This window comes from Varroa destructor, unplaced genomic scaffold, assembly GCF_002443255.2.
Source record: "Varroa destructor unplaced genomic scaffold, Vdes_3.0 BEIS01000002.1, whole genome shotgun sequence".
Classification (NCBI taxonomy): Eukaryota; Metazoa; Arthropoda; class Arachnida; order Mesostigmata; family Varroidae; genus Varroa; species Varroa destructor.
Window position 1 is genome coordinate 51,787,330 of NW_019211455.1, and position 71,158 is coordinate 51,858,487.

At 40.3% G+C, this 71,158-nt stretch overlaps 6 protein-coding genes across 21 annotated transcripts in view; 2 read left to right on the forward strand and 4 right to left on the reverse strand.

Annotated features, from left to right (window-relative positions):
• Positions 1-12,381: 12,381 nt before the first annotated feature.
• LOC111245544 (uncharacterized) lies at positions 12,382-42,378 on the reverse strand. Its single transcript, XM_022794031.2, has 4 exons — positions 41,551-42,378; positions 29,965-30,460; positions 23,884-24,027; positions 12,382-23,465 (listed from the first exon to the last, which is right to left on the reverse strand). The coding sequence occupies exons 1-4, from the start codon at positions 41,839-41,841 to the stop codon at positions 22,306-22,308; spliced, it is 2,091 nt and encodes a 696-aa protein (XP_022649766.1). The 5' UTR covers positions 41,842-42,378; the 3' UTR covers positions 12,382-22,305.
• Positions 42,379-45,299: 2,921 nt separating this feature from the next.
• RpL38 (ribosomal protein L38) lies at positions 45,300-46,750 on the reverse strand. Its single transcript, XM_086981494.1, has 4 exons — positions 46,628-46,750; positions 46,475-46,506; positions 45,728-45,914; positions 45,300-45,362 (listed from the first exon to the last, which is right to left on the reverse strand). The coding sequence occupies exons 2-4, from the start codon at positions 46,475-46,477 to the stop codon at positions 45,337-45,339; spliced, it is 216 nt and encodes a 71-aa protein (XP_086837620.1). The 5' UTR covers positions 46,478-46,506; positions 46,628-46,750; the 3' UTR covers positions 45,300-45,336.
• Positions 46,456-52,132, forward strand: LOC111243769 (DET1- and DDB1-associated protein 1). 5 transcript variants are annotated; one of them, XM_086981493.1, is made up of 3 exons: positions 46,456-46,695; positions 47,436-47,922; positions 50,060-52,132. In XM_086981493.1, exons 2-3 carry the CDS (start codon positions 47,678-47,680, stop codon positions 50,202-50,204), a joined length of 390 nt encoding a protein of 129 aa, XP_086837619.1. In that variant the 5' UTR covers positions 46,456-46,695; positions 47,436-47,677; the 3' UTR covers positions 50,205-52,132. The 5 variants fall into 5 exon arrangements, with proteins under 5 accessions (XP_086837619.1, XP_086837616.1, XP_086837618.1 ...); XM_086981490.1 differs by lacking the exon at positions 46,456-46,695 and adding an exon at positions 46,847-47,002; XM_086981492.1 differs by lacking the exon at positions 46,456-46,695 and adding an exon at positions 46,887-47,036.
• Positions 52,133-53,323: 1,191 nt separating this feature from the next.
• LOC111245790 (DNA replication complex GINS protein PSF1-like) lies at positions 53,324-56,279 on the reverse strand. The gene is made up of 4 exons (XM_022794571.2): positions 56,092-56,279; positions 55,134-55,286; positions 54,399-54,545; positions 53,324-53,905 (listed from the first exon to the last, which is right to left on the reverse strand). Exons 1-4 carry the CDS (start codon positions 56,181-56,183, stop codon positions 53,686-53,688), a joined length of 612 nt encoding a protein of 203 aa, XP_022650306.1. The 5' UTR covers positions 56,184-56,279; the 3' UTR covers positions 53,324-53,685.
• Positions 56,280-56,335: 56 nt separating this feature from the next.
• Positions 56,336-58,553, forward strand: LOC111245789 (uncharacterized). Of its 4 annotated transcripts, none has more exons than XM_022794568.2 (3): positions 56,336-56,475; positions 56,714-56,880; positions 57,088-58,553. In XM_022794568.2, the coding sequence occupies exons 2-3, from the start codon at positions 56,754-56,756 to the stop codon at positions 58,014-58,016; spliced, it is 1,056 nt and encodes a 351-aa protein (XP_022650303.1). In that variant the 5' UTR covers positions 56,336-56,475; positions 56,714-56,753; the 3' UTR covers positions 58,017-58,553. The 4 variants fall into 4 exon arrangements, with proteins under 4 accessions (XP_022650303.1, XP_022650302.1, XP_022650305.1 ...); XM_022794567.2 differs by having other exon boundaries at positions 56,337-56,475; positions 56,699-56,880; XM_022794570.2 differs by having other exon boundaries at positions 56,337-56,475; positions 56,746-56,880.
• A 530-nt stretch (positions 58,554-59,083) lies between these two features.
• Positions 59,084-71,158, reverse strand: part of LOC111245788 (protein phosphatase 1B-like) — a 17,635-nt gene continuing 5,560 nt past the window's right edge. For 5 of the 9 annotated variants that reach the window (XM_022794566.2, XM_022794561.2, XM_086981487.1 and 2 more), the window contains exons 2-7: positions 68,200-69,255; positions 67,874-67,993; positions 67,481-67,662; positions 66,252-66,437; positions 65,646-65,807; positions 59,084-64,724 (exon numbers count right to left, since the gene is read on the reverse strand). In XM_022794566.2, the coding sequence (XP_022650301.1) occupies positions 64,503-64,724; positions 65,646-65,807; positions 66,252-66,437; positions 67,481-67,662; positions 67,874-67,993; positions 68,200-68,461 (1,134 nt within the window). In that variant the 5' untranslated portion in view covers positions 68,462-69,255 and the 3' untranslated portion in view covers positions 59,084-64,502. Of the gene's footprint in view, positions 64,725-65,645; positions 65,808-66,251; positions 66,438-67,480; positions 67,663-67,873; positions 67,994-68,199; positions 69,256-69,575; positions 69,651-69,749; positions 71,153-71,158 lie in introns of those variants that run through there. The other 4 variants (XM_022794560.2, XM_086981485.1, XM_022794562.2 and 1 more) reach the window with 4 other exon arrangements.

Below are 71,158 nucleotides of genomic sequence, written 5' to 3' on the forward strand. Positions count from 1 at the left end.
TAGAGCATCTGCTTCTTCTTGTAACAACGCTGATGCCGCGTTGACGACAAAAAAGCATATATATATATATATATATATATATATATATATATATATATATATATATATATATATATATATATATACCATGCGGTACGAGTTGATCGAAGAAAAAGACCGACAAGATATTTTTTTAAAATCTCAAGTACTAACTTCGAATAACTGTCTCATCTGAAGCTTAGGAACGACCCGCCACCACCTCGCTTTCCGAAACCTTTATTAGCTGCTGCTACTATAACCCGTATTATTATTATTATTATTACTATTGCCGTATGGAACAGGCCGACCGAAGGGCGGCGGCAAACACAGCTGCCGCCAAGAAAAGTCAATGATAAAAGAATGAAGGAAAGAAAAAATTGCTAGTAATATCGCCAGCATACGATAGCTATGTTCTTGTTATTGTGGTGGCAACGACCGTATTAACGGTGATTGTCTGGTGACCCCTTTTCATTGGAGGGACGGGTCAGCAGCATCAATGGACAAGATGGCTGGGATCTATGATTTTTTTTTGACCTTATCATGTGGTTCTTTGTTTAGAGCTGTCAATGGCTCCTTTGGGGCACTCTCCTATTAGTAATATTATTGAAACTTTAACAGAGGTCCCTGCTATCTAGTGTCTTCTTACAAATGGAGCAAAGAGCTGAAGAAATCTCCACTGAGTCAAGTACAATTCACAAAAAACACATTTACAAGATATATACAAAAAATTATACATTATCTTATGTATAATTATATTATTAAGGTACTGTTGTACACATCGGAAGTCGATACGTTCGCGGGCGCCCACTGTGCACGGTCTAAGATACTCAAATTAAAATACAAAAGTAAGAAAATGCAAAGTGAAATATTCTCTATTGGGTGAGGTTGGCTTTTTTGGCCGCTTTTTGGGCAAAGTCAAAAATGAGGCTTTACCTATAAATTGTTTTTATTTATCAGTATCTAGAAACTGAAAATAAGTGTACCGATAAATTCATCGATAAATAAAATCTTCTGCCAATTACGGCACACATTAGGTACATATGGCACACAACTGCATCAAAGGAAGGTCACTATTTCAACTTCGTGTGCTATGGGGTAGATTCGAAATAAGGCGCCTTCACGCACATCATCAGTCTGTCTCTGGGAATGAGTCGTTTTCGACGAAGCACAGCATTACAGCTGGATGAGAATACACAGAGTTGCGTTATTTTTTTTCTAGATTTTTTTAACGGAAGCAGCTTCTACGGCAGAATATTATAACGAACTTACATTTGAAAACAAAACTAGTCAGTCGATGACTTTAGGCTAACAGAATTTTATTGACGGTCGTGAGCGTTAAGCCCAACAACCCTCGGATTCTTGATAATCAAGTTAACAATTGAGATCCTTGATAACCGACTTCAGGTATTCATAGTATAACATCTACAATAATCGACGACTTCCAATGCTGTTTTATGTAGTCTTCACGAAAAGCAAGCCACGGTAATTTCGAAATTAATTGAGCGATCGTCGGTAGCTTTTAACTAGGCCGCAAAATTGACAACAATATGCTTATTTCCCGGCACTACGATTCGCTCGTTCAGTCCTACACGTATGTGCAGATATCCGCCCAAAATACTTCTAGCCTGTTGTGTCGTGTTTTTCGTAGAAAAGCAGACGACGTATTTCAGACGACATCTGTCGCTCATACACACATGAAAAGGTCATTTAATCTCATCACGAAGACACACGCGTACTCAATAAATACGTGTTTCATAGAGACCCTAGACGCATGGAAACTAGCCAAATGATAACTAATAGAAATATCATTGGATAATAGGATCAGGACAAAGGAACAGACCTCCCACCACTAACGTAACAACAAAAAGAGGATACATGGAACGACGTAAGATAATTGAAGAAGGAAAAAGCAAAAAATAATTTTCCCACAAAATGTATAAATGCAGAATATCCGATTCGATTTGTATTGCATTCAGATTTGCACTCGATCGTAAACTCATTGTTGCAGAGCACGATAATAAACACTGTATTTGTTGATGTTATACTGTTGATGAATATTGTATAACCTTAACTAGGCCATTTTGTAGCAGCCTCTTAGGCACGATACATTGATGAATTGGTTGCAAAACGCTTTCTGTTTGGGTCCTATTTATTACCTACTTTTTTGTTTAGAAATTACCCACCACAGCTAGATTTTCTATTGACCCAAACTATTTTAACGCAGTGCAGAATAATATAGCGAGGTCCATGAATACGACTTAAAACCTCTCTATTTCAGAACATGGTACCACGGTATTTTACAGGTGATCACGCGGGATCCAGTCAATATTAGCTCACACACAAATACATACAGTAACAGGGCGCTTACTTGTTTACCTTTGATGTTTATTTGTATGGTATTTGTGGCTTAAAAAAGTCAAAACAGAATTAGCCGAAAGCCGTACTACTTTTAGATTTTTTTCGAAATGTCAACTGAAAAATTGGCAAATTTCTGTCTTACTTGTCAAAGCCCTTAGTCTTAATCAAAGCATAGTGCCACACATTTTTCTCCAGATTCAGTATTATTTGAGTAATCCGAAGCTTTCTTAGTTTATTTGGCCAATTTTTAACCAACGGAATCATCTGCGCTTGTATTTACTGCCAGACTTCACTATAGCTTCATAGCTCTCTCTGTGCTTAGACAAAGAATAGTTGCAACACATGCTGAAATGCTTATTAATTCTACTTCTCTCAAATTATGTATTTGAGAAAAAATTACTTTTTTTTTTTAATTTCCATCTTTCTGGCCACACGCTATCCTACATCTGGTAATCTGTGTCGAATTCTAAATATGTTTTAAAATTTCGGAAAGTTTTTTAAAAATTCAAAAACTTCTATTTTTTTAAATTTATACGTTGTTTTTTTCTAAAACTAACTATTAAGAGATATCATGAAAATCGGTATACGTGATTACCCGTTGTGTAAAAAAAATCAAAAAGTAAATTATGAAGATCATAAGTAAATTTTACCAAAAGCTGATTTAGGATAATTAAGACAGGTAACCATTTCGATACGCATCGCTTTTCTAGTAAGGGGCTGTAGACTATAGCCATAGTAAAAGTAATATGGCGAAAACACTCCGAGATATTTATGGTCGCACAGAAGCCAAAATTGTCCAAAGCCTTTGAATTAGTAAAGAATAACGACTTTGAAAAAAACTTTTTGCTTAAAATTAAAATGTCCACTAATTTGATTTTGGACAACCGTTTTCATATAGACTGGCAAAAAATAGTATCTAGGAGAATCCACACGAAGGCATCCTCTGTTTAAGGGATTAATCATATTTGCACACTTTCTCACACAAAAGTTTACTATTCCCGAAATAAATGCGAATAACCGATCTCATAAGCACTATATATATATATATATATATAGATAGATAGATAGATACGTATATATATATATATGTGTGTGTGCAAAAACATTTGCCATAGACTGTACATATGTATAAGAGATAGAGAGAGGAAATAGAAGTAAGAAGCGAGTATAGGTGTAATCATTGGATATTCGTCTGTCAATTGAATCCTGGAGCTCAATGGATAGAACTGGAACAACCCCGCGCACATTCAATGATACCACTTGTGTGATAGTCTTGATACTTTCAATTTACAAACCTGAACAGCAAACAAACGGATTAAGCACAGAAATGAAACACAGAAAATAACATGAAAAAAAGAGCAGTAGCAGAAAAAACAACAATCGAAACAAAAATAACAGAGTCTAAATACATACGATGCTCGTCGTGGAAACAAAGAAGAAGACAGATGAAAGCGTGCAAATATCCTTCAATATCACATCACACAGGCAAGTAAATATATCTAAAAAACATCTTCAGAGGAAGAGAAAAACAATTCTTATTAGTACATCAACCTACACGTGAATTTAGAAGAATATTATTATTATTACCGAGATAAAACCTAATACGATAGTAAGATACGATGATTCGACTCGTAAGTGATGAATGTTATTGACATAAATGATGTCATGAAGATACTGCAAAACGTGTTGATGTAATACATATATATATATATATATATATATATATATATATATATATATATATAGAGAGAGAGAGAGAGAGAGAGGGGAAGAGGGAGAGGGAGGGAAATATTTAGAGATATAACCAGATGCTATAAAAGTTAAAGCATAGATCATTCACACTAATCAAGCAACAAGGACGACAACAAAACACAACCAAACGTTCCTAACGAATATTTGCATATAGCGATTACGACGATAAAGATGATTTTATTTAACTAAGAACTATAAACGGAAACACGGTAATGGCAACCTTATAAGATTCAGCTAGTACACATATGCATGAAACGTTAGCTACCATCCGATTGACTTCTGAAGCCCAGCCAGCAAACGATGCAACTGACAACAGTAACGAGATCCAGAAGCGGCACAGCCCACTTTCTTTTCAGGGTGCCGAGAGAAGCAGAGGACGAAAAAGCAAGCAAAGGCATTCTGAACAAATTGCTATGGGTCAGAGCCCATGAGCAAAACCCAGTTAGAACTTTACAACGGCCAATACGAGTGTATAATGATAATCATGATAAGAAAGTAAGCAATGATGATTAATAGTGACCGGAGTGATGGTGAAGTGGCATAGAACAAAAATGTCAGAAAGTTAGGCAAATTAAACTGGTTCAACATTTTCCTTTTCGAGATGTTTCGCCAAGTGACTCGACTTAGTATATATATATATATAGTAGGTGTTTGTTATTGGGCTATACAAGGAAAAACGAGTGAGAGCTGGAGCAAGATTGGAAACGTTGAGGTGAAGATGACTATACACGTTTTGGCTCATGCTTAACCATTACTAATTATTCGAATGATTACTATTGTCATTATTATTCTTCTTACAGACTGGATTATGAGTATGCGTGAAGTTCTGTGTGTGAAGGCAAAGCAAACAATGTATCGTGCGGATGCTGAATGATGTCAAGTCTTTATTGTGCAACTACGCGTTACCATCGGTATAATATATTATGGCCTACTACGAAGACAACTACTCCAATTCTGTCAGGCATCTACTTCACCAAAACCCTCGCAAATTGCTAAAATAATGCACAGTGACGATAGGGAATCGGCAACGCTTGTAAGCGTAAGCTATGAAAGAGATGAGCTAATCGAAAGGAAGTTTACAGGCAAACAGACACATTATGAACCGAAAGAACTGTCACAGTAGCGTAGCTTGATTTCGGGGGATAGTTGGCTTTTTGGAATTGATAACCCTCCTGATTTTTGCTAGTTGCACGCCCGTCTTTGTCAGCGGGGGTAGATTATACTGTTTGCCATATTGTTGCTTCGCACACGAATGGCGTCTTTTGCAAGGGGACGTATTATTCTATAAGGGGGTTCCCATATGCAAGTTGCATAGGTAAAGTATTAGCTTGACTTTTTTGTGCGTGGAGCAAACGACTAGATGTTTGATTAGGTGTATGGCGATCTATTCCCAGAGTTCCAAGTTATCCGGCCGTTTCAATTCATTATGCTACTACTTGTTTTCACCTGACTATACTAATTCATATGGCTCGAGTGCCTCTTGGATAGCTGTTGGATGAAGTTGAAATTTCGAAAAATTGAAGTGGATGAAGTAGACGTAACGAAGACTAACTCGCTACGCGAAAGAGAGAACAGTTAAAAATCAGACCTGTACAGGAGAAAACAAGGGCGTCGCGTCATGGCGGACCCGTAGTAATAGTAAAAGCTGTCGTCTGCTGAGCCACATTGAATTTAGGAGGTCGCATTTGTCAACAGCACGTCAATAGTATAAAAGGATGATACAACAACACAGTTGCTGTGGCCAACGCTCCTCGAGGTTGAACTGACCTCAGTCAATTGATTATAGCGAACGTACTTTCCTTTTTCAGGATGGGTAAAATAGGACAGAAATAGATGGAGCGACATTGATCGTAGGTGGCGAAGTTTCCAATTCATTAAAAATCTCGTTTATAAGCTTATCTCTAAAACGTTCTTCGAGTAGTCGTTGACAGACCCCACCCTTCTTTCTGAAAATAGTTTCTCTTTAAATTCAGTGGCCGGGTAAAGCGAGATCCCTCCTTAAAGTGCCCGTTATGGTAATACAAAGAAGGATAATAGTAATTAGTTCATTCCACTATGATGTATTTCGTCGTAGAGAAGGCCGACAACAGTGCGTTGTATAACAAATCTGTTCTTTACGTAATTCTAGATATTGCTAATATATAGAGTTGCCAAAATCGATTTCCTCAGTGTGCCCTTTGAGCAACGTGTGAAGTTGATGTATGACGGCTGTACAATTCGCTATATGTCTCCGTGTCTGTTAGAGGTATCGTCGTATACGCTTCAACATCAAAATATTATATGCTCGGCTGTTTTCCTGCTGGTGGGCTAAAGGACGTAGAGGTACTTATAATCAAGCCACGAAAAGTCTAAATTAACCAATCGACCAACCAAAGCTGTAACGAGAAAACATTTAGCATCGTATATCCACACATTAGTCACAGATCTCAACGGTTTTCATGTATCATTTTTGCATAGCTTTTGTTCGTTCTCTTGGCAACTGCCGGACTACAAAATCGCCAGCGGTAGCTACACTGAGGCGTGTTCTGAGACGAGCTTCTCTCTATAAACGGTGAACAGATGTTACCTTGTGGATTTGAGAGTTACGAAAAAAATTTGCGACGATGGTGGGGTGATGGCACAATGATGACGATGATGATCATGACGATGGTGGCAGGATATTGACGACTGACACTTGAAATTATTGTTATCGTTACATTTATATTACCTAACACAAATCATCTATAAATCGTAACATAAACGCAATTTATTACCGTGCACTGTTATTATACATAAAAAAGATGTAAGTCGGATGCGGGTCAAGCAAACAAGACCTCCTGAGAGATTCGGTGAACACGAGAGAAACCGAAACGTGAGTCACATTTGTGAATGGTAAAGTAATAAAAGTTAATAATAATGATAGAAACGAAGCAAGATGGCATGAACATGAAAGGTCAACAATGGAGCAACACTAAAAAGTAGCATGAAAAGCTAAAATATGTCACAATTAAAGAAAACAAAAGAACTGGATGAAAATCGCAGGATGGAGCAGAAATTCGAGGCCCCCGGCAGAAAGATGAGCACAAGGGAAGATCTAGAAGGTGTGTGCAATTGTATAGCTGATGCAGATATATGAAAAAAGTTTAACAAGTGGCGACTAGATTAGGGGGCAGGGACTGTAAAATTTAGGCAGAAAAATTAAGTTAGGGTTAGACAAGCATGCTATAGGGATATAAGAAATGAGGCAAACTCTGAAGAAATAACGAACAAGAAAACGCATCGATGAAGTATTTGTGAAGAAGCCAAACCGCGATGAGACTTGGCCATCAGGGAGCGACATATGAGAAACACAGAGCGCAGACAGACCGACAAAGCGTAGGAGAGAGACTCCTGAAAATACAAATATTAGTTGACTTTAGGTAATACCTAGGAACAATAAATTATTTTAATGTGCGAATGAATCTGTATATATGTACATTACCAATAACTAAATAAACAAAACATTAAATAAATATTAATATAATCAGTATTCGATGTAATCCGACAGTGTTTTCATTACTACCTAACAATTTGTTTGTATTATATTCCTGTATATATATATATATATATACATTGTATTGTATTATATATATGTACATATATATTCAATATTAAGTGCACGGAAAATAGTAAGTTGGAGCTCAAATTGAATAAATGAAGTTTAACGTGGAGGTGACGTAAACAGATCCACCGGTTCTCTATCAGCCAAAAGACTACCGGGCCCACTAAGCTACTCTAAATATTATAATTAAAATAATACATTAGATAATTAAAACGAGCTGTCTAACAGCGACTCTGGACATTTCTTATCATCACTACGTCCAGGAACTGAAAGCTGGTTTGTATTAAAAAAAAATCCCCTACAATATAATTCATATACAAAGTGACTATATAACCGGCTCTTCGCATCTATCTTTGCGAAGCGCAAAATGGTAAAATCAAAATTTATCGACATTCTGACCCTTAGGCATTGTTCAAATCTGCTAGCGCCTTCAGGACTTTTGATGCCTAGCTACTATTTTTTCTTTTTGTTCATGAAAAGGATCTGCTATTTGCCTTAGCACTGGTACAAATTGTTATCACAATCTAACAATCGGGATTATAAGAAATAAAAAAAAATAAATTATTATTAGAATTGATTATTGCCGTGCCGCTTGTCGGGCTAACCACATTTAAGTTAGCAAAACTGACTTAGACTCACAGCTGGAACAGATCCTCAATACTGCATTTAATAAAAGTGGTTCTGAAGGCTCGGTCACTTAGAATGGTTAGAAAATAACAAAACCGGCAAATCGAACATAAAGAACAAAATTTCTTAGTAAAAAATTCCATTATAACTTGTCCTACGAAGTTGACATTTCGAAGCAATTGAAGATCTTGGTATCACTGGACAATGTTTGGCGAAGATCAGGCATTGAATTGAGACTTGTTTATTGTTATTTAAAATTTTTTTGATGAAAAATATTTGCATCGATCGAACATAAAAAGACGCTTGTGTCAAGATCTCGAAAAGGGAAATAGGTACAACTTATATTACTGCTATAGTGGACAGGCATAGAGCTCATTCACTTATATCCTCATTTTTCATAAATCTCATCATTCTCTTAATCAATAGGAATAGCCAAGTAGGGAGTCGCTCGTGTCATGTGAATAGATTTTATGTGACCGGAATGTTGAGGCGCATTTCTTCCTAGAGTTATTATGAAATTAAATTGTAAAAAAAAATTAAATAAAAACATAATCTGTATAAATGGTTGGTGTGTTTTGTTTATGAGCAAGTTCAATCGGTCGTCTAAATTGTTTCCAAAGGTTATTTTACAGAATTTGTGTGTTCGAACAAATAATTGAACATCTACTTTCAGTTTTTCATTACTTTCAATCAAGTTTCTAATTCTGCGTACCTGTCTATTATGTTTTACAGCTAGTAACAAGATTATGTGATCAGCGTAGGCTTGAAATGTAGTTAGGTAGAAAGTTTAAAAGGTGAGCCTTTTTGTTATCCGAAAAAGCTGTCCTCCTAGTGTCTTTTCTATCTGTAGACAAAATATTCTTGTACAAGAAGTATATATATATATATATGTATAAGCCGAAAGACCTTTTTCGGGTTGGTTAAGGATCCAAAAATGGTTTTCGTCTTTACTTCACTAGTCAGTTGACTATTGAAATGCTGACTGTAAACATAAAAAAAACTCTATGTGTCTATAGGGTAGTATGCTTATACGATAGGTCAGTAAGGATATTTGAAGTTCTATCATTCGACGACCTGTCTACTTGAGTAAGAACACTCGTGCATAGCGCCCGACAGCGTTGGTTCGCTTTATTACCTATTTATTTATCTAGTTATCACGTTAATATGGCTGATTTTAGTTTGTTAATTATGATAGGAATATTATCAATTATTTCACTGCTGTTTCTGGACGAAGAAAGAATTTCGGTCCGCATGATGGCGCACGTACTGTTTGTGCCATGGTATCAGAATTTAGTAACATTATGCCCTCCATGGCCCCCTGTCGTATAGTTTACGTCATTGAACCATACGGTGAATTAATGATCCTCAGTAAACACTATTAAACGTCCCGCGGTAAGTTTTAATCGGAGCCATACAATTCGAAGTAGATAACGATTCACATGGGATACGCTTGCGGTTACGGAATGAACATCGACGGCGGTTCTTGAACCAGGGAACCAATCAGGGACTACTTAACCAAGTTAAATTTAACTTGGCGACCAACATATGAACAGATCTTAATAGTTTATTACACCTAAATAAAAATAGTTTCTTCTTTCTATTTTCATAAATGAAAAATAACTAGCCTTACGGTATGTGCACTACGCGTTTCGATTTACCTTCGGGGTCAAGTGGAGGCTTAAATATACCTTTGACACTATTGTACGTGCACCTTGACTCCTACAGTTTGCCGAACTCGCACTAACGAAAATTTCTGAAGCTGGACAAACTCATGTGATTTTTACCTTTAAAACGCCTTTTTTTAATTGCCCGCCTCTGCTTAACGCCATAATAAGCCTACCCTATGCACAAGGAAATTACACTGATTATGTTTAATATGTATTGTTATATATCATCAGGGGCTTGGGCCGCATGCATAACTAACGATTCGATATGCTGCGCTGCACATAGTTTGCTATTTGCTAAAATATACCTGAGGTTTGCCCTCCTGAACCAGGGTCGTCGATTTTTATATGATGGGTTTTGACCCACAGCCAGGAAACAGGTTCGCCATATGCGTCAGGTGCCTAAAGCGTTGCGGGACCGACAAACAGCGCGTCAAGACAACCGAAACGGACTGGTTATCTTATGCTGAGGGCTATGTATTGCAATTTACAATACAGGATTTTAAATAGTTATCATTTATAATCCTGCCAGTTACCATCTATTCCGACGTACAGGTGCTGATAAACTGGTTCACAGAACAGGTAACCTATTTCAGGATTATAGGTGAAATTATCTGTCAGTCCATAAAAGTGGTCTTTTTTTTTCTTTATGAAGCAGTATAAATGTAGAGATTTGGTTTTGTATATTTTGCTCTATTTAAGCACTCCAGTGGCCTTTATAGATCTGAGAAAAAGATACTCAAGGTCAATTCAAAAGACCTTCTTAGTACATCAAAGCCGAACGTTCATAATTTTGTAGGAGTTGTTTGCAAACGAGAACTAAATACGTAAAGAAATATAAATCTCCTTCTAATTCGATGATTTGACCAAAAATGACCAACCTGCAATTCTCATTTAAGCTCAAATCAATACCACTCTTATATTATGCACAAACAGCAGCGTCTGATGCTCTGCATTATCAAGTTCATGACGAATATGTTTTTTCGTAACATAAACTAGAGCTGTTTGTAACAGTACATGTGGTAATTTAGAGTTGCCAAGAGCAGGAGATAAAGGGCTATATCGTTGGACTCCGGCTGATATCCCAGGCCTGGCGGATTATTTGCCATTTTTTCGTGTTAAAATAACGCTCGTTCCAGTTATATTGCAGCAGCCCCAATCATGACACGTTAAAATAAATTGAAAAGTTCCGTTACTATTTGATAAAATTGAGAAAAATCCAGATAGAGATTTTTCACCGGAAGATGCTTTAATACATATGAACTTGAAGCCTAAGGATCCTGTTAAGGTTCATTCATATATTTTCGTACCTCATCTAAGAACGATGTCTACGCAAGGTGAAAGCTCGTGACCAACGGCCGAGATGGCATCAAATTCTAACATGTTTACGTTTTATAAATTGTATTGGTGTAATAGGGAAATCCATCACACCTAAATTCAATAACATCTACAGAAATGAAGAAGCGCCCTGGCGCCATAGATATAACTCCAAAATATAATATAATTCGAATTACATTTACTCTAATGAAGTACAAACAATTCAAGTTCATTCCATTCAAACATCAAATGCGTCTTTTATTTTGTCTCTTCTTCAAGTTCTTGAACGTCATCACGTTCAAACTGATGCATATTAATAAGAACAGGATTAGTATAATGTGAAAAGTAGATTCTTCTTTGGGAAGGTGCAGGATCAAAATCATTAAATTTATACCATATAAAATAATGTATGTTGCTTGTCATGTATGTTCATATGATCCTTCTTTATATTGAACTTATATGGGTATTTGTCACAAATTTTTAAAGGTTCGTCGTAAAAGTAAAAGTTTATCCAACCATAAAAATCATCAATTACAACACTTCGTTCTTGTTTATAAATGTCCAACCCCTAAGCCACGATTTTTATAGTAAAGAGCTATCCTCTTGCACCTCTCCGGTTTCCCTGTTCCTGCGGATCCCTATATGACGATTAACTTGGCTTTGTGATCTCGCAGCTGAACAGGTGCCGCCAGAGCGTTAAGTTCCTTGAATCCATGCCAGTGTTTAACAAATCGACGGGCTACCAAGACGTATAATTTCACTACGGCCGCCTTTGGTAGCTGTTTCCGTTCTTAACCAAAAAGCAAAGGCAGTTGACAAATGTTCACTCATTTTGTTTATCTCAAACCGCACGGTATTATTTTATAATACGTTCTATGGACGTGACTCACGTTCCAAAAAGCCAAATAGTAATAAATTATGAAATCTATTAAAAAAAAATTTGTAAACTCCTGCGTACTTTTTAAAATTAAAAAAATTAAATATATATATATATATATATATATATAAAGAAAGAAATATATGTCGTCTAGCAAGGTCTGACACGTAAATCAGTAGACAGTCGAGTTGCGGAGTTGTAAAATAATAGCGTTCTTTTATTCATCCTTTTTGTACTCCATTATAATAATAATAGCATAAATTATAAGTCTTATATTTACACAAAAGCTCACATATGTTTTTCCTTCCCACCCTCCTTTCTCCATAATCCCCATTTTTCTTGTTTTTCTTTAGTTTGTTTTCTCTTATCTCGACCTTTTATATTTTATTTGATCTATCCGTATCTTTATTAATGTCGTCATCTTCGCATCACATTCGTTTCTCTCTGCTGCTTCGCTGCCTCAGCCGCTCGCAGCGACTGCCTGTTGCTTTCCTCGTTTCTACAACACGCAGTCGAGTCATTATTATCATTAATAGTATCAGTCGTTTCTATCATAATTTCATCATTATTACTGTCACCATCGTCATCGTCATCATCACCATTTCCTTCAACACACAGTTCGCTGTTACCGATATCTTTTGAAGCAATACCCATCTACACTGTAGTCCTTTTGCTTTTGCTCATTCTCGTCCCTCTGCGCCTTAGTATTAGCGGTTTACCGGAAGCACTAAACGACACTGTAGGCTTCTGTTCACTTTCGTTCAGTCTGATTCTCATTCCCTCACGTATAATCATCGTTATTATACGTGTTGTGTGTGTGCGTCTGTTTTTGTTAAGCACGTGTGTGTATGAAAGTAGTTGTAACGTCGTGTCAGTAGTTCGTGTTTTTCTTAGGGGCGGGGGTGGCGTGGTTGGGGAAAAAGAATCAACAGATCAATCGAATCCCGTTGTTATCCTGAATGGTCTGTTTCGTCCTTATTGTTCCGACTGCCATCGCTTGCTGTAGCTGTGTAACGAACAGCGATTGGCTTCGTAAATGGTCTATAGGTCTGCATTTAATCTGTTTCATTTGCTACTCTATTATTTTAAACTGTCTGTGACTGTTTGTAAGAAACGTCATACGTCCATAGGTATTAACGATATCATATCTATCGTCGCCTTTGGTCTCATCTGCATTGCTTGAGCGGCAATTGACATCTGCTCATGAACGTTTGCCGTATATACGTGTTTATGGCCTACTAGCAGTTACTAGCAGTCCGATCCCACATAACTGGTATGCCCTTCAGAATACAAACAACGCGTTGTCGGTAATGCATTTCCTTCTGTAGTCGTTCGGCCTCGACCGAACGTTTGCTTCCTCTAAGTCAGAACTGAGGCTTAAGACTTCTAGCGCTGTGCGAGCTAGGTTTGTTTGCCCTGCCAGTGCCCTCACAAAATGTGGTAGTTCTTCAGGAGAGATCGAGTTTTATCTTCCCAGTAGCATGTAACGTCTCTACGAATGATCGATAGCTGATTGACACAGATTATTGACCGCTATTTTCCTTCCGCTTAAAGTAGTACTCACTCCATTGTCAGTGCTTCAGTCCATTTCGCCTCTACTCAAATTGTTGGCTTTCTTTTTTTACAAAAGCTGTATGCGTGCAGGGCTATAAGGTATATTTATATGTATGAGCCGTACTATAATAAGGTGTGCTCTGTCGTGCTTCTATAACTTCGCATTTTAAAAAAGCTTTACTGCATAACTCATTTCTAACCTTAGGCCTTTGTGAGCTCGTTCAGGATTCAACGCGCAGAGATAGATTTTTGACAGTCACGGAGTCTTAGACCACCAAGACCGTCGTTCTTTTCGTCGAAGAATTGTTCTGCAAATATTTTTTCCGCGTTTTTCTCTAACGATACTACACTTCGTGAACGAACGCTCAGCGCTGTAGTTCCTGATCGCGTCACATCATCATGCCCGAAATGATTTTCCCTGTAGTTATCTATATAACCGTATACTGTAAAATGTTGGACTTTTGCGTTCGATGGCGATAGGAACAGGTTCGAAGTGTGCAAATAAAAAAAAATTTCGATTCATCCAACGAACGTTATTCGACGTCTGCTGCAGCGGCCCGTTTATGTGATCATCGTAATTAAGGATTGTTTGTTGATGTTCAGCCCTCCACGACCTCCCTTATGCCTATCACAATGCAGCAGTCGGTTTTGATGCCCTGGCTTAGGTGTATGTATGCGTCTGTGATAACGAGTTTCTACGAAAAATCTATGGCGTGTTCGAATGTGATTATTTTTAAATTTTTATTCAATTTACATTGATTATATTTTAAAATCTCTTCCATTTTGTATAAGTTCATATTCGATCCGATCCATCACCTCGAGTTTCGTAGCGGCTCATAAGAACATTGTTACAAAAAAGGTTCTAGTTCACATAAGGTAATGGATGAGATTATCAGTGAGCTCTATGTATTCATCCGACGAAACAATAATTAACGAAGTTATTTCTGGACTCGCTGAGTCATGTGGATAGTCGAGTGTACAGTCGGTCATCCCACGCCATTGCATCTTCCTCTAGAACATCTTGTTTTAAAAATGGCCTCTGAAACATGGCAACGTTCTGAAGATTTCGCTGATCAAATTTATTTCGTACTCTAATAACTACTTGTACTTTTAATGTTACGTGTCCATCTTCAAAGTTCCCACCGTGAATTTGTCAAATCAGCATAGCTAAATTTCTGAACGACTCTGGTTCCCTCTGTGATAGAGAATCGCTATTCCCGTTGATTTGTTCAATGATCAACTCTTTTTCTATCTACAGTGTACTTCCGTGTATTATTTGTCCTTCTATTTCCCACAAGCGCCGATAGTATAGATCTATCAACACCACACCAGACGTTTCTATATATTCCACTTCGATGTAGTTGTTCCGATAGAGCGCAGGAACGTCAAGGGCGACCATCGTTTAATTACAGCGATCGCATTTTTCCACAATTGGCATTGTAGTCTGTCTTTGACTATGATATTTTTGCTTCTTAACCTTATATAGTGATCCCGCAGTGTCAAAAACGCACACTTGAGCATATTTAAGTGCTATGAGGTCCATATAAAGCATTAGGTGATTAAAATTTAAAAAAAAAATGTAAGAGAATAGTCAAAACCTGCTAGGTTTTGTGTGAAGTTACAGGAACGCATGTGAAGGCAATCGCCCGCTTTGAAGGTACAAGCAACCCACAGGTGAGGACCATATTCAGGGGATCTCAAAAGGGAAAACTGACGAATCAAAAGTCCCTTAATTGCGGCAAAATGCGGGCCAAGACGTAAATAGTGCGTGGAGTCAAAGTTCGGCGTAAATAGAACTCCAGTTACCTGTGAAAACAACTACAACGACTGAAACCAGCATTCATATAGGCGTGTTTAGCCGTTAGCCTGAGACCACAGCCGCGTAACTGTTCAGGGACACCGTTATGTTTCTTCGAGGCTAGCTTTCAGCATGCCAATGTGAGCAACAATAGAAAGCAATAAACTCGTTCCTATTAACAATTCCATTTTGAGACACACAACAGTAGTACCCATAATCTGCAAATGGTTTAATTCTGCCTCGTTATAAAAACGAGCTTCATAATGTCTATACACACGAACTGACCTACATCCTGATATCGACTTAAGGTCACGACATGCTGGAACAGCCAGCCTGCCAAACGAGCATGAGACGGCTGCGTGGCCGCCACACGCCTCAGAGCCGTCGAAGCGTAGAAATTTAGCTTTAACAAGTTCGATTTTCGTTTCGTTTCGTTCCGAATCCTCATTGGCATTATCCTATACAATCCAAACATTATTTGTTCTCGTTCATTACTGCCATTATATATAAACTACAAAGGAACAATTAAGGGATCCAATAGCAGAGCGGCTGAAACTGAAGACTGTGTTCGAGCCGAAACCGCCCTACGTGACAACGGTATAAGTGTCAAGAACAGACTGTTGTAATGCAGGGAGTATTGACAGTGGACAATGCCAAGCTAAGCACGAAGGTTCATCCCACACGTCCCAAGATACAACATACAGTACGACGTTAGAAGGCAGTCTGATAACAACAACAACAATTCCAATGAACGAAGACACATGAATGGCAGTGCAAAAGCTCAGCGAAGCGCTTATAAGAGGAAAAAAAAAAGGAATGAGCTAATTTCGGCAAATAGCCGGATGGTATCACCACCCGTTAGCCTAATAATCCGGAAGTCTTGAGGTCCTCAATGGTCCCGACAAACCTGACAATTTAGCGGGAGCGATCGGGATGAACGCCACCATCTAATTGAAAAGCGAACCGCATCAACCCCTACAGGTGCGACAAAAAGAGGAAGACAGTAATTAAGTCACCTTGGCAATCATTATGCTATAGTTAAAATGTAAAGCGGCAGCTCAATGCTTTACCAACGTGCGCTTAAAATACTTCGATGTGTCTAGAAAGTCGGAGCCGAAATAATCAAGAGGGTACAGACTATCGTCATTTAAGACCACTAGTACCTTGCGCCTTCAAGTGTTACGTCCGAAAAAGTTAAACTTGAACCAGAGACGAGCCTGCTGCGTGCGCACGGCTCGACGTGTAACTATGCAGCATGACGTGTGATCTGCCTGTATTGTTGCGTGCTGGAACCAAAGCTCTTTAAGTGCTTCGGTCGGCGACGATGGGTCTGGTTTGTTTTGAAGTTGATCGCAGTAGTACATTTTTTGAAGCATCGTTTAGAACAACGGGTTGTCGTCGTGTGGTGAAAATGGAACATGAATTACGCTGATGAATGCACGACAGCGTCTTTACAAGTTCGTCCACTCGGCAATCGTCAGGTACGTTGCAAAGTGTTTCGCAGCTCTTGCCGCATCAGTTCAGCGTGACGACGACGACGACGACGATGATATCTTTGGTGGAACGACGTTGTCAACTATTGGGTACATAATCTGACGAGACCACATAGCAGAAACCCTGCTTGAATCCACCTTTAGGCAGATCCAGCACAACAATGAGCGTGCTACTGTGACGCGATTCCACTCTAACCTCTTGGAATGTAGGATTCGGGATTATCTGTGAGCGCAACAAGTGCAAGCCAACGATGCTCGCCCACACGTTAACAATATGGCCGCAAGTAATGTCCCTTGCAGCCGATGTGCTGTGCGTAAAAATCGCCTACGGTGATTGACGTGTTCAGTACGAAATAGTTCATTGTCTTTAGTGGCAAATGGCAACTATACACTCCAGCTAATGTTTGTTGCATGTTGCCCACGTTTGTGCTTGTGTCCATTGTGAATATTACTGTCTGCTTTTATGGGTTGCTGCTGCTGCTGCTGCTGCTAACCTAAAAGATTGAAGCAAAGCAAAAAAGAACTAGATTGAGAAGAACTCATTATGTACTTCTATGTGACAAAGATACTCGTTAGGGGAAATGCGTCTGGGCACGGTATCGCATAGCGGTCCGTTTATGCAGTTAGGACAAGAGCGAAAAGCCGACATGTGAACTAGTTCCGCTTGCCACACTCACTAATAATACTCACGTACACGTCCTTGAAAAGCGTCCACAACTGACGCAAGACGGCACAAAACGCTAGTTATTTACCTGATCAATACATTCGGTTTTTTGAATACAGGCCGTAAAGTCTGCACAATGAAAGCTCATCTCTGCAACAGATTTCAGTTGTAGGGTCGTTCGCTGTCAGTAGTGTACAACCATACGTTTCACAATTCCCGAAAGCTTAATCGTGAGTTTGACTAACGGTAGTATTTTCCGCGAACGAAAAACACGAGCCCCCGTCATGCCAAATAGGCATGACGGGGGCATCTGGGCAACATCACGTATCGAAAACACCGAGCCATCTAGCGCGCGATAGCTACATATCATATGACAACGACATTGTCGGTATATAAACTATCTAGTTTAGTCGATCTGTATGTTGCGAAGGTGTGGTCATCGAAATTTCCCCCAGTCAACTACGCGTTACTTTTGTTATGGTTACGATAGGGCGTTTTCTTCAACTTTGATGCCTAAATGAGAAACAGCAACAACTAATTTGACCGGTGATAGAACGGAAAAAATCAACGTTCTAGAGCTTTTGTTACGCACTGTCATGGCATTACCATAGTACGCTTGCAATATAATAATCTACTCAGAGATAGATGCAATTGAAAGCTGTACTGACGAATCGTCTATTAGCTCAAGTACTACTTGTTACTAAATGTTATCGATCTGGCAATTGAGAAATCGTGAACATCGAGACACTGAATGAATAACGGCTACATAGACAGAAACAAATAGTGACCATGTTAAGTACCCTCCTGATAGCACCTGCTGTGACCTGTTTCTCTTACGTCGTGCCGCTGATTCCGTTAGTTCTACGACCTTTATGCACAGCACCGTCGTAGTATTATATGCTGTATATCTCATTTTTCGGAGTCGGCACGAACTTTTTTATAAAACTGTATATTATTAATCTACGAGGTGTTTTTGACCGCTAACTGACGCTGCCAACACTCGTCTCCTCTCTAGTTCTTGCAAGCCTTATTGACTATTGTATGTATATATATATATATGTAAATTCTGCTCGCGAGGCCTGAAAACGTGTATCTTTTTCTTCCTTGTCAAAAAGTAAGTAGTGCACGTAAATTAGATGGCATTCAGCTGACAGTCAAATACATGTACTTCAACAATAGATCGACCTGTAAATAACTATTGAAAAAAAACAATCCAGTGACACTTGAAGATGATTTTTCTCAATCATTTCATCATCATTATAATTGTCCGTACCGTATTTACAAATTACCGGGAAGCTACCTGGTAGCCAACTATTGGGCATGGGACTTGACATACATGATTATTCCATATTTATATAAGCCACGAATATCCGATCGTAATTGTCCAGTAAGGTCTATGTCAATGTCCGAGGTGTGTCTGTGTGTGTCTTAAGACAGCAACGCGTGACCGAAAACGTGACGCACGTTTATCCCGGACGGACAGAAAGCAGCACGGGAAGGCAGCAGTCATCTACTCCACTGCCTTTTCGCAGGGGTAGTCTGCTCACCCTAAGTAGAATCAGAAAGCTGCGCAGTGAAAGATTAACATTAGCCGTACTAGCGACAACGATAGCGTAACGCTATAGACGACGGCCGCGGCGGCAGATAAGGCAAAGTCAGAACAGCGGAAATTTGTAGGTAGCTAACTAGTTGATGATAGTAGCGAGGCTAATAGTAATATTTGAGTTGTACGAGAACTTCCATAAGCAAACTTCACGAAGCAAATCCCTCAAAAGCGAATCCTCAGAATTTTAATAGACTCAATCTTGATTAATGCGCATCATAGCAGCAATAACAACCACACGAAAAGACTACGAGGAAGTAATTAAAAGGAAATGTAAAGCATTGAAGAATAGGTTCAACCACGTATACGCACACTCGTTGGACATTAAAGAATGATGTCGATGCTTCACCAGCAGGACAGCTACTGCTATGGCAGGTACGTATCGGCCTGCTGACCATCGGGCCACCCACCATGGACGATGTCAACCGCCCACACAGATACTATTTCGTTTTTTTTCCTCTACGGAAGTAGAAATTAGTAACATTGCACAACCGATAGAAACAACGAAAAAATATATCATACAGGGATAGACATGCGACCCTTCTACAAACAACATACATCATGATGGTAAGTAATTACTGTAAGTATGATAGTAAGTAATCTTTACTGCTGAAATCAACAAACAAGAACGGCCATAAAGTAGTTTCAGTTCCTATCAGCATGGGCGTGCGTTGCCAGTTTGAACTTCTATCTATGACTACGGCTACAGCAAGCCATGTTAAATCAGTCCCTTAGTCTTACGGTGTTTTCAACTGTGGTCGAAATCAAACTGATTGCAAAGCGAAGTAGCACATCTGAGGAGCAACGAAGCGCCAGCAAGAACCAGAAAAGCATGAAAGTAATGCCTCGAAACAAAAGCCAATCCTTGCAAATACATCGAATGTATATCACGCTCTTATCCATGTCCAGTATTCGTAAGTCACTTCTTCACAAAATGAATCCCCCCTACATATATTACTACATACGTCTTTTCTATAAGGATTCTCAGTAAGCTGTTTGAAAATGGACAAAGGAACTAGTAGCAGTTGCACACTTGCTTATCGTTTGCTCCACAATAGTGAACCGGCACAAACAATGTAGTTCGAATAGGGGGATTGGAGATCGACGACTGGCAACAAGGGGGAGTTACTAATCAAACAAATCATTATTACTACGTCACTCAGTTTTGCCTTCTGTCCCTGACTATCTGTCTTCTGCTGCACCTAATTCTTGTGGCTCCTCTTGATCGAATCCTGCAACAGGTATATATCAAGTTCTCGTAGGTTCTTTTCCTTTCTTGTGTTTATGTGTTTGTATGGGTGGCACACAAATGTCACGTTTTCTAAAGGACTGCGTAATCACCTGACGTTTCTATTAAAATAATTATTGATTTAAGTTTTTGTTTTAACACTCTTCGATAATTCGGCAACGGGCAGCACTTGGAGCCACTTTGATGTGACACAGTGGCTATGGAGCAAAGAGGAACTGCATCAATAACGGAATCCTCGAACGATTTCACTGATGAGAAACCAAGATCCCCCGAGATAACAAAAAACCAGTTTCAACCATTGACTGGAAGACACGGGAGGAAAGAGGAACATCTCGTGGTGCAATTATTTGTTCCTCTTTTACTATACTTCCTCTATAAACCAAATCCATATTTTAGAAACTAATTTCACCTATGTTTGACTCAACCGCTGGTTCTTCGCTATAATTGCTTTGTGCGTTACCTGTCGACGTAGTATCCTTCTGATGGTAATTCCTATTTCCTCTAAACGCTTTCGTCTATGTTCAAAAACCGGCCGCTTCGTTGTCGAATCGGCATCTTCAAGTTATCTCCTTCTTTTTCCGATTTTTAATGATCGGCATATACTTCCAGATGTTCCACAATATTCTTTTAAACTCTGTTTTTCATCTATATTTTTCGTCACCTTCATTCGTTTACCTTCTAAGCGCCTTAAACAAATATGGCGAATCACAGGTTCAACGTGTAATTCACACCTGTTTTCCGATTAGCGGTCCATATTTCTCTGCCGCGTTTTCTTTCTTTATCTGTCTGTTTTAGTGTCGTTTTCGCAATTAGTTCTTGCTGTTCCTTCACTTACGATTCGAGTCTACATACCTCAATCGTCCAATCACTGCCATTGTTCTCCATATCTGTATCATATATCAGTCACATGCATCATATTGCGTCCAACAGCCCACTGATATCTACCTTATCACCACCAATGATCATCAGCATCATCAACGACAATTGCTATCAACACCCATTGTCGTCACGATCCATAGTATTAATTAATATTAGTTAACTTAGTCCGGTCTTAATCGCAAGCCGATCCAAGCAACAACCTTACTGCTTCCGCATTATCATCATCAGCATCATCATCATCGCCACGCAAAAAGGCGATGCGCGTCCTTTATCAGGTATATAACATCGTGAAAACATTGTCTCTTGTCCTGTCTTCCGCATGTGTCATCCATGTATTACACGTGTGTCACTTGCTCCAACTCGAGCTACTCCTCGTCTAGGTACCTCAAGTCCCTATTGTTGTTGTTGTTGTTGTCGTCATCGTCATCGTCGTCTTCCTTATGATGTAGTTTATCGTAGTTATGTATTACTGTTATCACTAACTACTATTATGTTTGTATGTGGAAAATCGTTTTCTCCTGTTTCGCCATTCACTAGTTTCTCCGCTTTCCCCGCGTCCCTTCCCCCCCCTCTCTCTCTCTCTCTCTCGCTCCCCCCGCGCGCTCTCTCTCTCTCTCTCACTCACTCACTCGTTCTCTATCTCTCTCGCACTCGCACTCTCGCTCTTTTTCTCTGGGTCCTTCTTTCGCTGTATCTGCTTTTTTCTCACATTATTGTTAGCAACGACCTCATCAATTACCCACATTAGACGTCGATAATGGCTCGGTCTTCACTATCACCGTCATTCCATATGTCTCACGCTTTGTATGTGTTTGAAAGTATTAGTGTTTTTTTGTGATTTTTACTTTTTGAGATCTATTATATTTTGGCCATCACAACATGCTATTGGCTTTGTGTGTGGTCCGTTCGCTGGTGCCTTTAGCTGCAGTGTTGCTAATCGATACGGCCGTGGCACCGGAAACAATTCTAGTTGTTGGAACAGCAGCGATCCTGACGCCAGACGCTTCCTTTCGATCTCGTTCGGGGTAACCGTCACTCCGCTGCCGAAATTGGTTTTCCTGGTGAAGCGGCGCCTGTTGTTGTTGTTGTTGCTGCTGCCACTGCTGCTGTTGCAATAGCTCGACGTCACAATTTTCAACAGATCCAACGTCACTATCTTCTGGTGTCACGTCCTCGGTGTGTCCCGCCAAAGACCGTTGTCGCACTGAAGACACTGACGTTGGTGAACAATTCTCGACAGCTACGACAAAACCGTCCTGTCGGCCTGACTCCGCCACTGCCTCGGCACAACAGTCAGGCGTCGGCCGGTCCTGAGAGAGCAGAAGTTTCTGCGGAGACACTGCATTCTGCTGCGGCTGCTGCTGTATGATATCCTCGCGAACGAAATGTTCCCGTCGGGTGGAAATCGGCAATGCGGTAAGCGATAGAGATGTTAAGGTCTCATCAGTGTTGTTATTGTTGTTGTCGTCGTCGTCGCCATTGCTGCTACCTACAGCATCAACAACAAATGTAACGAGCTCGGCACGGTCCGCCGGAAGAACCGCCTTGTCAATATCTGCTCGTTGCTGACATTCACGGCCGCCAGATATTTCATTCGCTTCACAGCAAGCCTCGTCCTGATCGCTGCCCTCCGGCGAGGCTGGCATAATGGCCTCATTTAGGCTGAGAGGATCAGGATCAATACGACAGTTATTGTTCCGGTTACTGTTATTGCTCGTGTGGTCGATCGTCTGGGGAATTAAAACCTCCGTGTTAACAGAGTCTACAGTAACGTTGCTAATCATAGCGTGCCGTTGTCGCTGCTGTTTGTCTTGGCTGTTTTCGGTTGTTTTTGCTGTTGCTGCTGTCGTCGGTGTGGTCGTCTGCATAAAACTAAGGAATGGAGGTGTTGTTACAGTTGGACTCCTACGTAAATGACCCACGAACGCGTGAAGTGCAGGATGATGTAAGGCTTCACTGACACTCATCCTCCGCTCAGGATTTAACAGTAGTAGATGAGAAAGCAGACACCTCAAATCTTTGGCGAGATCGTCTGCAAAGAAACATCGCGTAAGGGTTACACTCGCTGCATGCGTACGCAAGAACACATTGATACGTTTGGCCGAATCCGCGGTTACTGGAGAAATCAGCCATTCGCTTCACTTCGCTGGAGTACTATGATAATATATGTAATATTAAAATAGAAACCAAACTTAGACCGTTACGCGTTTGCCTATTGTCGATTACCCTTGGATTAGACAGACAGTTTAACTGATTTAATTGAGCTTTCCAAAACTAGACAAAGGATTTTATATACAACGTATCCTGAATTTCTACGCAAGAACGAAAATTCCGTAGCCAAAGCCTTTTTGACCATTTGACTTGTGTGGTACCAAATGGAAGCTCCTAAGTCGGATCTGTATTATCACCGTGGTCATTAATATCAACGCTCGCCTATCGTGGGTACTTACTGGGTATCTCAAGAACAAGCCGATTGGTCATTTGTATCCAGTCCTCAGCCGTTGTTGAACGTCCAACATTTATACGGAAGGGTCTCTTCCCAGTAGCCATAACTAATCCGCAGATGCCCACGCTATAGGCATCGGCATGAAACACTGAAATAGCAGCAGATGTAAGTAAAATACGCAAAGCATGTTAGTCACTAGTTATTTTGTCAATTGCTGCTATCGGTGAATCGAAATCAATAAAAATTCAACTTATAAAACAGGAAAATATATTATATATATAAATGAATATAAGTTTAGTATTATTGTCGCGGCTGAGCAAAGGCAGTGGCAAACCTACTCATCTAAGTACCCGAGATATTATTCGCTGGAGCATGTTTTCTGGTCTATACCACTGCTAGTATTTTATTACCGTTACTACACGTGTAGGTATTATGGGTAGAATATACACAATAGTCCGACAGTTGGTTTAGAGAACGAGTTTGGTTCTAGTTCGAATTACTTTTTCTGTTTTTACGTGTGTGTGTGTGTGTGAATGTATGTAAGCGTGAGAGATCAAAGCACGCCTGTAACGCGAACAAAGCAGAAAATTTGAGATCACACACCTCCGTCTATCTCTACTCGGGTTTCAGGTATTTGTACCTGTATACGTTATAATATAAAATTCTTGACAAAACGACAACCAAATTGTGAACTTCTTTCTTCGTGAAATGATCGTCCGCTCGCATTATTGTCGTTTAGGTAACTCGGTACGATTTTATTATTAAAAACTATTCCAGCTACTAACAATGGTGGATTTGAAACAGTTACAGCATATAATCATTCACCCATATGCAGACACCTGTTCACTACGTAGCTGCTTAGCTTCATAGGTTCTGAATGCTGCTCAATGAACGATCCAGTCAACGGAATTAAAACGTGGACGGAGGTCAGTCTAACCCGATGAAAACGTTAAAGATAAGCGCCACAAAGACAATTCAAACCAAAACTGGTTACCACTACATAACAATGATGAGTACTTGGTTGAAGTAACTTCTACAAATGGCCATTATCACAGTCAACCAAATGGAACCGTCCTACCACATCATAACTTACAACCATCCACTAAAGGCATGACCTGTCGTGACTGCGCTTCGAGCAAAGATAATCATATTATCATGAGCTTGGATAGATGCAGTTAGCATCATTATAATTGCAAAAGAGGCTAGCATTGTTACCAGCCATCGCTGGCCATGCAACGATAATATGATAGTCTACGAGGAGGAAAATGCTTATAAATCATTGTTGCATGACCCAATTTTTAAAGTGACAATGTGTGCAGCTACAGCTATCCCTTGACATAACATACGTCCAGGTATTACTGGTGCTGGCAGTGCATAGTTAGTACACGGTACGCGAGCGGAACGTTGTCAGTTGCCGGCCGGCCGACTAACTAATCATCAAGCACTTTTGGCAGTCAATGGCAGCAGCAGCATCGTCATCGCTTGTCGTTTTTGTTGCTGCTATTATTGTTGTCGTCGTCATCGCCGTCGCTAGCCACCCTATTCACTTTACTTCGTCTAGCTGGCTAACTGACTCTGGCTAGCTGCTATTTTCCGTGCGTATACCACCCTCCTGTTTGCCCTCGTCGTCTGGTCGACACTCATCTGCTACTGCCATCATTTGTTGCAGCCACCTTGTCAGCCTCTAGTGGTTTGTAGTTATAGCAGCACCGTTTGCCGATGAGTCGAAAAACAATAGTGGCTGCCTACTATCGGCCGTTTTGACTCGTTCGATATTTCTGCACTCACTCAACGCATATATTCTGTTTTACCTATATACTACAACCACTATGCTACCCTCTACTCCTCGCAGCTAACTTTCCACCCCTTCGGCCCTCGCTCGCTCGCTCCCTCCCTCCCTCCCTCCCTCCCTTCCTTCCTTCCTTCCTTCCTTCCTTCCTTCCTTCCTTCCGCATCAGCGACAGCAGGGTTAGATCTGTCTTCTTCTGCTGGACGGCCGGCCTATCTACCACGACTGCCTCTGTTGCCGTCTGTTGTTGTTGTTCATGTTGTCGTCACGGGCTCGGATAGTCACTTATGGATAGCAGTTGCTGTGGCTGGTGCTATTACCACCGCGCCCGCGCGCCTCGCTGTCTGCTGAGGACACGGCTGGCTGCTGACGATCGATGAGTGCGTGGTCGTCTCTTTCTCTCTCCCTGCTGACGGTAACTGCTCTCAGCTGCCGAGGCGCCGCCGCTGTTATTGTTCTGTTGTGCCAGAGGCGCAGTGAGACACTGCCGCACGTCATCTGGACCTAACAAAGAAATAAAGACTGCCTCGTTCTGACCTAATGGCGATAGTAGGCTGGCATGCAACATCTTATCATCTTTAGCAGCGTTATAATCAACGTTAACATCAAAATCATTAACACTGTCGCATAGAACGGGGCTGCGGGCGGCGACAGCCGTTGTCATCCCGAGGCTCATCCTCCAACAAATGCCCATGGAAAATAGAAAGGTTGAATCTATTAACCAATCTTGCCAAGAAACAACTGGATCCAATTAAACTCTGCTGAATTTGTGGACCGTTTGGCTTATGGTACCCATTTCACATCCATACCCTATTATAATATCACCTGTTGGAAACGAGAGCTTGAGCACTACGCAAGATGGTTCTATAATGATAAAGGATAAAGAAATCGTTCCGTCAGCCGTTGTTTCGCCCAAGCAGACGCGCACAAAAAACGGCCACGTTACATAACGATCGTGAGCGTACCTGTATATGTAGTACAAATATATACATATATACGGAGACGAACTTTGCGGCTTCTTCTGCAGGCCTGCACCCTGTGTGTCGTTGCCCTCTGTGGCTGCGGTTTGCATCTTGTACCCTTTTCTATATGTTCGTATACGTGGACATGAACCGGCAGGGATACCGAACGATGTGGTAGCAGCAGCAGCTCCACCATCACACGGTGGCGCTAAGGATGACGATGACATCGTCGCCCTCTTCTTTCACTCTCAATATACATATGTATATATAGGGTGAACATGCGTCAGCAGCAGTGTATGTCGCCGATCAAATCGATTATCAACTGCCTGTAGCTCGCGCGCGCCGGAAGAGACAGTAAGAGTGAGGGAAGTAGGGAAGAGGCAAGGGATGGCCTATACCGTATTTTTGATGCGAAGACGCAGTCGAAAAAGCGGTGCGACAACCATAACGCAGATCTGCGCTACTAGAATATTCAAAATTTTGCGCCCGGTACAGGTGTTAAGCATAACTTCAAACGGCTCTGTTTACCTTCACTGCTGCTGCTACCGCTGTTGCTGCTGCTAAAACGTACAGTACAACTATCGCCATAAGATTACGTCTGTTACAACTAGAAGGCAAGCCCCGCTGCTAGAACAATGGCAACGACAGTTTTAGCTCATGGCAGGCTGTCGGTTATTCGGTTGATCTTGGATTCTGTTTGCCTTGTTTCCCTTTGAACCTTTTATCCTGCCACTAACCTTTTTATTTGTATTTTAAGTTGAAATTAAAACTTATCTTCACGAGTTCGTTCTGTATCACTGCTCGTGCTAATGTAACTAGTGAAATATGATGCTAATGGCTGTGCGTACCACTACCGCCATTGAAGCTACTGGGCGAGTGAGGTACCAACGCAGCAACCTATACATTGGCTGAATGGCTAGCAGGAAATCGGCACATCACCACCGTGAGTCGGAATCTCGAAGTTATCGAAGCCACAGCGGCCTCGACGGAAGGCAACCGCCGCTGCTGCTGATGTCGCCGTTGTCGACTGCCCTCCCCTGATTCGACGACACGTCCGACTACAGCAGCAACTGATGTGAACGCGGCTCAAAATGAGTTTGACGACTGATTACACTGTTGTTGGCAGACGCTCGGTATTTGTGACCGAGACACCTACTAATTTTATGATCCAGTGGCCAACAAGACAAAGCTCTGCCCTTGGCTGTATTTCGAGGCGCGTTTTTGTAACTATCTTAATTTTTGTTTACACAGCACTTCAAATTTCAGATCCATAAGTTTCCGCTCATTTCTAGCTGTATGTTCATTTTTTTTTGCACAAAAATATGTCAACTTGGCAGAGAACGGCGGACTCCAGTTGCACGGACAGACATGCTTGACCGAGACACCCTGAGCTCTGTCAACATAATTTTCTGAGGGTTATTAGTGGTACGTGGAAATCATTTTACAGAATTATACAGAGAAATGTACATTATTTTTTCTTTAAAATACTAATCATATGTTTGATACTTTGTCTCGAATTTGTCGTCTACTAACCGAGGATTACGAAACGGTTACGCACGCTGTACGATACTGTGTATGCTATTACCCGCAAAATTAGGTTGAGCAAAGTGGTAGCTTTGAAATCCGGTTGAGTTTAAAAAGCTGTTTGCTAAGTAAGCCAAGAACCTGTGTCGTCGTTTTCTACCACAAGCTCTTTTTTAACTTCCGAGATAACTGACTTATTAAGATCATATTTAGGACCTATACGAGCCTATTGCTGATGTTCGATACCTATAATGCGAGTCGCAAAAAGCTAACATTCATCAAGTCATTGGCTTTGAATTTTTGTCACCACATATAGTATACTATAATACGGTTATTAATAGATGGATACATTTCTATCCTCTTTATGCTCGAACCCATAGATTGACGCAATGTAATGATGGGCCATGGTGAAAATTACATGTGATACGTTACCGCCTCGTTATTTGTTATTTAATTTAGTTTTCTCTAGTGGCTCAATACATGAGCAAATGTTCTATCACAGTTAGCAGCTCCAGTTATACGCGTCGTAAGCAAAGCAAACTATACTTATCGTTTTATCCTTGAAAACACTCCATCAAGGGGTATCTGTTTGCCTCTCATATTTTCGCACTGCCCCTACTTTATGCTGCCGTATTACCTTTAGAGCTTGGAATCTGTAGGTAAGGGCCATTGGCTTGCGCGCACAGGACAGAAGCAACTGTTTCTGCTAAAACTGTTCTTTATTTTTTTTTTTACTTCTAAAAGGAAAAACGCGTGAGGTGTGTGAAGGTCGCAGAAAACGCTTATAGGTCAAAACGGCGGTTTTACCTATTAATTTTTCGTGCTGGTCCATTGATTACAAATCAGCTATGCCGTTTAAAACTAGCTTGGCCATGCTACATGAAGACAGTAATCAATAAGTTCGCTTTAATTATTTTAATATCTCGCTTCAACAGCTCGGTAGTTTGGCGTTTGCAGCTGCATTTTTATTTATTTATGCTGATACGAGCATGCGTCTTGAGAGGTTTATAGACTTTGATGAACAATTAGTAAACTGGGCTTGTCGTATTTAAAACACTTATAATTAATATAAGACGCTTGTTCATACAATAAATAACCTAGCAGCTCTCATATATAGCGTGGCAGAATTTTGCACAAAAAATGAACACCGGCAGCAATAATGGTGCGACAAGCGAACAGGCATATAGGCGAACAGTCAGACCTGTTTTATTTTTTTTTTCGCTAGGTTTTCGTTCTGGTTGAACACTGGAGCTAAAGGTCAATGAACGTAAATAGTACCATGTGGTGTCTCAAGCCTTCAGCTTTAACCTCAACTGCATGAAATATATAGTTCACAAGTGTTTGTCAACTTAGGGTTTTGTGAACGAATAGCCTTCCTTGCTTTTTGCCACCCTTCTCTTTAATCTTCTTCTAATTCTCTTCCTTCTTAATCTACCCTTGTAGATACGTTTGTGGAATTGTGCTTCTATACTACTATATGCCCTACAAATCTTTCTTCTCTGTTCAAACATACAATTAGGTTTAAGCGTTATCGTCTCCTTCGTACATATGCGGCTTCACGAAAAACGTTACCTTGACGGAAGACTTCGTTAGGGTACAATCTGTCTATAACGAATATTTATATTAACTCAGCTATGTTACTGTGATAACTCACTATTATAGCCCAGCGACAATCGATACACGACCCCGTATATAAACATATAGCAACGCAAGCTATCTCACGTCTAAAAGGATTAGCTCTGCGCGTACCATATAGTCGTTCCGTTCCTACTGCTAATTAGTGAGCACTATAAAAAATTCCATCACTTACATGTATCACAGGAGAAGGAGTTGTACGGAGTGGAAAAGGGCGAAGCCTGATGCAGCCGTTGGTGTTCGAGGACGTCCTCACGCAGCTGTAACGATTGCCGTAACACCTCGGGGGCGGTATATTGCGGGTTGAGGCTTACCGGCCGCCAGTTACTCGCCTTCTGGACGCCGGTTGAACTAAGCAGGAATACATGATCGCATTTGTCGAGTGCGAACGAGCTAAGCTGCAGTGCGCCCTGAAGTGTAAAGCCTCGCGCATGAAGGTCTTCGCAGATGGCGCACATCTGCGCCAGGTAGCTCCTAACATGGTCGGGTGGCAAAGATCGTGGCACGAGGCGACTGACTACCGTTTGCAGGTGGTCCCGATCCTCACCGAAGATAACAGCCGATCGAGACTCGTCTAGTCGTATAATGTGGAGGCTACGCGCGACCCCTAAAACGTCCCAAATCTCTTTTTCCTTCAGAATCAGTGACGTCAACTGGTCGTCATTGAGAACCTGCAATTAATTGACAGTTAAGGTCGTTATGGTTAGTGGAAAGGAACACACGGCATATAAACAGCGATATAAAGACACGTTCAAATTCGATTCGCGTTTGACCGTATTCGAGCCGTTGTCACCCAGGTATCATCACTCAGATCATCCCGTGCAGTACCTCAGTTGAAAGTTTTAAAAACCTTCAACTACAAAACGTTTTACAAAGAATACGGACAAATAAGACAAAATGAAGGCCGTCAAAGAATTTTATTCAAAGACTACCATTTATGTTTGAGTCGAAGTAGTCATTTTGTTGAGTAAATTAAACGGTACATACAGATATAAATTTGCAAATTAAGTAACATATCTAGTGTTTAGGACAAAAAATCTTAAAGCGAACCATAACTTTTAATTAAATACACCCCCTTATAAAAAAGATCTAGAAATCACGGCATGTGTAAACTGTCCAGCACAAGCAGTATACTAAACTAATGTTGTACCTCGCTTTCCATGTTTTCAAACAAACGAGCGAAATATTTATTGACATGATCATAATATATAGACTCTACTGGTTGTTCCCCTAGGGTTGTAGATAGTTATTGTTTTTCATCAATTTGTTCAATGATACGTATCTACCGTGAATGTGACTGTGCTAGATCTCAAGCGGCGACTTGAAATAACTGAAAATTGGTCGTGAAATAATTCAAAACTACACTGTCCGTGTATGTATGGTGTACGTATTTTAGATTACCGGAGATATTAAACGTTGTAACTCGATAAAATTACCCTACTTGTCACCCAAAGCGACCATCTAATCTGTCATTGATTGGACCTTTATTATCTTTGCTCTTAGCGAAAAACGTTTATTTGTATGGAATCGAATTGTCACTGAAAACAATGCGAAAAAATTGGCATTAGCATAATTAAATGTACATCAAAAACATGATATAGTTTATGATTTTGTAGATATTCTTTGTCAACTAATGTTCTAGTTTTAGGCTCAAGCGGCAAATAATATTTCTACGGAACACCCATTTCGTGTACTACAAGAAAGAACAGCTTCTGCTTTACTTATCTAAAGACGCCTTAAGCACCTATAAGTCAACGTGAACTCATAGTCACAGAGAAACATTGCGTCGAAACGACCGAGCACCCACATAAGGCAACAGGTTATACTGTCCAATAGACGGTTTAAGAACAGGTCTCAAGAAGGCGTAAAGTAATATCCGCGGAAAAATCCTAGGTCATCTCAATGTCCTGTCGTCTTGTCGATGACGTGTATCGTTTAAATTCTTTTTCAACTACCAGCCCGGACCATCCGATGTGTCGTGCGTGACATAGATCGATGGACATTTGGATGGAAATGTGCTGTTGTAGATACTGCTGCATTTAGCAACACGGATAGATGGCCATATTAATTGCATTGGATCATTAACTGCCATGCACAAAACGATTTATCACGGATGGCTGATATCTGCTGACGCTGAGCGCTAGTAGCTCAGGATAGACACAAGGCAGGTGCTATAACCTACAGTCTCCATCTCACGATATTATCCGAATTCGCTACCGCTTTCGACTGCGATGCTTAAGACAACAGCAAAGTCCGGGTAGACCTCTGCGTCGCTATCAAGCTTCGAATGATATCTACTAACAGTACTGTTCCACTGTCGTACTGCTGTTATACATTAATGTATGTACATATAGACAAAGCCTCACATAGATCAACAAGAGCTGAAATATCTAACGCAACAAAGCTTTGTCATATTCCCACAGCCTTGAGGCTTTATCCTCTCATTAAGGTATCTCTGAAAATTACTTATGCATGCTATATTGCCGACTTAATAGTAACAGTATACATCCTAAACTCAATAGATAATCTATCTTTGGGCTTTATCAAAAAGTAAGCGCATAAACTAACAAGACCCTGGTGCTCTGCCTATACAAATAGAAGCCGCAGCAGCTGGTCATGAAACTTCTATATCGTTATATTTTTCCATTACATATTAACAGCAAAAATATCAACATGATGGTGGTTTTCTAATTCTGATTCTGCATATAGGGTCGGAGCTGCATGATGCCATAATCCAATGTGTGCCCAGCACCATCTTCTCGCCGACATCAACAACGGCGGTAGCTGACATGATCATGTCCACACGATAAAAAAACAGGCGGGGGAAACGCAGAACAGCAGCGGTTTTAGAATACTAGCAGGCGGCCTAAAGGATAGAAGCACACTGGCGATAGCAGTGCGACGATGGCTTTGAACAGTAACAAAACGGAAAATTTAATCCCTCTCTTGGCCTGTAGCTGGAATCGAAGGCGTTCTTCACGACGACAGTCAAAATTAGAAGGATAACCGACAGGTAAATATAAGCTAAGCAGGGCAGGTAGCATCGTATCTAGGGGCTTTACTTATGTAACGACATGCTCCTGTTGTTGTTGTTTCCGTTATTAAGTACATGGCCTTTATTTCGTTTGATGTGGCAATTGTTAGTTGATTAGCTGGGATGGTCGGTTCAGATATGGGTCGCTTTTGTCGAGCTTAGCAGCACGATTAACATATGTTGAGTCACCCCTTTAACGTCAATCTAACACAATCAAAGGACATAATAGTTTTTTTTTAAACGGCATATAAACTCTAAACGACATTTGGTCAATTTCTGCCATAATAAAAATGCTAACTTTCGTTATAGCCTTCATGAGCAACAACGGAACGTCTTGTTTTTATTCATGAGAAATCTTTCGATCCAAACGTGCCAGTCACATAAGCAAGTAGTTGTTAGCTGGCATTAGCTGTATTTGAAACTTGACACGGTCGCGTTGTAACAAACAGAAAATAACAGAAAGAAAAGCAACAGTGCTATATGCATTATCGTCATTCCGCTCAAAAGCGCACCTAACTCCCCCAAGAGCCACAGCAAATACATAAATTAATTTGCTGGTCATTACGAAAAGAGCAGCTTTTATCTCGTCACGATATGTTTCGTAACAGTTGTCAAAACACCATCACTCCCAACAACAGATACAACAGCAGATGCTGCTGTTGTTGCCACCTTGCAGTCTTCTGGTTACAAAAAAACATTATCATCATCGTCGCCGCCGTCGCCATGGTGATGCCTTGGAGCCATGGTGAGGACCACCGCTCCTTATCGTAAAACCAATGTGACCACAGAACCATGTCAACCAGTCAGTCAGTCAGTCAGCCAGTCAGTCATACCGTCAACCGTCCGTTCTTGCTTACGGCTACGGCTTGTTGATGCTCCGTGTCGTCCTCATATCTCGCTTGTAGTATATATACATTGAAACGTGCGCCATGTGCGTATGTCGGTCGACAATTCCGTTTGTTGGCTGCGTGCCAGTCGAGCCGATTACTCGAGTTACTGGGCGGCAGCGGCGGCCGTAGTGAGTGAAGCTGGCCGTGTGTGTTGTGAGCAGGCAAACAGGCTGGCTGGTGAGCACCTTTTCGCGCGTTGCTGTGACTTCTTCTCTGCTCCACTAACTTCCTCCCTTCAATTATTAGAACGTCACTCTTGGCCCTTGTGGTTCTATTAGTTTGAGTAAAACAAGCTAGTTCCTTCTAACCAGTGACTGACAGTTTGAAAATTTCTTTTTTTGCAAATTTCCGCGGTCTACCGGAACCATCGCTGATGGGCAGCAGCAACAGTGAGGAGACTTTGCTTCTTCGTCGCCTGTGACCAGTGATAAGACCTAAGTGTGTGCTGTTGTTTTTGCTGCTGTACTGCTGTGTGAACATTTGAACAGAACAACGATCGGGTCGTCTGTATTCCACTCGACAGTAGTGGCAATAGGAACGGCGGGTCACAGCCACCGTCAGCGTGGAACCCGTGCAAATCTGCGCTTCTCGTTAGATTTGCTTTGGAGCCACAGCCATAGCTATTGTTGCTGCAGGTGCTTCTGAGGCTACTGCTGCTGCTGAAGTTCGTGGCTGCTCAGAGGACATTCACCTAGAAATTCTTGAATCCAGCGCGTGACAGCAGGGACGATGGTGAAAATGGCTACCGCGTTTATTACGACTACCAATCTGCATCGGCAATAGAACTGGCAACGCGCATGCAAGCAAGCATATTGGCGTTTATTAATCGATTGCAATCGCGAACACATGTGTGAAAATATGTACACTTGCACATTAGTTCCTACGAATGAAATCGGGCGCAAAAGGAGATGAAAGGAAAAAAGAACAGATACTGATCATCGCCTTTCGGCAGGCTCGTTCCATCTCGCGCACATACTTTTACGGCGGTGGCGACAGCAGCGGGCTATGCATGTAGACAGAGACATCTTGTTCGTTCTTGTCGCTATTATTAACAGTAATAGTTCCTAAAATAAGGATAATCCTTGCATGAAGTCTTCTTTCAATAACAATTAGCATAATAAATATAAACGAACATTTATATATTTAGTAATAGATATATTTTCTTTCACCTTTTGCATAGCGACCAATGACCCATCAAGTCATAACATTACCCTGAATGTTGTATATTTCCTTGCCCTGTTTAGGTCATTTTAATTGAACGAACTCAGGCGGGCGATAATCTTATCGCAACTAAAAAGGTTGTATTCGATAACCACTAAATGAAGCTTTGGTATTTAGTTGTGATAATGTCAAATTGGTTAAGCAGTGGTTGGCAGTAAATCATGCTAACAGCTATCAAGAACGACACGAACATCCCAATGTCTTGGCCAAACAACTATGAAATGGTGATAACTCACGTTCCAAACATTTTGCTTTCCTTTGGTTGGCCTTACTAAATTATGCACAACCTTTAGGATCGCATATTGATACACAACAGATGCGCGTGCATGTCTGTGTTTTTGTCAATAAAACATAGTAATTTGCAGCCCGCACTGCTTCGAAGCGATTCCGAATCCAGTATAATTGTTATAATAGCAGTCATCTCCATATCGATCCCATGTGAGTCACTGTGTCGTTGTTGTAATGCGTTTTGCATTTGCACTCGAGTAATTGTATTTATATGGGTCAACTATAGTTTAGACTTGCATATAATAAGACAACTAGTAAGATCGTGTGTAGTATAGAAAAAATAACTTTTTGTGTACATAATTCAAACTTTCCTTCCCAGTCCATTTAATACTAATCAATAGTTATTATTCTTGTTGAGCGTACGTACATGCCGTTTAAGGGGTGAGCTGACTTACCAGTAGGGGCGTTTCTTATTTTTCACAATATCGTCGTCGGTGCGAAAGTTGTATGTCCAGGGATATTCTCGTTATAAAATCCCCGTTTCCGGGTGTAAATACCTGGGAACGTTCATTACGGTGGAACATGTTGTGAGCGGCAATTGAATAGGCTTAAGCGAATTTGTGGTGGAGACTAAGGTATCTCGTCCAGCACTTTTAGTATTGATCAAAGAGAGACGCGTTCGTGTCCTCACGAATCACGCAGTACGTACCCGTGCGCTGGTAGTTTATCTATTTCGGTAGAAACGGTGAAAGAGAGAAACAGTATCTGTGTGTGCATGTGTGTGTTTAAGTGAAGGTTGTCTCTAATTGGTTCTATGCAATTTACCAATAACAGCAGTGAGAGCAGCCCTTCTTCACGGACACAGAAAAGACATATGAGGCACTGAAATATACACTTCAATGACTACCCCGACTAGATATGTTACATAATTATTGGTTGTACATTAATCATATTGTTGGTATTACAGTTTTATTGTCCCTAATACATTTGCTTGTTGTCTGTGTACATAAACTATGTTTCCATACTTGTTAGATGCCTGAATATTCCAGCCCCTTTTAGTTTTTCGGTCTTTATTGACCAATGCAACTTCTTTTGCCGCTAACGAGCTGAGATCATTATAGTGTATATGAAAAAAACCTGAGCTATCAATCGCAGCAGCGTTGACGACACCTACACAGCCGGAGAATGCTAGACGTTTACCACCACTCTCAATTAGCTAGTAATCAATGTCTTTTTATTGATTCCTCTACTGATAGCTACGAGACTAATTGTCCCGCAGCTTCTTCTCTAACCCTTACATTAGCTAAAATATCCGCGAGGATAGCATCAGCAAAGGCTGCTTTCTATTTCCTCTGCATATTTGTTACTTCATTTCAATTGCGTGGTAATGCTAAAAATTTTGTCGTTAATTCTGCCGGCACCATTCACGTCAATTGTGCTGTTGCGGTTTGCACATAAAGACGTACAACTAGTTACAGTCGCACAGTCACGCAAGAAGATGACAAGCAACTTCAGCACCTCAGCAGCAACAAGAGCAACAATAAGCAACCGGCTAAGTGCAGCAGGGAGCGATAGTGAACGGCCGTTGAACGGCCAACAGCAATCAGACAAACTAATCGGCACAGAGACTCGTGCCTGAGCACCACTGTCCGGTAAGGGCCTGCACCTAATCGCGCGCGGCGGCCTGCTGCCACAGCAATAGATTATTGCCTCTGTGACTGCCAGCGGTGCGGTTGACGCCGCTATGGTTAGTAACGCGGTTGCTTCAGCCACGTTACGGCATGGACACACTAGTTACACCAGCAGCACTAGCAGCAGAATACTCATCATAAAATCATCATCTGCTGTGCTTCTGCCACTGATGACGGTTTTTGATGACCGAACTTTTTTTTTCTACCAATAAGAATAGCGAGATAACAGCCCCTTGGTTTACTGTCCAGTCATCATTGCTGACAGTAGTGGTGTGTCATTCTTTCTTTGTCGTATTGGCACACGTATTAAATAGCTTGTAGAGCACTGACAAGGCTAGCTATGGTATTGGCGCCACTGCACGTTCTAAGGTAACTAGGCGGCAGACCTAACCTAAGCTAGCGTGCACACAAGGTCTCTCTCTTACCCAGAGGTCTTCTAACGCCACCAGAATTGGTATAGGCCTCCTGCCCTCGGTTGGCGACTTCCTACCATTCAGATCGCTAGTTTTGCTTTTTTCCTACAGCCATAGCAGCACAGACGGTGGTAACCCCAGTGGGCCAGCCATCCCACCCACTGACCCGTTGAGTATCAGCGCCTGCCAGATAACATCCTCTACGGGTATTATGGTCAGGATGAGTTTACCGCTGATGGTTGATGCTGCTGCTGCTGCTATTATCGTTGAATCTATTCATGTGAAACTAGTAGTGTATAAATCGGTGAGTGTGTCCGTGTGCGTTAGTGGCACGACGGTCATCGGTACTCTGCTCCTGGCGATATGGCCGCGGCCATACGACATTCGGTAGCTGCCAAGATTACCTAACAGCTAGACGACAACAACAATGGGAGCCAGTGGCCGTCCGGTCCACCACTGCTTAGTCCAACAGTAAGCAGCTAAACAAGGCGACAACAACAACAATAATATGGACAAGCATAACAAACGACAAACGAGCCGTTAACGGTAGCAGCAGTAGTTGAACAGAAAAACCGTTTACGACTAACTGGTTATAGGAATAACGAAATCGTCGGCTAGAGCACAACCGTTGTCGGCTTTCGCTGCCGTCAGCGACAACGATGAAAGGTACCAATCGCCACCGGGGGCCAACCAACTAATCCAATTGCTAGTTAGTTTGCGACAACTGCCGATTGTTGTCGTGGCAGCGCCGCAGCTCACAACAATAACAATAAGCACGATACTCTTATAACAACATCTTCGCGCTGTTATTGCACCAGGCATATGAACAAGCGCCTTCTCCCCCCACAAAGCGTCTTCAAGTCTCTCAAAACCTTTTCATTGTTTCGTTCATCGTCATCATTATAATTTATATCGTCGTTGCAATTATCGGTTGAGCTTGATGGGATGTTTCTTTTCTTCGTTCCTATCATTCTTCAATTCCCTCAACTGATCTGCCTACTTCACAAAGCGTATCATAGACGGATGTCGTCGCTAACTCCCTACTATTACTCGATGCATGTCAGTGTACTACTTGTCAAAAAAGGAAGGGCAACAAACAACCTCAATAGGACAGCGAGTTTAGCAGACTTTATGATATACATACTGAGCTTACTGAGTTTCTGTTTTTCTATTGAACTGTCGTAGAGCAGCAACCTGCCGCGCGATTTATCAGCTCCACTTCTTTCAAACTGACGAACAAGCCACTGCATGTCCGGTGAATACTGGTGTACTCCATTTTAAGTGTGTGTATGCGTCTCAAATCAGCACCGAACTATGTAGATCGCTCCGAAAACGAAAAAGCCAGAATACGTTCAAATGGATACGTTAGCAAGTATCACAGTATCACATCACATTGTTACTGTATATACGGTATTTCATCATCAAGAAATTATTGCAGACAATAGTTATATCTCACTGCGGCGCTCATCTGGTCAGAATGCAGAATTTGGGGGGTCACTATGAGTAAGTGAATGAGTTATTACCCTATCTCGTTTGGTCCTGCGTCGCTCAACAAGATCTGATCAGATCAGGTCCGACTTGACTTAACCTGTCTAGGACCAATGTAAACTAAACCTATTCGATTGCATGACGTTTCTTTCGTCTCTCCCTTTTTCGCGTTGAGAGGATAAAAGTAGCAATTCGCTAATCCTGTTAGTGTATTTAGGAACTGTTCTGTACATGCCGTATCATAGGTAGATAGAGGAAGAGTAACACAAGCAAGCGCAAACGAAAGACTACAGACAAATAGTCAAATCTAATTCCCATACATATAGAAATAGATAGGTTTTAGGTCGTCGTGGTTGTGCTGGCCGTAGTAAGTCGTAGACAAAGCTTATGCATACTGATAGCCCTTGTGTACCGTTACCTGCCAGCAAAGGGGCATCCACTCCTGTAATGGCAGCAGCAGAAACAGTGAAGGCGACAATCGCAAAGGCCGCCGCTTACGTCACGATTGTTCGTGACATAAGTCGATATATATATATATATATATAGCAACGATCTGAAGACAATGATAACGCTAAACCTCCAGCTTTACAACGACGATTCTTAGAAGAGCCGTTGCTGTTCGCTCAGATACATTCTCTCTCACTTTCTACCTGGCAAAACCACAGGTCCAGCTGGCCAAAAGTCAATCAACACATTTGCTAATTGATAAACTGCTGCCCTTACTCTAATTAAACAAATATATCAATGGATCAATATGTTCTGGCGCTTGGCTTGCGTTCACAATAAAATAATGGTACTGATAGGAGTTCTATAAATCTAGTAATTTTAAACCTAGTAAGTTTAAACACACACTGGCTAATACTACCAACCTTCTGCCCGCTTCGAAATACACATTCTGGTATGCTTTATGGTAGTACTATTGTTTAATACCATTACTTGGATAATGGTCATCGTGCGATGGCGATGGGTAATGTAAATCGTCTTTCATACGCCTTTTCCGAGCTTTGATGTTAACTAATAAAATACATTACGTTCCAAATTGTATTACTCTATGCCTTGTTCCTAAAACCATTCTGGGGTTTGGTCGGGTGCCTTTAACCCTTCGAAGATCACTAAGCGATAACATTAGGTTTTGTGTTGTTGTGTTATTTCGGAAGATGACGGCTGATGGGCCACGAGGTCGATTTGCGTTCAGTTTGAGATTAACATAGTACTATCTCGTAACCCTTTAGAATCGTACGTTCCCTCCGTTCCCACGATTAATTCTTTCCCTGAATGGGTACGTTGTTCTGTTGCTGGCAATTCCTTTCGCACACCGACGTTGCCCGACTGGCTGGTTGGCTGGCTGGCTAGCTCGACTGATACTGATACGCATTGTACCAACGATACACTCGTATCACTCCTGTACTAATATTGCCATTTGCGTCAGCAGTTCCACAACCGCTGTTGCTACACGCCGCTGAAAAGCAGTGGCAAGCTGGCAATATCGAGCTTTTTTGCTTACGGACTTTGCAGAGATCACCGTCGCCCGGTAGATGGATAACATGGAGCACTCTCACATACAAAGGCACACACAGGCATGAAGCGGCGACACAGCGTTGAGCTAGCGAATACGCTGATGGTGGATGTCGAGCCACTATTTGACGGCAGTACCGCAACCGTCACCAGTCACAATCGCTGGCGACGAGTCCTGCAGCGTGAGCACTAGTAGCAGTCGTTGCAGTTGCAAAAAAAGGCAAGAAGAGACGGCCGCAGCTATAACAACTAAAACAGAAATTCAATCACTCGTCACCTACTATTGTACACCACAAGAGCTTATAGTAATAGTATCACTACGTCTATAATGATGATACTTGCACGAGTGCTACAGCTAAGAGGATATAGTTCTGCTAGATGTTACGTGGGAGCAAGACACAGTGAAACACGGGAACACGGGAGCCTACACACCGCGGCGTGCTTAGATACTTCCACAGGCAGAGAAACGGTACCATGGACGCAAAAATATATATGTGTGTACGGCAGCATATAGAAAAATAGATATATGTATATGCATATATTAAATGGAAATTACTCGAGAAAGATATCCTTCCAAAGATTTAAACTACATCGAAAAGACTTGACGATCGAGAGACAATCTGGGGCTTATCTAAATAAGCACACACATTAAGACAGACATAATTGTCTGAAATGTTGCTCGTTCATGATGATCAGTAGCTGGCACATCATTGGGGTAACAACAAAATAGTGATTTGCAGCGGCGACAGGGAGCACAGAAATCGACGGGTCGAAACCGTCGAGGCCACTCAGGGGCTGCCACGAGGCATGCAAAGTGTCGTTGGGCGTCAAATAGTCGTTTTGGATCATATCTAAGTAGATGTAGAACATCAGAGGAGTGGCCAGTGTCACCAATTAAAACGGCTAAAAGACTATGCTTGCTTCCAAGGGAAGAATGACATTCCCCTCTCTCCCTAAGTTTTGTTCACCTCGAACCTCAAGCTAGCAGCAGCATGACGACGACCACTAAGAGTGGGTGTGAAAGGTTCGAACCTCTTCAGGGAGCTACCCACAGACCAACAATTGCTAATTATACATAACCAGACCCTACTGGCTCTTAGGGGCTAGCTGAAAGCTTTCCGGAGTGTCGGTACATCGTGGCGATCGAAACCAACTTCATACCATACCTATTGCTGTACAACCACACGGTAGCACGGCCATATAGCAAGGGGTCGATTCGCCTCTCGATCTCTTCAGTTGAATTGGGTGAAGGGTGCAGTGTTTTCTACATGTTAAACTTACCTGCGAGTATCGTACGGTTTGCTGTAGCCTGTCGTACACTGGGTAGGTCCTCGGTCGCGGCTCAGGGAACTTCCGAAGCACGACGTTTAGGCCAAAACGTTGGGTCTCGGTGGCAGCCATGCTAGCAACAGCAACTGCCTGTGCTAGACAATTGAGCTCCTGAACAGCCATCCCAATAGCAGCAGCAGCAGCAGCAGCAACCGATCGCAGTAGCCAGTGGGTGCAGCCCCGCAACCAAAACATTTGGCGCTCGTCGCGCGGACTTTCGTACCTGGAGCTCACCGAACTCATGAGCAGCACGAGCTAAACGCGAATTTAGCGAATCGGTTGTGGGCGAAAGCATCCGCGAGCCCTGCCCAAGAACCTAGTAGTCGAATTTTTGCGAAATCGTTCATTTTCAATGAAAAATTATTCGAAAAACATTGTGAGCACGTGCGACAGAGCTCCTAGCCGGCTTTGATGTCACTGCGGAATTCTGAGGCGGGAAATTCGAACGATGCGCTCGTCGGGAAGGCGAGCGCGCTGTTATTGCGCAACAGCCGTGTCTAAAGCGCCCCCTGGGACGGTAGGCGCTCTTAAATTACGCCCGCCAAAATCACGGGGTTGGTCTTTCTATGCAGTTATTACGACACAAACAGATCTCACCTGAGTAGTCAAACTCGCTTAATCACGAACAGGCCCTTAGCTGTCAGTATCCCAAACAGCTGATTGTAGGTTTTTTTCGTTATAAAAGGAGGCAAGGGTGGTTCAGAACCTGGAGCCTTTAGGAGCAGCAGGGACAAGCACCAGGTAGGCGACAACCGCTACTGCCTGCTGTTCTGAGTAGAGAAAGGCTTGAGTAGTATATAACACGATTGATATTACTGGCCTGCGTGCTTACGTATAGTAACTAATTGACAGCTTCGGCCGAGTCGGGAGCGATGGCAGCAGCAACAACAACAACAGATTACGCTACTACTACTGGAGAGTAATGGAGCGCCAGCGCATGACGTAATGTGTATCTATATATTTCCAAAAAATATCCCTTCGATTGGGCCTTAAACAGAAGTTCGTTGCTGATTACAAATGCGCGATGTCAAATGCTTATATTTGCTGAAATAGCCAGATTAGTTATAAAAACAAATGGTTTGTTCGATAAACAAATTTTTCAGCTACCCCATTAGTCATTTAACAAACATAGCGCAGTGATAATGAATCTATATTGGTATTGTTTTTCATCAAGAAAATACACTTTAAAATTCAGTAAACAACATGTGCAGAATATTTCGAAAATTACAGAGTTCTCTGGACGCCAACCGAAGTTTGATGATGATCTGTAAATAAACTTGTTTTCTATCTCTTTTTGTAAATGTTGATAGTACAACCTATGACAATATTTAAAAAATAAATTGCGTTTTCTTTGTCATAAAAAATTATGAAAAGTTTACTAAGCTACGGCAGAGTTAGCAGCCCTTCACGAAAACCCTTTGTAAAATATTTTTCTGCATGAAACATATAGCACTATTAGTCTGAATAACTCAGTCTGTATTACATAAAGAAGAACCAAGAAATGTTTCATGGAAAAGTACCTGCATAAGCCCCAAAATTCAGTTAAGCTCTCACAGGATTGAACAAATTTTCGAACACTTCGCTACTATCATTGTTACAAAATTTTCGACAATTAATTTATTGTGACATGTAATTGAGCGTACTAGAATGCAGCTGTCATCATGAATATAACTAGACCTCAACGTTACTAATTACGTATGATATCTACTTACCAAAGAATATTCAGGAGAATCAACCGCAGTATTGTAATCACCTATATACCTACACCTGTTTGATTTAAAATCACTACGTTAGCGAAGATGTTAACATTTTACATCAGGGGAACATTGTAGCGTCAAAAGATTTTTTTTTTTTGGAGTTATGCAAGGGCTTTACTTTTTTAATAGAGCGCTACGGCTCTTTTTTATCTTGTACATTTTTCTACTTTCATTTGCAGAGGCTCTACCGGAACACACCAGCTATTACATGCTTACATCTCCGTAAATGAAGTACGTTTATCATTTGCGAATGTTGTTCTTCAAAGTAAACATTCAAAATGGATCCAATTCAAATCTTTCTGCTATGATTAAGAGAGTCACTTATGATGGTCAGCAGGAATCTGTTCGTCCATAGCACATAGTTTGATCCTCTTAAGATAGCAGACAGCTGCGTATTCAAGGTGACGTTGTAGTGTTTCGGCAAGTCGAAAAACTGGACCTCATCGACGAACTACACAAACCTAAATAACGCCTGCTCTGAACCTTTAAACGTATTCGACAGTAAACCATTTCATATGGCCAAGTGCTTTTTCTGAATCGCAAGGCCATAAATTTGATTGGTTGATAAATCAAGGTAAACCATGTAAGCTGGTGTAAATACTTTTTCTATACCTGAACACGAGCTATAAGAAAATCTTTGTTCTTTGCCGCATAAGGATTTAAGCTATCTACATAGGTTTAACCTTTTTCAGACAATATTTTTTTGCTTCAGTGATAGGACGTGTTCAATGAGTTAAATGACCGATAGTAAGGCGTGTGTTTGAATTGAGACATCCAGGCAACGTACTGTTTCGGTGATACATTTTTCCAATAAAAATATCTACCTATAGCGCGGACGACACCTATGAGCACAAACATCAGATCATTAACGGCTTAGAAGCGAAAGGAAGATTACTACAATTTGCAACAATATCTGAGAAATATATATAGAGATGGCGTGCCGACAAAACTAGGCACGTGGTTCGATTTTATTTTAGTAATTTTTGCACGTGTACTGACTTCTTCGACAACTAAAGAAAAATTTAATACTAGTGGCCAAACTTTCTTCAACCTTTTGAGGTGCTCGATGTTCTTTTGGAAATACAGAGTATTCAATTACATTTTTATTAATTAATTCGGATACTTTATCGTGACACAAGCCGCAGAAAGATTAGTCAACTAGAATTGTTTAGCCAAATCGAACGAAGTGGCTGCATAAAATTGATTAATGCTCTGGACCACAGCGCTCTGTCCCGAAAATACTCTGCTTCTACTTCGAAGGACCAAACAATAAACAACTCCATGCATTTAATTACCAAATCGTTGCGCTTTATGGCCAGGGTACTGCAGAGATACTCGTTACTAGGTTTTTAGTGTACTCCTTCTAACTATTTCAAAAACCACAATCCTGTCGTTGTTGAGATCCTCCACTGTTGAGACGACTAGGCATTAACATATTCAGTTCTTAATAACTTGTCAACCATGTAGGTGAAGAAATAGCATTTCTCATTGTTATAACTAAGATTAGTACACAACTTTAGAAGTAGCCCAAAGCTTCAGCTAGGATAATTTATGACAAAATTATACTATACTAATTAGTGCAATAATACGATTAAGTTCCTATTTCATCAGGCTATTCTGTTCTCTTAAATTAACATATGCTGCTCGTTCTTATCAATGCAATACGAATACATTGGTTTTTAGTCGTTCACAGATATTGAACAAGATGTTTCGTGAAATAATACTGTTAGTCTAAAATCGCTACCTATTCCGGCATACGGACTTCTCTGAGAATATGCAGATGGTTACCAAGTTTTCCTTTTTTTGTAACTGTCCAACCTAGTTCAGCATTCACCAATAGCGTATTACTAAACTACTTCATAAAAATATAACAAAACATGAAAACAATAATAGTAAAAGCTGAACTATTGACATTTTTCGCCTTACTAAAAGAAAACACAAGTATACCGGCCCGAAAGAACAGTCTCGTTCGACATTTTATTTATTTGAGCTCATTAACCTGGAGGCCTGAAACATAAAAAACGAAGGATTTGTTAGAATTGAAGAGCAGAGACAGAACGAACAGGAGCAGACAAATATAATTGTTCGCTGCTAGACTACGCATACATTAATTCATTTCATTTGTTTTTTTCAAGTGCTTCAAATTAAAATTATAAACAACTGCATGATAAAAGCTATTGTCTAGCTGCTGAGCGTTACTAGAACTTACATAAAAAGCTTTAAAAAGTATCACATGCTTTAGCTTCATTTAGCTGACAAATTTTCTGTAGAAATATCGATTAACTTCTACGAAACTTTAATCACAAGCGAATGAGCTCTCGCTTTAAGGGGCTATATGTTCCCCTCACTTATTTTAACGAATAATTACGCACCAGGGGGAAGAGACTGTTTAAGCTTATCTGCCTTCTCCTTCTCTTTGACAACGATAGTGTAGAGGTACTTCGAGCACCGGACCTTGAATTTGGTCACATCGTCACGGTTCTTCTTGATCTTGACGGACTTGGCATCCTTACGCCGCGCCGTGATTAGGAAATCTTTGATCTCCTTCAACTGTTTAGGCTGTAAAATCATACGTTAAATTATCACAGCACACACGGACAGTGTTAAGAACTGAAATAGCGAAACAAGTCCACTAAGTTAAGTTTTAAATTTATTAAGATAAGTTAAATCTGAAAAAGAGCTTTTCAACTAAACATGCTCATTACCCTGTCATTCAGCGGTCTTCCTGAGAAAAACTGCAGATAGAACATACTGCGTGACCCGTATATAATGTTAGGTTTTTACGGAACAACCACTACGATTAAATCGCGCATTTCTACCAGTATGGATAATGGAATCTAACTAAACAAAATTGTTTGAAATTCACTATTATACTGTCGTTCGTGAATATGGTAAACATTACACGCGGGGTTGATCAAATTGGTAGTATTGTATACGATATTTACTTTAAGCCTCTTGAAATTATATGATGAAGCAAAAATGTTTTTTTTTTTATATTTAAAAGGATTTTTATTTCAAGCAAACACTCCACTACTACTGGTATACATCTTTTCATCAATTAATTGCTGTAATATCACAGGCATATCGAAGTGAAGTAAAAAGCCTAGGTTATCTCTTACCATATTGATGATTTATGGAACGCCTAGTAAATCTGTGAATCATACACACAATATCCAGTATTAGAGTAAATTTTCAACACTTCTGTTTAACAATTGCACATGCACAATTTGCTAATATTATTACAATTTTTATAAAATCCAAGAAGAACCTACACCACGCCACAGTCACAGCCGAAAAAGGAAATCATACCGGAAACCATCCGCCATCTTGGCAAAACAAGGTTTGTTTTTATTTTAAACCTTGCTATTTTTTAAAGATTTGCTATTATTCTTAGCTGTTTTTCAGACTACAATTTACCTAATGAGCATGTCCGTTCATGCTAAGAAATCCAGACTATTTTAATGTAACTTTTTTGTTCGTTTTACGCCTAGAGCTTACAATTTACACATATTCTTTGTAACGCATAGAAACATGTGGCGAGAGCTTCCAGCTGACACAGTACCTAGCCGTTCGCTGCGTGTTATAGCGGGTGCTACTGCTTCTAAAGTCCTGCGTTCACGGAGAAGAACTTGTATTCGTAGTGTTAGGTGTGTGTTTTGCGTTCCAGAATTGTATGGCGTGGTACGAAAAGTGTGAGCAAAGATATGATTCTTGCAATTTCTGTCTCAGATTCTCTATGTAAATTCGTATCAGTAGCAATATTTGGGATTGTATATCTGTTTGGTAAGCTCGTCGCGTGCAAAAAAGGTAATTTAGCGATTGCTACTGTAGTTATTAAGCTATATATTTGGTTCTGCTAGCGCGACCTGAAGGTCTATGTTGTCTGTAGTAGCTGTTGACTAAACGCTAGGCAGCAGCAGTTCGAGTTGTGCAACTGGGTGGCCACTCGTGCATTTTACCTGTCTGTGTCTATGCAGCTCTGTTTGTCGTACATGGCGAACTTTGGCCTACATCCAAACTAAAACTACGTGATTGCAGGTGGCTAGATAATGCATTTTCTCGTATTCTTTTTGTACGTAGGCGTGAATCGTTTCGTTCGAAAATCCCGCAAAGGCAATAGCGGAGCAGCAGTGCGCTACGGTGTGTTCCTAAACGAGCCTACCAATCCATGATTGCGGGAGTTTGCTGGATCTTATAGTACTGCATTTAAGTCTTCAAGGAAAATCAACAAGAAAGCGGACATTTGTAGCGGAAAACCGCATTGTTTAGTTGCGTGCAGTTCTACAGTGCAATCTATTTACCACCTCGAAGCCAGAGTCGTCATGTCGGTCGCAACTCGAGGCGGTGGTGGGACGAAACTGTTATTCTCTGCAGGACCCTCGTCGGGTCAAGAGAGCAAGTCGGCCCTTGCTAACCTACCTTCGTTTGACTCTAAGAATTTTTCAAAGTTTTTACCGTCTTCAGCGTGCCGTTCGGGTGGAGGGAAGCGACCCTCGGTGTATCTTCCTCTGAACGATCAGCCCCATACGCAAGTGATTACTTCGGAAAAAACGAATATTCTGCTCAGGTAGGAAAAACGCCAAATGAGTAACAACCTATATGAGAAAAGTCTATCATACTAAATTCTCAAAGACACACTAGCATGTCTAAATGTGAATCCATCATGTACTTACCATGATCAAATAGGGCGATGAGTAATAAACACGTCTTAAAACGCTGTAACTGCCGTACTAGTTAACACGCAATAGACGTGTTCTGTGGTAGAATAAACAGTTCCCACGTAGGACAAAGGGATTTTTGTTTAGATATTGCGTCGTGTTTCGTTTAACTGAAATATTGTTACAAAGCTCCGGAACCAGACTAGGTTACAGGTTTGAGCAATGGGGTGAGCTGTAAGTAACAGATAATATCAGAATGGGTACGTCCTTTATTATTTGCTCACATTGACATGGTGATATTGGTGAAAAAATAAACGAGAAGAACTCCCATGATATACTTTACCACGACTATTTAGTAGCTCAGATTTAACCTAGTGATAGGGGCCCGCACAGACTTTTCATCCGTTGTGCGGGCATTTGATTTTGCGAAAATTGCTAAGCAGATAGGATATATTCATATTATTTTATAAAGAGATTCAGTTTTTCAGGGTTGCGATGTGTGCATTGCCGATACTGTGATCAAATTTAACTTTCCTTGTGTTTAAACTTCTCTAGAAATGCCTCCAATGCTATTACAATATTGCTTTTGATTAGTTTTGTCTCCTTCATTAGCAATAAAATCTGGTATTATTGCTGAGAAGTGCTCTATGTATAAGTAGCACTTAAATGGACTGATTTTTCACTACTCTACTGCCTGTTCCCAAGACGCCGGGACGGACCGATTATTTGGGCCATTATTTACCCGATGTGTGTCGAACGTGTATCGCTTGCTGGTGTAGTGAACGTTTAGTGGGCTATATTTTTCTTCCAGTATTATCTTCGAACCCGTTATACATCACAAAATGACTGTAAAAAGTGGCTTTTGAAGCTCAGTATTCTATTTGCTTGTACAGTTCGGATGTATAATAACAATCTAATTTTAAAATACTTCCAAATGTGTTTTGGTGACGGGTAACACGGTAATGAGGGCGGTATTACAGGCAAGTCATGCATACGTGACCTGTTCGCATCTAGATGAGACTTTTGTGTGGAGATCCCCCTCACAAGAAAGTATTTCCTCAACCGAGCGAATGGCATAATACAAAAAGCACTTATGTTCAAAGGGTGAAAGTGCGCTTTACTTTCGTTCAAAAAAACTTCAAAGCGGAAATTTATTAGGCGTTATAAATCGATGGTTAGCTAAGAAAAAATCTATAATATTCAAACATGTATTTCAGCTTTTTACGGCACAATAAAGAACAAATATTGAACAAATAATGAACAAAAATACCCAACATGGTAGCGTTATCAGCTGACGCACACGATTTATATCCTTAAGAAAGTTTCTCTGCTTTTTAAACATGACACCCTAGCTTTTTAGCGTAATATTTTTATCAGGCAAATCTGGTGACAAGCAACACCGAATAACATTTATTATTTGATGTGGTTTTAGTAGATTAACAACGACAAAAAAGGATAATATTAGGTGTGTTAAATGAACCCAATCTAATTACAAACTCTCATCGGGGTTTGTAATTAGATTGGCATTGATAATATATCATAATGTCGAAGACTTCTATACATCTGTTTAGCTTGTTCAATAATACTGTGTTAATAAGATGCGTTTCTGCATCTTAATCGCGAAGTGCGTTGCTTTGTATCCGATGAAAGCTTTATTTGGCGAAGCGCAGATGCCTATAACAGAACTAGTATGGATACTAGAAAATAAAAGTCTTCAACATTAGATTTCTAGTATGTGCGAAACGAATTAAGTCTACTGAGCGCAATTGCTTAGTTCTATTATTCTATGCCACACCTCAACGACAGGTATGTGGGCATTTGAAAAACTTTCTTTCGTGGTTCCTACGATCTTTACGAAAGCTTTTTCAGTGAATAATCTCGTACAGTTGGCTACAGCTATAATATTGGTCCGTACGTTAACCCAATTGTACTGTTATTAATCGTCAAACAAAGTTTCGATTTTAAGTTTCTGTACGTGACTTTATAACGTCTAATAGCTTGGTAGATACACTCAGAACGATATTCTTTTGTTGCTGATATTTTTAGATACCTTCACTATCAGACTGGTCATAAGAAGACGTCAAAACGGCGCGAACCTTCACCGTCGGAAGAGGTTCCACGGAAGAGGGCGAGAGAAGAACCAACAACAACGGATATGGATACTAACGCTGAAAGGAGTGATGATGATTAAGTCCTCAATAACAACCCTCCATTCTCCCATTTCATTATGTACATTTCAGGCCACTAACAAAGAAAACAGTAAACACTACTACTATTATCATTATTACGATTATTATTATTATTATGGGTAGGAAATATCAACCACCGACAGCATGAAAACACGCGTGGCTTCTCACAGCGTTTCGTATCGTCAGCGTCTTGCACCCGACCAAGAGCAGAATTCAGCTGACCTTCAACTCTAATTAGAAAGGAACAAGGAACACTGTGCCGCTTAATCAACAGCTTTCCAACTCAGTAGCGCCAGCCACATACGTATATAGTATAGGCGTGAAGCCATAGTTATTAAGATACTTATCTTTTGCGGATCAGATCATCGTTACGACCTCGCCACAACGCTGCCGCGGTCATTTAATTGTGCTGAACATTCGGACACATCTAATATGTCCGGTTGGCATAGCACGGAATGTTGTGGAAGCCTAGCAAACACGGTTATCGAAATATTAATGTATCTAAATAATCAATTAACAGTTTATGAAGGCAAGTGGATTTTAATGAGGACAAAAGTAAAACAATAGAAATTCTGCCGTTATACGAATGAGGGGTCGATGAATGCACCAAGAAGGGAATTATCCCATTCCGATTCTTCCTGCATCCACGAGATATTCTTGCAGAAGAGAAAGTGAAATCAATTAACGCTTCTCAATGTTAGGTGTAAGTATGAGTAGCTGTAATTATTACTTTGTTTAATGTTGATTAAATAATAGGCGTTCCATCCTTCGGTCTACAGTATCGCTGTCTTAATCCATGCTGTCATTTATTTTCAAAAATATCGCCGATCCGCACAACACTTTTTAGAAACTAATACGATGTGTATGGAACCTTTGCTAAGGCTCGCAAATTCACAATGCTTATGAATGATGAAATTGCAGGGCGCGAATGAACTCTGGTCGTGCTGGAGGAAATGTTGTGGGCCTCGTTTTTAAAAAAAAACCGTAATATATATGTAGGAAGCTTTCAACGTCACTTTGCGGTCGGACAAAAATAATTTATAGATAAAACCTATAGAAAAAAGATCATTGTATGTAATAAGCTTACTTTTCCAACAGTATCGGAACGTCTAAGTCACACTGTGCATACGTTAATGTACGAGCTGCAAATGAAGACTTGTTTTCGATTCACCACATACATTGTAAATTTTGATGAGGCTAGTTGAAATTATTTACTCATGTATTTAATATTATTACTATTATAAATATTAATTATCGGGACAGTAAATATTAAGATGACCAGAAACGAGATGATTGCACGTATTCAAGCGTTGTATACAGGAAAGCGACTAGAAAGGTAAAACCTAAAAAAATGCAGTTAAGATAAAAAGCCGAGTGAGCATTGACTGACGAATGAGTGCAAGAGTGTGTTTTTTACATTGTTGTCCCTATGCCAACAAGTGTAAAATACTCGTGGACTCACATTAGGGATCATCGTAACGCAGTGACGGCCTTACCATTAAGCAACAATAAGTTGATTCAGTGAGGAGTACATCTAAGTGGCGTTCAAAAATGTGAAGTCCATCTTTTTTTGTCAAACCGAAGGACAAACAAAGGTATAGAATGGTACTAAAAGAAAAATATCAGAAATGCAACAAGCTCAACGAAACTTATGCCATTAGTAAGACGAGGTTAAATTTAATACAGCTTCCCATATAATAAGTTTTGGGAAAAGTAACTGAAATATAAAACTTCGGTAAAGGTGTTATCGCCTCCCATTCGCCAGCCGCTGCAGTGGTAATGTTCATAAGGTATAAGTAATGATGGAGCCTGAAGATAATAAGCAAGCGCTAACGAGTTGGAATACACCACGACTTTAGCTCGTATATGTCAATGACGAAGAAGCTACTCGTTCCATATGTAAATAAATTGACTCTAAATGTATAATACATTCCTTTGCGCTATTCTTGGCCGCTAAACGCGTATATCCAATGGTGATTCCTGCGATTTGAACGAACTGACTAAACATAGCAGATTCGTTATTGTGGAAAAAATGAGGCTCCAGGAAAGCGTATATTATGGGGAGAAGCTGGCAAAAACTTTGCAGTAGCTTACCTTAAAAATAATCTAAAAGTAAGTTAACACAAAAGGTAACTGGTTTCCTGTCTGTCTGTCGTGATAGAAAAAAAAACCTTTTCTTTTAAATAGCTGACCAGTTTTTTTTACTATTAGTTAATATATAATTTTCGTTTCATTAATCAAGTGTTATCATTAGATACTTTTCAGCGACATTGTAGAGTGAGCATTTCTGGTAAAATTATTGCACAACAGTTCATTTATTCTGAACCGACTTTCTGTTCTTTTTATTCTATAATAATGGGCAAAGTATGTTCGAAGAACGCGTGGTGATCGGAATGCGAATCCGGACATAGATACATGTCATTTTGTGCTGGAAGCCAGCCGTCTGATGGAGTGCATAATGGCGGTACTGGAACGTTTAGAGTATGAAGCCTACAGTTGTCATATTTATGAGCCGGAAAACCCCTCTATCAGTTACCTAAACAAAAACTCTCAGAAACAAGTATTTTTCAGATGTCCTATTTATTCTGAACTAATCTAGCTCTAGCACAAACATGAAAAGCGATCCAAAGGCTGCAGCAAGGCTCACAAAAATGAGCTAAACAGATAAGCGAATCATAATAGTGTGGCCACATAATACGCTCAGTGTAATTTATAACATTTTCATTCGTACAACAAAAAGCGTACGTATAACAAGTACGTATAATAATCAGCTGATTTAATAGCCCTTAATTTCTGAGAATTGTTTGCTTGGCTTTTTTTAGGGACACTCGTGATGAGCTTAAGCCGTGAATAATTGATCAAAACTAAGCACTGTTCGGACTGTACGCAAACAGACTGGGCATTTATCTAAATCAGCTATCTAGAATTACAAGCTTTATCGAACCATAAACAAAAAGAGAGGCTAGTAGGAAATAGTAAAATGGTAACGGTAAATTCTTTTTTTTTTTTTTTTAAAGAAAAAGGTATTCATTTTATTTGTGTAACTGTATTTACAACTCAAAGCAATAACCCATCATAGCACAAACCGTAAAATTTTAACGAGAATTAAAAAGGGATCTCGTTACAGACAATGTCTATGCGTACCCGTTTATTGATATTTATTGACTAAACTTTATGCACAATACACGAATATTAGTCTTTTAAAATGTTGCTAAGCTATAGAACATGGGAGAAACTAATTGATACAATTTTCAAGATAAACTTATTTCAACACGGACTAATTACATCGCAGAACTAGCCAACCACACTAAAAAGAACAAATACGTGAATGAATAATGGCTAGAATGGCATTAATTAAACGTGTACAGAACGCCAGTTACAATGATCTTTTTACGATACAAGAGCTTTAGGAGATTGTTCCCGATATGTTTCCGTCGGCCCGCCTGATCTGGCTGGGCTTTTCGAAAAAGGATTTTTATAAATCTATCCCACGACATGTTCCAACACTCCCTGTCGAATAAGTTTTTCACAATGGATTCGTTCGAGAAAGTGGGTCGAGTTTTTGGCGAGCACAACCACTTGGCCGTCTTCCGTTTCGAAATCACCATAGTCCTCGAGTACCCGTACCTCGATGTACAAACACTTCGGCGGTCGCGTATGCTGTAGAAGGTCAACGCCCATTTCGCCAATTGATGCCATATACCTACAAGCATAAAGTTGAAAAAAAAAACAAAAATATTATACAGGTACAATCGAACGCACTTTCAATTTGATTTGAGATTAGTCGGATAATTACTAAGGTGCCTCTGTATTATTGGAGGCATCTTCTGAAACAAAGTTTGCATGAAACTGAAAAAGAATTTTCGATCTTACCATGCCTCAAGTTTATAAAACGGTTTCTGTGTTTAAAGGAGAAGTATACAATCACTGTTTTCTATGAAGCACTCAAAAAGTATTGAAAACCCCTTTTGTTTTTCGTTAATCCTATATAGATTGTGAAAATAAACCAAAACCGGAACGCAATCATATAAAGCTGCCGGATAGCCATGCTCGTTCACTGTGTAAGTGTTTTGAGTTTTATCTTCGCTACTGCCATTAAGCATCGGTTCAAATGGTTGGCTCCCACCGCGAGATGGAGTGTACTTGGTTCTGAGCCTAGACTACTCCATGTGTACGAAGACTGACGCTCTTTTTACCTGCCAAGGGCTGAAGAGTAGTCAACGAACCACTTGTGTTCACCATCAGTTATATTCGCTTTGATGTCCCGAGGAAGCACAGGGCCGAAAGCCCAGCGAAGTTCGCGGATTACCTGCAAACGGCAGTTCAGATAAGCGAGAACGCATCTGACACAGTCAGATGCAGCAGTGCAGAAGCAAACGAGCAAATTGTGTTAATATAAATGAAGTCAGCAAACACAACTTTGTCAAAAAATATAGAATTAAACTGCTTGCTGAAAAAAATGGTCTTCTCAAAATAATAAATCTGGTTCTTACGAAACGAATTCGTCATGTTTTCGCTTAGCCTCGACTACTTTATATTGGCAACATTTTTCACAGAAAGCCCTATTGAAGACCAAGTACATAGCGTTCTATTACAGGACGTTTCTAGAAAAACATAGATCGTTTAAAAAACATTCTATTTTTCTACACGTATTGAGTAATGTACATTGCATAAAAGGGCTTGAATAAAATTGATTTCATTAGCACGGCACGGTGCCTAATATTATCATGCGCAATGTGGTTGGTAGTGTGGTATTTTAAATATAAATTTAAAAGGAACGTATCCTGTGACGATTTTAAACATCACGCAACTTAATATCAAGGTGGTACTACGTAGACAAGTGAAACGAATCCGACAATTCTGAGAAAGGGATGTGACTTATCTAAAAAAAATAAAGGATATGCTAAAAGCTATTGGTAGTTGATTTATACCTCCTGAGACGAAGGAGTAGCTGATGTCTGACGTAGAGAACAACATGCAGATCGGAAGCCGAACTATCCTGACGTTCAGAATCTGACGCGGTAATGACGCGAACGTCTTTTTGATTCTCTTCATTCAAAACATGCATCTCCTCAAAAATGTTCCTACATGAAATATAAAATGTAAAATAAATATTTCTTCTACGAAAATTCAGGGCATGAGAGTTGTGCGCCGATGACAAAGCGCATGTTTATAAAGAAACAGAAAGGTTTATCCATTAAATAACTACAGAACCTAAAAAAAGTATTCTTTATTCATGTTCTTTATTCGCACAAGTTGTCCCGTAGGTGTCGTTAAATCTATAAGATATTTCGGCGCTATTTTTCGTTGCTCTCAATGGATGTATGCTATGAATGAAAGGTCGCGCTTAAAAAGGGCAACGGGAAACAGAAATGTTAACCTAAAATACTGTTCGGCTACCGTTATGACATATTAGTGGGCACATCAGCTAAAATACAAATAACATACGCTTATGGCAGTCCTTATATCTGTGTGTGTACTAATTATTTTGGAACGTGTCATCTATTTGAGAGGCAGCATCCTTTGTCTTCTACAAACTTTTAGCTAACGAGAACATTGTGAACTACTCAGCATTTTTTCAATGAAAATCCAAAGAGTTATATCTACATATATATGTGTCTGTGTGTGTATAATAGTTTTGCTCATGTTTATCGTCACAGACTAGCAATTTTACATCAACGTTTATGTGTATTATTTTTTAAGGTTTCAATGTCTCAATTAAATATAACAAATGATTCTATAAGAATGTAGAAGCAAATTCTAATTCTACATTTTTATAAATTTCAGTATATTTTGTTACCCATAATTAGCTAGTATACGAGAAATATCAAAAAATGGCATAGATTCGACCTTTTCACTTTTGTATAATATTGCTCGTAATGTTCATACCTCATTATTTCCTCCCGTATGGGCTGTAAGAAATCTCGGCATCGCTGAACTTCCTTAATCAGGTTAAGTGCCTGATCAGCTAATGAAGTCATTATTTCTCTTTATAAAGATTTTAATTTTATAGCTAATTTTGCCGAAATCAGCAACAGCTGGCCCTGGCCATTTAGCGGGTAAAGCGAAGTCATACAGAAGAAGCTTAGGAGCGGTTTGTTTTGGTCCTCAAAAGCCGCGCTGTCAGTTATAAACGGTCAGTTATAAAACTTTATGTATTTAAGTGGTGCCTTTTACATAATAGTGACATCATGGCAGCAATGAGTGTGATGTGGACCATATAGGTTGACCTGGATGTTTTTAGTTGCTTTTGGAGTAACGCACCAATAACAGGTGAGCAACAAATTTAACAAGAGTTCATTGAAAAAAACTAAAACGCTTTCACAAACGAAAACAGTAGCTAGCTCTCAATCAAATTTTGTAAAACTGTAGATAAATGTGTGTCTGCGGAAATGTTTCCAATCAACTCTTTGTTCCTTGAGCATCGTTTTAGAATCCGTACGGTAAAATGCCCATCAATATCGTATTTTAATTCAGCCGATTCAACTGTCAACAGGCTTTTTTCTACAAGTTGTCTTAGGTAAAGTTTCGCGGTTGATTCAGGGAAAAAAATGCCATCTAACAGAGACAGAGTGCGTCCTCAAACTCCGGAAATCCGAAAAGTTCTGCAAGAATTACCGCAAAGGCCAGGCGAACCTTACGTATCAACATATTCACCGTTGCTGCTTTTTTGTATTGGTAAGCTATTTTTCTGAATCTGTTTGCATAATTAGTACATGTATGCAAGTGAAACATTAAAATCCAACAATCGTGCAATAATAGCTTATTGAATGTTGTTGACGATAACTTTGACAAAAAGCTTATTCGGCTAAATTGTTTAACATAATACCAAGCAAAAGTAGCAATCGGTTTTTTTCCATTATTTTTTATCGATTGTTCTTCTAGATGACATTGATGTATCTGAACTACGCCGATATTTGGAAAGATACCGCGCCGATTACAATCGTCCGAGCTGGCCGAGCGATTTACTTGATCAACTGTACGGAAAATGTTCCGAATCCTTCGATCAAATCGAGAAGGCCTGTGAAAGCTTGGACAGACTATGTTCTATTGCCCGTTTTCTGTTTTCGAAATTTGCCTTTCGAAAGCGTGCATTTGGCGCTACGGGCATTATCAAATTAAGCTACCCTACTCGGCTACGCTCACAACTCGATGATAGCGTTTTGATGGTGACAGTTGTAGAAAGACTCACAACGGAACTGCAGCGATGGCGTGAAGGAGATGACGATCGAGTTTATAAGGCGAACGTGCTCTACACTCGCCGGCCGGGTCTTGCCGTATTCAGTATTGATCGTTACGATGCGGCCAACACATCGTCTTTGCCAGAGACGTGCCTGATCTACATCGTCGACGATATTCCTTCAATGTTCATTGTACCTTACCGTACGCCGATCAAAGTTATACTTAGCTCCTTGCAGGTGGTGCTCGGACGCCGAATACTGCCCCAATATGCTGAAAAGAAACTACCACTTTGTCAAGTCATTACTAACGAAGCAGCGAAACTCGGCCTTCGACGAGATAATTTTCCAGATTATCTGAAGGATTTGCTGCACTTTCAACCGAACACTTTGCGCCGGTTGGTTCGGGAACCCACTCTTACCAAGTATCCGGCCGAGCATTCCTGCCCATACAAAGAAGCCCACTTTGAAATCACCGAAGGTTTGGAGTTGACCGTAAAAGCTAAACAGGGAGCGAATCTTTTAGAGGTGTTATACGAAATGGAAAAAACGAATGAGATATCATTACCCGAAAAAGTTATTCATGAGCTGGCTAATGGAGCAAAAAACGTCTTTAAGCCGTTTGAGCTCCTCTGATATATATATATCCGAGTGAGTACCAGCAATGCTTCCTTTTCAAATGGAGGAGGGACGTTATATCGGCATAGTACGTGCATATACTTATAATGGCTGCATATTATACACACTTATATATACGTGCTGTATTTGTAGCTGTTCGAAGGTGGAAAAAGGCTTGTGTTGTTCAATAAACAATCGTGTGTATATTGCTATTTGAAAATTGTTTATCTATATGGAGATGATCTGTGAGAAAATTGTTTTATTTGTTTTACGAACCAAATTCACCGCACGGATAGCCACATTTAGGACTAATTTCGGTGTAAACTTTATGCCATTTGCATAGCAGGAATTCCTTCTTAGTGCCGAGAATCGAGCGTATTATTTTTTCCAATGGTATGAGCCAATAGTCCTTACGTGGTTGAGCTACTTGTCAGGTACAAACAGGTTTTAAGCATTCGGTTCACTAGTAAATAAACAAACGCTGTTTTTATTAATAATCTGTAGGTGGTGAAAATTTTAAAACGCTTGTATATAATAAACGTTTTGAATCATTAAGTCTTTCGTTAATCATTAAGTAAGATTATGACTACTCCACTTAGGTGTAAACTCTAGATCTTTTTTACATGAACAAAAACAGAAATATCGCATAGATAACTAATAAACTCTATGCGTAGACAATATATCTTAAAACTGATGTGGGCTATATGAAGTTCGCACGTATGGAACTTTTAAGTCGGGGCCCATATGAAGTGACCAGTTGTTTGAGGTCTGTCACGTAAAACACATGCACATTTCGAGAAAAACAAGAAACAAATTTAAGCTACTTCGCCGAGAACTGTGAAGATTAGCGTAAGTTCCTAAAGAAGTTTAAGGAATCACGTAGATCATGATGCTATTGCATGGCGGCGTAGAGATTTAACAGACCTAGCTATCGATCCAACTTGTATTCGTTATTTACTGTTGGGAATTTTTACGTTTTGGTCGAGCATTGAGACTTTGTCTGAATTCTTTGGTGCGGTTCTCTATTCTGAATACCGACATTTTCCGCAATACAAATCGTCCACGTCAATTATTATACGACACCATTTTAGAATAAGTAACATGAAATTTATTTACAGTAATATGTACATTATTTCGGCGGCTGTGTGCGTGCGCTTCTGTTTTTTTCTCGTATATATCGCTTTGTTTTGAGAAACGTTCTAGGTTGTTTCCACTTCGATACCCGCGTCACGTTTTCGTGTTGACGGCAGCAAAGTTATTTCATCTCATTGTCGGATGCCCGGCCGTGATAGTCTAGATAACATCAGTTTGGTTTATTTGCTCCAGGTTTATGTCTACCATGTATAAGTTGCGAGCTCGTGTTATACGTTTAGTAATAAAAACAGCATCATGTTGATTCAAACAGTTCACTCGGATTTTGCTGTACTTAGTTGTAAGACGCCTATTATTTTATAGACTTAGTGACTTAAATAAATATATACTTAATAAAATAAAAATCAGTTCAAGGGGTTTGCAGGTTTTTTTTTTTGGAAAAATCTTTTACTTAAAAAGAAGCATTCATATCTGCAAACACCTCAAAGACGAAGTCGAATATATATACTATTTTTTAGGTGTGTTGCCTTGAGTGTACGGATCCAATTTGGGTAAGCAATAGTATTAAATGTATTCGAACGCTATTTTTTTGAGGTGTGTATTTGTAGGCGACACAGTCGGCCTTCGAACGGTCAACAAACGCAGCATAAAATATGTGTTGAAAATAGGTGCTTTCTGTGACCGATCTTCTTACGCTATCTGTTCTTTTATATATCCATCATATATTTCCTTATTTATCCCTTCAGTCTCGTAAACTACTGGTCTTCTAGCCAATCTTTTTTTCATCGGTTTAGTTGTTAGTCTCTATAGCGAAGTTGGCGCAGTCGTTCCGGTGTTACACAGGCCGCCTCATAATAGAGTTCCTTTCCTTTGCTTTTACGTTTGTTCTCTCTTAATTTTACTCAGCATTCATTTCAAACATACTCTTTCTGCATAATGGCTTCCCTTCTTTTCTAGTGCCTCTATTTTGGTTTGCGTTTAGTAATTATTTTTTTCCCAGTTTACTGCCTTTTCTATACATTCGCATAGGTGCCTTTTAAGACGCTGCTATGACTTACCCTCAGTGCATCTTTGTAGTAACTGTTTTTACGAGATAATTCGTTCTATTGCAATTGATTCGATAGCCGGATGATTAGATCGTTGCTTTTTGCATTCGTGCGCTTTACCTATACTCCAAACCAATGTATTCCTGCATTCATTAGTGTGGTGTTATTTCAGCAGCAACCTCTATGGGTTATGTGGTACAATCAGTGTATTTACGAACTCTTAGAGCTTCAGCTAACAATGAGTTAATTCATCCTGGTAACATAACTAATTCTGGTTTACTTTCTGTTATTGAATATTCTGCAATAACAGCAAAATGTTTGGTAAAAAAAAGGGTAATTTCTACAGGTCCATTTCAGCAACATATCCTCGCTACTGAATATTTATGGCAAAAATAAAATTTTGTCTAATGCCACTCCTATGCACCTACAATCAGTACGTACCACAGCGGCCATTCTGATGGTTGTTCCTGTCACGAGACACCAGCAAAAGGCCAAAAAGAGTCTTTTTATGTGTTTCTGAAAAATTGATCTGTTTTAAGACGCAGGGCAGAACAAAAGATTGTTTCAAATAAAACGAGTACCAGCAAGCATTTGCGAAGCGATTGAGCTGCTCTGCTTCCAGTCTACAAAGAGGCCGCGGATAATCATACATTTAAAAAATAACTAACGAAAAGTTACGATAACATAAGAATACATATAAAAATGAATTAATAGAGATATCGTAAACATGATGCGCTAATGAAACGAGGAGTATGTCCAAGTTCAAAAATGCTCTTCTCTACACGGGGACGTGGATGCAAGATGATTCGTCAGGCTACTTGATAATATCTAATGGACCCATAGTCACTGTAGAAAACGCATTTTTTAAGACAGAACAAATTAAGCTTATCAGTATGTACATACGATGAAGACCAGAAATAGTCAATAGAACGTAATGAAATCATATAACCTGCAACGTCTGGCATCACGTATTACAACCAGATCAAGGTCAATGATATGCGTTTCCTCTGTAACTGCAACATTTTTCTCAGTGTATAATTTGCCAAGCGCCTAACCTTAAATTTCGTTGAAAACCGTAAATCTCTTCTATATCTAGTCCAACCATGCGAGTGACTTCAGAATGTTGTGCGATTGAGTAGTGAGATATAACTCATACAAAATTAGTGTGCAAAAATTTGATCACCAGTAAGTGCTTAACTTTAGCCTAACGCAATTAAAAACTTTTTGGTAAAAGTTGATATGACAACTGTAATTTTCATTATTCCAGTATAGTTTCAAAAAGTATTAAAATAACACACCACCCCTAAATACTTTTGCAGTTTCAAAATTATAAGTAAATTCGTAGATTAACTCCTTTTTCAGGCTAATTTTTTTCAACATACGAACCTGATGTTCTAGCTTTTAGTAGAATTATGAATACATTTGTATATGAATTCAAAAAGCGAATAGCGACACACGCGAATCATTACATTAGGCGGAATAGGGACAGGAAATCGGAAGCAGGAAAGGTTTTCTGATTTCGTTGGAATAGATGCTTAGTCCATTCTTAAGCTTTCGGGTCTTTTGCACATTTTTCCGAATTTCACCCAGTTTATACCTCTGTGTTTCATTCTTCAATCTAGCATTGCTTTTTAGGGAATGCCGCTGAAGCAGCCGGGCTATGGGGTATCGTTACAGTGTGAACGTTGGCAATACGTCAGCCAATGCCGAAAGAACAAAAACACGGGAAATATACATACATTTTGTCTATTTGTCTTCACATTTAGCTCCTTACTCTACATCATGTTTTTATTTTCCCTGATTTTCCCTTCGGTCATATGTTCGTCGCTCTATTTATCATAGGTTTAGACGATCCACCTCATTCTTTCACAGCTTCGTCAGAAGCATTCTAAAGTTCAACAGCTTAGTCGAAGAATATAATTTTTTCGTTATCGTCACTATTATCAACATTTCTCTGGCTGGCTCGTGGTTTATTCTAAACTGGTGAACTGATTTTCGCACGAGTTCCCTAGCCATTTGTTGGGTCTTCTTTTGCAAATTAACATTCGCACCGGTTCCGCCTCAAGCTCGCAAGCCAGTCCTATGTCGGGCTACTGAAACAATTCATAACCTCTTCTACCTTCCTCAAATGTATTAGGTAGCCTCAGCTCATTCTCATTTTAGTTCCGTATAACTTGTTATTCCTTCGCCAGCTGATGCACCCCGAGACCGCGCCATCTGTCGTCCGCTTTTACGCCTCAAAATCTACATGTAGTAACGACGAAACAAAAATAACAATCAAGAAATAATGATAATAGTAAGAACCATCATCATGATATCAGTGTATTACAAATATTGTCCTGTCTACGTCAATGTTTGCTCAGGCCAGCTCAAGTCCTCATTAGTCTTCTTTATATCATCATTCGCCACCAAATTTCCCTTTTTGTCTCCTTCTCGATGTTTTACTTTTCCTTAGCTATCCATATCCAGAGATGACGTTGCTATTTGTCTTCGTGTACGTTTATCCGTCGGTTCATTTGACTGCTTTCATTTATATCCTGATCGCTATTTACCAGGCTCTCTTCTTTTACCTTTAGCAATAATCTTCAGCGTTTGCTGCTGTATTCTGCATTGAATATTCATGTCAATATTACATTGCGGCGGCGACGGACCACCACTTACGCAACAGCGAATAAGCTCATTAACACCTGCTCTTCGTGTTGTCATCGTTCATAGCAATTGCTTATATGTTCGCTGACGGGGTTTCCCTTTTTTTTTTTTTTATAAATTATTCTGCCGCTCAGTATAGTGTCGCGGAAGAACGTACGTTTTGTAATATCGCCGCCGATTAATGTCTCCATTCAGTGAGTCTTTGGAAACGATTCTTGACTCGGAGACAGATCCTATCCAAAGGAGGACAGAAAAACACAAGGAGCTATTCTTACCTACGGAGTCATCGCTTTCGCTGTATATATATATATATATAGAATAATATATATATTATTCTACACACACACACACACACAGTGGCCATCTTACGTTCAGGCCAGTAGTATCCACATTAGCATCGTGACGATGGGGGTGTCCGAAACGGAAACAGCGAACACCTTGACGATAGATGATTCATTGCGACTCATTCAAGACTGGACAGCTTGCCGACAGCGGCCATGACAATAACGAAATCGACGGTTTGTGCCATGCCAGTCCTACCCAGCATTAGCTAGTTTAACCTGACTCAATTTCTATTCCTCCTTAGCACGCATCTACTTCAATTTCTTTTGCGTCTTGTTCGAACTCAAATTGCTTCTGACTCAGAGAGGCTTAGCGTGCTCTCGTTCACTTCGCGCGCTCATTTAAATCCGTTCTCAGCCTTTTATCAACGATTTATAATCACAGGTCCATTGATGTCCAACATCGCTCTTTCCCCCCTCTGTCACTTTCGACCTCTCGTTCTTTTCTCACTTCTGCAATCGCACGCCACTGTATGCTTACTTTCGTCCTGTCTTTTTCTGCCCTCTTTAGCCGTATATATATATATGACCTCTTCGGTTTGTTTTCTTTTTCTATGTATATTGTTGTTGTTATTTTTAGTCATTTTTGCGCCGACGTACTCTGTGCGGAAACCTGAATTGTCAGCTTCAAGCGAATAAAATCACAATTAGATGTTAATTGCAATTAATTGCTTTTTGTTCGCATGGAAGCTTGCCAGAGTTATACCACACAAGATAGGAGCATTATTTCGACTTCGCCCATCAGGTTAACGTCTCTACATCCTCGAAAGATGTGTGTATATCGAACGTAACCTTCGGTACAAATATAGTTTAGCCGTCATTCGAACAGTTGTTACTCCATTATTGTTATCATCATCACAATCGCCACTATTTCCAGGTCCTACCTTTTTCTTGAGACAACAACAGCAATAGGAAATCTAACAGTGGCATTGTGCTGAGCGCGTCGCCAGTTTGACACGTGTTCCGTATGTGTATGTATAGAATCAATTAACGGTATACATCTCGGCCCATAGTGATACGCCACCTTTCGCTACTAAACGCTGTTTTTCATTGTTGTTGTTGTTGTTGTTGTTGTTGTTCTTGTTGTTGTTGTATTGATTTTATTATTTAGCCTAACGCTTGTAGTGGGTACGGCTGTTGCTGTTGTTTTTTTTTTGTCGCTCCGGTTGGCAGCAATGGTACGCTTTTACATCTCACTCGCTGTCTAGCTAAGCTACATATTTACTTTTCTCTCATGTCACTAGTAGCTCTTGTTGTGTTGTTGCTGTTGCTGTGATTGTTAGTGAGGCTTCGACAATATCGCAATTTCTATAGCTGTTGTCTGTTGTATCTGTTGCTTTTTCCGATGGATAACATGAAAATGGCGACGAAGAAGCTCAACAGTTGTTGTCTTGCCGCTGTTCCTTGTTTGGGTTGAGCTGCCGGAGCTCGGCCTCTACAAGTGACCGCTTCGCGTGGATGCCTACACCGCTTGGTAGAGAGTCCATCACCTTCGAATCTTCGGCGAGCGCCAGCAGAACATCGCTGAGTTCGGTCGTCCCGCTGTTGTAGATATTCTTAACTTTGTCCTTAATATAGGCGTCTATCTCCTTGAGTTCCTGTTCAAAGGCAACAAAAAAATTCAACATGTTGTTACTATCGGTTTGTGCGCGCTAATTATTGGGGTAAAGATGTTCCTATAAAAATTCTTGTTACATATATATAAAAAATTTTGATGTTGCTGCGAATTTTACATTCATTGTTAGGTTTAACTTGTCGTAAAGCATACAAAGGAAGCTCGTTTTTCCCAGAATTAAGGGTGCCCAGAAATGGCATCGGCGAGCTGATTACGAGCCTATGCAGGTCTATAGCTTCATCCATATTCATAAAACGTATTCCTATATGAAAATGAGTTACTTTCCATTAACTTCTATGAGACGGTGGAATAGTAACGAAAAGCTAGGCTAAATGCTTCACATGATAGCTTACATATATATTTAACGTGGTTTCAACTATCCGAAGATTTTCTATTTGCGGTGTCCTTCTGTGTCGTCTTTACTTATATAAAAGTTTGGTTAACACTTATGCCTGGCCTGAAGCTGGCTATTTAAAAAAATGAAGCACGAAATATCAATTAGATGAAGTTACCCGAAAGTTTACAAAAGGCGAGAGAGAGAGAGCGAGTTATACGCACCGCGAAGTCAGTATACAAGTTATAAGAACGGTTTATTTTTTCAAGCACAGCTATTTATGTATGTTTGGGCTCCTCTTTATGCAACGCTTAAATGGCTGTCCACTTGACCTGGTTCACCTACTAGCGACTTGAGTAGACCCATTTGCTTTGCAGATTTGTTAGCAAATGGCGAATATTCTGCATACTTGGGCAAGAGGAAATCGTTTCTCACTAGTTAGTCACTTAACCATAAGCCAGAGTATCTTGGATGGTACTTTTTTTCTTTTGTAGACTATCAGTAGTAGAGATCGCAAACGGCTGGGGTAAAATAGTCGCTAGGTGTGCCGTGAGGCTGCTCGGTACTCGCCTGTACGAGTTTCTCGTCGAGGCCGGGTGCCCCCGGAAAAACGATGAGAACAACACTCATATTGTCTCGACTACCCTTGAATAAGCACACATCGACAAGATGCGAACAGATCGCCTCCAGGTCAGGATTGGTACGGAGTTCATGTCGCACAAAGTCGCACACCTAACGATGATTGAACAGTGTGAATAGCATGTTGATGATGAATAAAAACTTAATTAACTTAACGAGACAATATTTTGAAAGTCTATCTGTACAACTTAGTTACCTATGTACCAGTTACGTTTTGGTTGCTCCTGCTTACCTCCTGCATGTTATATTATACTATAACTGTGATTTGAATTACTGGACAGAAACATGTAAATAAATAGATTTTCTAAAAGAATAATTTAACAAAATTTTACTTCGATAACAGCTAGATGGTTAGCTACCCGCGCGTACAGGCAGTTCCTGGATAAGTTATTTGCTGAAACTATCTAACACTGTGTGCAATGACGTTACATCTATAACAGACAAACCTATGAATACAGTCCGTAAGTGAAATGCTATCAGAACAGAAATAGTATAAATGATTCGTTCGTTTCTTGCTTGATCGTAGCCTATACAGACCTCTTCATTAGTCATCACGTCCCAGACGCCATCACATGCAAGTACCGCAAACTCGTCATTGTCACTTTTGTCTAGGGCTGTCACCTCCGGTTCAGGACTAACCAACTGTTCACATGGACCTCGTTCGCTGTTGGCCTTGTACTCATAATCACCCAATGCGCGAGAAACAGCGAGGCTGCCATTTACCTAAAATAAAAAAGAGTAAGACAGAAACACTTAATTCCTTTGCTTTATGTCTACTTGATTTTGTGTCCGTACTATGACTATACTTCACTGTAAGTGCCATTTAGACAAATTCAGAAAATTACGTAACGTCTTAGGCTTTGTTGTGCCGTTTATCTTACATGTGTCACATCACCAAAATCACACGTCTAGAAGGGTTCACGCTGTGGTCGCTTAAAAAAGGTTAACAGGTTCATTGAAAAGGAACAGCCCTATTTAGTTACACGTGTATATATATATATACACATATATGGGTCAGTCCCTATTCAATGTGATGTCATGTCTGTAGCCGATTCAGTGTTCCATCGTAATCCCAAGCCTTCATCTAAGCGTGTGTCGATGGGCTAGCTAGGAGACACAGAGCGGTGAGTCATCAAATATATAGTTAAGCTTCATTATCTATCTCACACAAAACAACGGCACGACATGATACTACACGACGGTAGCGAGTAGTGCAATCTACTGAGTAGTACCGAATCCTGTCCGGATAGACTTTTCGTATTACGCCAAGAGCAGTTAATGTGTATTGACCATGTAAGCAGAGACTTAGAAAGATCTTAGAAAAAAAACTGAATAACGCTCGTAGCAGGTGAAAGTTTCTGAACTGCTCTATCGAAAAAATCGATTTTGAAAATCAGGACGGTTCAAGGACATTAGGTATAATTTCATGAAAACTGAAAAACTACTTTTCGTAACATGGTCAATTTATAAATGCTATCACCTACTTGTTAAGCCTAATCGAGCATCGTTGGTCCGTTTGGACAATCGTCTCACAGTCATACAAAAATTTTGCGCGCAATAATTATTGCCATCGGATTCATTGCTTGTGCTATTACGCATACGCCTGTTTCACATACTACACATAGCTGGTTATTGTATAATAAATTTCCATTAGTACCTTTACTAGTAGCTTTCTAATAAACAAGAACCACATGGGGAGATCGCCGACGATAGGCATACCTGCACGATTACTATTAAGTTTGGTGAAAATTATATAAATTCTGTACCCTTTGAATCATGACGGATCCGCCAGCCTTTTGAATGCGGTCTCTTTCTGCAGGATTAGCGGGCTTATGGTCATGCGTGCACAGCGCCACTTTTCCGCCCCGCGACAGCACAGCTCGAGAATCTCCGCAGTTGGCAAAATACAGGTGTTTCTTCGTAACCAAACAGCAGATAGCTGTTGAACCTATTCAAGCAGCAAAAAATAAACGTAGCGCGGATTCAAAAAAATCACAAATTACTCGTTGCCAGCCATTTAGGTCAGGGTATCGAGTTGGTACGTTGTGTAATCTGCAATAGTAAGCTAAAACGACACCCTATAAACTCAACGAAACGTTACACTATATTACGAAAAGAAACTAGCAAAGGACACAGATCGGTACAAAATGGGGGCTCACCTGATCGGTCTTGACCTGCCATAACTTCAGGTAGGGTACGCATTGATTCGTCCAACTGTAGGAAGCCGCTGCGTATAGCGTTCGATAGAGGGCCCGTCTCGCCATAGTCCTCGTTCATATCTATAGCGAAATGGTACGGCGAGCGGACAACAAGCGATACAGTTTTCTTATTTAGGAACGCTATAAAGTCAGCATCAACAGCGATTTAGATCGATTCAGCTTTAGTAGCCTTTATAAGCTAGTGAGCATCTGCTAGATACGCTCGACAATGAAGTAAGGTTTTCGAACTGCCAAAACATTATGTAAGGTAGCACTTATTACCCTACCTTTTATACGTGCGATATTTTCGAGAATAGCTGGGAGAAGGTTGGTGGAACATCTCGCACTGACGCCCGCTCCCGCATGGCCATCGTAGACGCCGAAGAAGCTCCAGGTGGGAAAGCCCTGCACTGAACATAACGCCGTGTGTGCATCCTCCATCTCGACCCGCCATCCCTGCATCGACGAGAGGGCAAATCGGATACCTGACGTCGTTCTTCCCGATTCGGAGTGTTTTTCTACTTTTGGTTTTTCCAGAAAAGAACCCATCTTGTTGATCCGCAGCTGCTGGCAACAACTGTGCTATTAGGTTTTTGCTCTTTCTTCCTTTCAATCCCTGAGGCGACCTTTAGGTCACGCCACTTATCTCTCGTCCGGTGATCTTCCTTGTTTCTCTAGCTGGTTTTAGTCAGCTATTGCAGAACGTTGTCGGCAGGTGTTAAAGGCTACTACTTTTCGTTTCCAAACAGCGCCGAATCAACTCGATGAACAAAGTTAGCTCCTCCGATTCCCTTCGCGCCGCCTGGGCTATAGCCCTATCACAGCGCACCAATGGCCTGACAGCGATTGTCTACGTTACGACTACTGCTTTCGCTCGTTACTGACTTCCGAAGACAGTGACAATAACAATACTAAAACAGCACAAAGTCACTGATGTAATGTCCGACGTGACAGTTACCGAAGCCTACCGCTAATAATATTTTGTGCTTTACTCAAGCAACAACTTAGAATTGGTGCTCCGTCTTCACACGGCTATCGCAAACGGCGATTGGTCCTATTTCGTGTTCGTGGAAGTGTTTCAAGCTTAGTATAAGCCACGCATTGGACTGGCAGGCGTCGTGCATCCGTTTCGCTGCTTGGTTACTTGACTGGCAATGATTTGAACAATGGTAACTAGGATAGTTGTCGATAATAATGATGTTGATTTTGTTATTTTGAATTTTGCGTAAATATTTCTACAGCTGCCGATGTTGCTGTCCCGGGATTCTTTATGTCTCACCAGAGGAAGCTCTTGTGCTAGCTCCAAAGTTTGCCCTGGCCGCCAAAAGATGCTATGGCGAAATCTGTAACAACAATAGAAGTAAATAATAGGCGTGATTATTATAGTAAACATTGATGTTATTACACAGTTACTTTCATAGCAAAAAGTAAAAGTAAAACATATGAGACATAGATTCTGTACTAGCTATTGTGAGTTCAGATATATTTTGAAAAGCTAAACACCTGCTAAAGTCCCCAACCGATACACAGCAAATTACGCGATCAGTTAAATCGCAGACGAAATATATCCAAGCAAGACATGTCTCATCCAACGTTTTGGTGACAAAAGTAATCGTGCTAAATTTATGTTATTAAATGCCTACTTCGGAACAGTATGACTTACGCCTCCAAGGAGGCAAGGCGTTCCCCGAAAGAGTGTGATAATATATAACCTGCATTTAGGTGTCCACGGTTAGCTCTGCAAGAAATTATGCACATTTAGATTAGTGCAAGGGAACACTAACAAGCTGTTCTGGATCACCTGCTATATGAAATAATTCGTTAGTACATTGATTACCTTTGAAAATCAATGGATCTTGTGGGCAGACGCATTGGAATGACTAACTTCATGTTATTTTTCGATTTCAGGGGGTCTTTTTTTTTCGAGTAGAATTAATAAGTATTTTCTTCAAGAGTTCGTATGAGTTCTTTTAGAAAGTTCCTTTGAGAGATTATGTAAGCAAGAATGGAAGATAGAAACAGGCGCCGTGAAATAATCGCGATATGGAACATAGCCAAAGATTTAAAGCCGCAACAAGTTCGATTAAATAATTCTAACAAGGTGGTTAACGATGCCAACGTAACTCTCTTATGCGTGTTTTGATCAACGTAAATTCAGCCTTTTGTCTATACGCATCGGCAGCATCGGCGTGGAGGCAGCAGTTTATCTCGTGAAGCAGCTGTGAAGTAAATCGTACCTCATGGGGCGGCAGCAGCAGGTGAACTGTCTATCGATTACAAAAATAGGCAGAGATCAATATAAACTATCTATTGAAAATCACGCACCAGCTCCACGACCGCCACTAAATGCTTGCGAATCCCAAGACAAAAAAGATTTAGACTATCGACAGGATATCACAGCAGCTATGGCCGTCAATCTTGGGGCTTTAACGACGATTCGATTATCGCCAACATATGGTTTAAAGTAGACGTTTAAAATTGGTTGTTTTAATGCCACAACAAAGCCAACCACTATAGAATGCAGCAATTTCAAAATTCAAGATGATACCGTAAGATGGTGCGGCAATTTCGTCCTACTAAAAATCAGTGAAAATTATTTTTAAAAAACAAAGATCGGAAGGTTGAAAAGAGGAACATATCCAAGTTAAGGTCGATAGTCTGTTTCATTTTGCCTGGTTGGAGAGGCATTGTATAGTATCACGCTGCCTGCGACGAGGACTCGCAGAGCGAACCAGTGATGATGGTACAGCTCTCCTTAGTTAAAAGAAGTACCAAACCTGAGAATATATTATAGAGCTGGCAGGCTTTTTGCAGTGGATCATCTGCCTAGCAGAACCCTTGCATAGCCCTAACGCTACTCGATAGGTTTAAGCGCGCCTTCTGATTCTGATCGTACATGTGAACGGCTGCCTACAAACATTTACATGGAACGCATGATGGTGCAATGTCACATTTGATGCTAAGCTGATAGCTATAATATGTTCCTCCGTTCACTACGTACTAGCGCGACGCGGTGCGTTCACCTGTAAATACGTACACGCACATACTCGAAGACCGTGTCGTCCACGGGTATATATCAACCAAAATTCATATGCAGACAGATTAGAAAGCTGGTACTAGGTTTCGCCGCACTGTGCTCAATGTGCTTTTGAGTGCCTTTGCCGGTTTTTTTGACTTGGAGGTGGTATCTATGGCGGATTCAGTTCTTTTTTTCTACGGTCATCTTAGAAAAATTCTTTATATATA

What these genes read in the sequence shown, in the direction of transcription:
- LOC111245544 (XM_022794031.2), bottom strand. Translation starts at nt 41,841, where the DNA reads ATGAGTTCGGTGAGCTCCAGGTACGAAAGTCCGCGCGACGAGCGCCAA. An exon ending in AAACCGTACGATACTCGCAG is followed by an intron (nt 30,461 to 41,550) that starts GTAAGTTTAACA and finishes AATTAATTGCAG; the next exon opens with GTTCTCAATGACGACCAGTT. An exon ending in CTCCTTCTCCTGTGATACAT is followed by an intron (nt 24,028 to 29,964) that starts GTAAGTGATGGA and finishes CTGCTATTTCAG; the next exon opens with TGTTTCATGCCGATGCCTAT.
- RpL38 (XM_086981494.1), bottom strand. An exon ending in TAAACAGTCTCTTCCCCCTG is followed by an intron (nt 45,363 to 45,727) that starts GTGCGTAATTAT and finishes TTTATGTTTCAG; the next exon opens with GCCTCCAGGTTAATGAGCTC.
- LOC111245790 (XM_022794571.2), bottom strand. Translation starts at nt 56,183, where the DNA reads ATGACTTCATTAGCTGATCAGGCACTTAACCTGATTAAGGAAGTTCAG. An exon ending in CTACTCCTTCGTCTCAGGAG is followed by an intron (nt 54,546 to 55,133) that starts GTATAAATCAAC and finishes TGACTGTGTCAG; the next exon opens with ATGCGTTCTCGCTTATCTGA. An exon ending in TACTCTTCAGCCCTTGGCAG is followed by an intron (nt 53,906 to 54,398) that starts GTAAAAAGAGCG and finishes TTATGCTTGTAG; the next exon opens with GTATATGGCATCAATTGGCG.
- LOC111243769 (XM_086981493.1), top strand. Translation starts at nt 47,678, where the DNA reads ATGTCGGTCGCAACTCGAGGCGGTGGTGGGACGAAACTGTTATTCTCT. An exon ending in AAAACGAATATTCTGCTCAG is followed by an intron (nt 47,923 to 50,059) that starts GTAGGAAAAACG and finishes TGATATTTTTAG; the next exon opens with ATACCTTCACTATCAGACTG.
- LOC111245789 (XM_022794568.2), top strand. Translation starts at nt 56,754, where the DNA reads ATGCCATCTAACAGAGACAGAGTGCGTCCTCAAACTCCGGAAATCCGA. An exon ending in GTTGCTGCTTTTTTGTATTG is followed by an intron (nt 56,881 to 57,087) that starts GTAAGCTATTTT and finishes TTGTTCTTCTAG; the next exon opens with ATGACATTGATGTATCTGAA.